Raw genomic sequence first — 72,089 nt, 5'->3', positions numbered from 1 at the left:
AGTTCGAGAACGGGAAGTATTTCGTCCAAAACCCGAAGGCAAAACAGAAAAAGTTCAAATAGGAGATACTCCAGATAAAACGACCAATATTGGCACAATCATAAAAGGAGACGTAAAGGAATCCCTCATACAGTTCTTAAGAGACAATGTCGATCTCTTTGCATGGAAGGCCGCAGACATGCCGGGCATAGACCCTAAGTTAATGTGCCGTAAGTTGGCAGTTTACCCAGGATCTCGGCCAGTACAGCAGAGACGTAGAAAGCTCGGACCAGAACGATCCCAAGCTGTGGAAGAGAAGGTACAAGCTCTACTGGAGGCAGGATTCATAAGAGAAGTCAAGTACCCACTATGGCTAGCTAACGTCGTCTTGGTGAAGAAATCAAATGGGAAGTGGCGGATGTGCACCGACTACACTGATCTCAACAAAGCCTGCCCAAAAACATCCTTATCCACTCCCAAGTATCGACGCCCTGGTGGATGCCTCCTCCGGATACAAATACCTCTTGTTTATGGACACCTACTCGGGATACAATCAAATCCCAATGTACCCTCCTGATCAAGAAAAAACTTCATTCTTAACCCCAAAAGCAAACTACTGCTACATCGTCATGCCATTCAGGCTCAAAATTGTGGGAGCTACTTATCAAAGATTAATGATTAAAGTCTTTGCGGAACACATCGGGAAAGTCATGGAAGTTTATGTGGACAACATGTTAATAAAGACACAAAACGAAGAGGCATTACTGGCCGACCTCACCCAAGTATTCGACACTATAAGAAGGCACGGCATGCGACTTAACCCTGCAAAATGCACCTTCACAGTATAGGCCAGCAAATTCTTGGGATTTATGCTCACACAAAGAGGAATCGAGGTAAATCCGGATAAATGTCGGGCCACACTCGACATGAAGAGTCCAACCTGTATCAAAGAGGTAGAACAATTCAATGGGAGATTGGCAGCCTTATCTAGATTTCTAGCCGGATCAGCAATAAGATCCCTCTCCTTCTACGCCACTCTAAGGAAGGGTGACGTTAGGATTTTTGCCAGTAAAGAATGTCATAAAAATAGTCGCGTTGTAGATTTAGTCTCTAAACCGACAAAAATCCCTTCGTACAAACTTTTTGGTTGTCACAAGTAACAAACCCCTTTGAAATTGATAACTGAATATTCAAATCTCGGGTCGTCTTCTCAAGGAATTGCAGGGAAGTATGTTCTTATTATTGGTTATGAAGATTGTAAATTGGGGGTTTTGGAAGTTTGGGCAATGCGCACAGGTATATTTTCGAGCAATAAAAAAAATAAATAACTGTAAAATAAACTCTTGGCAAGGTATGAGAACCGGAAATCCTATCCTTATTATTCTTATCAGATGTGATGAGAATTGGATTTTTTTCCACTTGGTCAGCCTTTATTAAACAAAGGAAGGTTAAGTGGACTGATTAGCTTGATTCTCAAGTCCTAGTCAACTCCTGTGGAGAGACTAGTGTTAGAGCAATCCTAGTTAAAGCAAAATCTGCCAATTTCAATCACTTGCTGAGTTTGATAACTCAAGTACTACCAATCACTTGACCAAAGCCAAAAGGGAGAAAAATATCTAAATTAAATTAAAAGCATCAATATAAGCAAAGCAATCTTAAATCTGAAAATACCTCGAATTGCATTAACAAAAGAAATTAAATCTGGCATAGATGTTCATAAATTAAATTGAGAAAATAAATAAAAATAAAGAACCTGGGATTGAGAGTCACTCCTAAAACTAAGAGAAATCCTAAATCCTAATCCTAAGAGAGAGGAGAGAACCTCTCTCTCTAAAAACTACATCTACACCTAATATTATGAAATATGAGAGCCTTTTATGAATGGATGTATTCTCTCACTTTATAGCCTCTAATCTGTGTTTTCTGGGCCGCAAACTAGGTCAAAAACAGTCCAGAATTCGCTGGTTTTGAATTTTGCCATGCTGGATTTCCGTCACTGCGATGCGGCCGCTTGGATCACGCGGTCGCGTCGCTTAGCGTCAGGGAAACTATAGCATATTATATATCAAATCGAAGCCCCGGACGTTAGCTTTCCAACGCAACTAGAACCGCGTCGTTTGGACCTTTATAGCTAAAGTTATAGCTGTTTGAGTGCAGAGAGGTCAGGCTGGACAGCTTAGCAATTTCTCCAACTTCTTGCATTCCTTCCACTTTTGCATGCTTTCTTCCCATCCTCCAAGCCATTCCTGCCTTATAATATCTGAAAACACATAACACATATATCAAGGCATCTAATGGTGATAAGAGAGGACTAATATTAGCAATTATAAGTCCAAAGAAGCATGTTTTCAATCATACCACATAATTAGGAAGGCAAATGTAAAATCATGCAAATAGTATGAATAAGTGGGTAAAGAGTAGATAAAAACCACTCAATTGAGCACAAGATAAACCATGAAATAGTGGTTTATCAAAGGGAAAGAGGTTTTAATGGACAATGGAGTGCGAACAGGCCTTCCAAGATTTCAAAAGGTTCCTGGAACAACCACCTATCTTAACTCTGCCACGGGAAGGAGAACCACTTGTATTGTACCTCGCAGTAGGAAATCGGGCATTAGCCTAAGCACTGGTCTGAGAAGACAACAGTGGACAACAACTTATATACTTCATCAGCAAAGCACTACAAGGATCCGAACTGAACTACCAAAAAATAGAAAAATTCGCCTATGCCCTCATATTAACATCTCGATGACTTCGTCCATATTTCCAAGCCCACATCAACAGGGTTCGGACCAACCAGCCCATGAAAGGCATTTTGCAGAAAACAGACTTAGCAGGAAAAATCTTGCAATGGGCAGTCGAGTTGTCCAAATTCGACCTTTAGTACGAAGCTCGGACAGCCATCAAATCACAATATCTGGCCGACTTCATCGCAGAGTTTACAAACACCCCGAAAATCCATACAGAATGGAATCTCTATGTAGACGGTTCCTCAAACAAGACTGGAAGTGGCGCAGGCGTGATACTAGAAAGCGACCAGGGAACCCAAATTAAACTTTCCCTCAAATTCGGGTTTCCCTCTTCAAACAACCAAGCCGAATATGAGGCATTACTAGCTGGTTTGAAGCTGGCTAAGGAGGTTGGAGCTCAAAAACTTACCATCTTCAGCGACTCACAAGTAGTCACCTCACAAATAGCAGGGAGCTACCAAGCCAAGGACCCCACCATGAAAAAGTACTTGGACAAAACCAGGGAACAGCTCGGACAACTCGGGGAATATGAGATCCGTCACATACCTCGGGAACAAAATGCTCGAGCTGATGCACTCTCAAAACTAGCCAGCACCAAACCAGGGGGCAACAATAGAAGCCTCATACAGGAAATGCTACAGAACCCGTCAATATCGGAAGAAAAGGTCTTAGCCATAACAGGTTTGGATCAAGGATGGATGACTCTCATAATCAACTACCTCAAAATAGAAGCACTCCCTGCAGATAAAAAGGAGGCAAAGAGGTTAAAACGGGAGGCACAGTACTACACTATCATAAACAATACTCTATACAAGAGAGGGATTTCAACACCATTGTTAAAATGTGTGCCGACTTCCAACACAAAGGAAGTTTTAGAAGAAGTACACAGTGGCATCTGTGGCAACCATCTCGGAGCACAAGCTCTTGCCAAAAAAGTACTCCGAGCAGGATTCTATTGGCCAACTTTACAAAAAGAAGCAATGGAATTTGTAAAGACATGTCCACCATGTCAGAAACATGCTAACTTTCACATCGCCCCACCAGAGGAGCTCATCAGCGTAACCTCACCTTGGCCATTTGCAAAATGGGGACTCGACCTCCTTGGACCTTTTCCCCAAGGATCAGGACAAGTCAAATTCCTCATCGTAAGGGTAGACTATTTCACAAAATAGATTGAGGCGGAACCTCTAGCTAATGCCACTGCTCAAAGAAGTCGAAAATTCCTATACAGAAACATTATCACAAGGTTTGGAGTTCCATACTCCTTAACCACAGATAATGGCACTCAATTTACAGATGCAGGCTTCAGAAAGTTGGTGGCTGATTTGAACATAAAACACCAATTCACATCCGTAGAACACCCCCAGGCCAATGGACAAGCAGAAGCTCCTAACAAAGTCATATTAGCCGGGCTAAAACGGAGATTACAGGATGCCAAGGGTGCCTGGGCCGAAGAGCTTCCACAAGTCCTATGGGCATATCGGATAACTCCACACTCCACTACAAAGGAATCACCTTTCCGATTAGCCTACGGAATGGAGGCAACGATCACAGTGGAGGTCGAAGAAGGGTCGCCTAGAGTGATCCACTACAGTGAAGAGGCCAACTCCCTACTTCAAAGGGAAGAACTCGACCTACTTCTAGAAATTCGAGAAAGATCTCGGATCAGGGAAGAGGCATTAAAACGACGAATGGCTTCAAAATACAATCAAAAGGTAGTGCCGCGAGGTTTCGCCGAGAATGACCTCATCCTAATCCGAAATGATATCGGAACAACTCAACCTAGAGAAGGAAAGCTGGCAGCAAACTGGAAAGGACCCTACCGAGTCATAGAAGTACTTGGAAAGGGCTACTACAGATTATCCGAGCTCAAAGGGCGAGAACTTCCAAGGTCATGACACGCCTTCAACCTTAGAAGGTATTATAGCTAAGAGGTAACAAAGATCTTAGGATAAGGTGCACTCTTTTTCCTGAAAAGGTTTTTTAATGAGGCGCCAAGCCAAGATCTACAAACTGCCTGACTTAGAGGGGAAAATACCCACATGTATATATCTGCATATTCTCTGTTTTGAATAAAGTTTTTCAGATTTTTCTACAAATCCTTTATCAAGATGCATTAATCTGAAACGCAAAATTTCATCACCTGATTATAAAGCTACAGATCGGCCAAAGTGAAAACCAAATTCACTGCCCGACCACGATAAAGACTAACAAAGATGAAAACTGAATTCATCAAAAGGTCGACCAAACAATGATCAAAACCAATTTCTACAAAATCGACAAAGATGAAAAGCGACAAAAACAGATTACATGAAAGAAGTTATCGAAAGTGACCCATAGGAAAGGACCTGACGAGGTCTTAATAAAATTGGGTTGCTAAAAAATAGCTTAAAAGACGGACCGACGTGAAGAAGTCGGACCAGTCGACCACAAACAAAGTTATAAAAAGTAAATCCCTAGAAAGAGGCTTGGCCAGCCCTAAAAAAGAGGATTACTAGAAATAACTTAGAAGGGACCGACATGATGAAATCGGCCTCCCACAAACCAAAGTTGTAAAAGTAATCCATAAAAAAGAGATCTGACAAAAGATCCAAAAAAGGATTACTAGAAATAACTTAGAAGGGACCGACATGATGAAGTCGGCCTCCCACAAACCAAAGTTATAAAAGTAATCCATAAAAAGAGATCTGGCAAAAGATCCAAAAAAAAGATTACTAGAAATAACTTAGAAGGGACCGACATGATGAAGTCAACCTCCCATCAACCACAAAAGTTATTAAAAAGTAATCCATAAAAGAGACCTGACAAAGGTCCAAATAAAATGGATGACTAAAAATAACTCAGGAGGGACCAACATGATAAAGTCGACCCAACGAAATCACACAAGATAAAAAGTAATCCATAAGAAGAGATCTAATAAAGGTCCAAAATGGATTACTAGAGATAACCTCAGACCGAGACAAAGAAATCGGCCGACAGAAGGCGTACAAGATAGACTCAGAAATCCACGACCTCAAAAGAATCAAGCTACAAGTATGAAAATACGAAGGCAATCAAAAGAGGTCAGACAACACGGTCCCAACACTTTCAGAAAACCTAAAAGGTGTCAAATAGGTGCGGACAAAGCATATCACGAAAGAAACGACGTTATAATAATAACAAAACTTAAGAGGCCACCTGAAGGCGACCTCAAAAGCTTGAGAAACCCTAGGACACAACCCACTGGTCCAGGGGCATCCTTTTGGAGGCAATAACAGAGCGACAGAACAAGGGTTTAAGGAAATCATTAAAGTTATCCCAACAAGAAAAACCTTCTTTCAATAGCCACATCTCGAACTACAGTTTCAGTCTATCAGCAAAGGAACTACCAAGCAACAAAACATGTCAAGTAGAAATCATCAAAGACGCAACCTTTTTTAGAATCAAATAAGCCATTATCCCAAAAAGCTACAAAATCAAATAAACAGGCAACAAACATGTAAAGCCCTAAAAAGCTTCAACCATAAGGAGAAATGCCAAGAGTATACATAAGGACGAAAAGGAAGCCAGAAAAAAATACATCACAGTGACAAACAAGCAAAAGAATACGAAAAGGTTCAAGCTTTCCAACATACACTCAAGCAAAAACAAAATTTTACCAAGAAGAATGCAAAGGAAGAACGACGAAAAGAAACACCAACCTGAAAAAAGGAGAAAGCTCTGAAGAAATTGAAGACGGAGAGACAGAATTTGGAATCGCCTTTCAATCAAAGAAAGCACCAAAGATCACCAAATGGCGTCGCAGAGAGAAACGCGAAAATGCAAGTCTTAGGCAAAACAGAAAGGTAGAAAGAAAACGGAGAAGTTAAAGCAAGCAAAGAAACAGAGAAGAGAAAAACCGTTTTTTGTGTAAAGTTCAAAATGAAAGAGGCAAAAGAAACTGAGCATTAAAAGAATTAATGAGGTTATTAAACCCTTGCACATTCCCAAGACAAAGTGTGAAGCGCGCGCTTTCAAAAGCGAAGGTAAAATGATTCACATTCAAAAGCTTCAGCAGAATCAACCAAAGTGCTCGAGCTCGGCTTTACCAGAGAAGGATTGAAGTCTTAAAGGACTCAACCTCAAAAGGAAGACCGTACTCGAGCAGGGGCAATGTTCATACTCTGGGTCGAGCTGTCCAACCAAGGTTGCTTAACGACAAGCCGACCGACCTCTTCAGGTCAGGTCTATCCGACCTCTTCACAAAGAGGTCGGCCAAATCACTACAGAGGCCCAAGAAGGCCCAGAAAAGAGGAACACGACCCAAATCCTAAGGCAGTCTAAGCCTATAGAGATAAAGGCGGTTCCCTTGAAGATAAGATGACTTCACTCAAAGATAAGATAAAGATAAGATAAGATAACTATCTTATCTCGAGAAAGATCACTCTACAACATTATAAATACACTGGAGCACCCAGGTATAACTCATACTCTGATTCTACAAAATACCTGCTTAATACCTTTGCTAACTTAAGCATCGGAGTCCCTTGCAGGTACCACCACCCTCCGGTGACAAAGGATCAGCAGCATTACCAGTCCTACAAGTCGGACGCGACTACTCCGGCCACCGCCCACACGCTGGACACGTCATCACCGATCAGGGTAGAAGATCTCGTCCGAGATCGACCTACAGTTTCAGGTAACCCTCGGAACATTCGGTGATCAAAGCCTTCATAAATCATTCGGTGATCAAAAATCAAAGCGTCCTACTTTGCAAAGTTATCATTCTTGGTTATTGGAAGTAAAAATTCAATTGATTTTAGTTTCATTAAAAGCATGCTTCGGTTACTACACCATTGGTAACTGAAACTGCAAATTCTATTCAATTTAATTTGCATTGATGGCTTCCTTCAAAAATTTTCTCTCTCTTTTCTCTCCTCTCTCTTGCTTTCGGTCACATCCATCAGGAAAGAAGAGTGAAGAAGTTATCAGAAGCCTATGAAGAAAAAGGCTATGAAGTAGAAAGGTTATTGAAGTTCTTTTCAGAGGTGAAGATCTGAAGAAAACAAAAGCAAGATTTTTGCCATTGAAGGCATGATTTGAAGAAAAACTTCAAGATCTTATTTGCCAAGAAAAGACATAATCTACCTCGGTTCATGAAGCAAATCTATCTTGAAGGAATAGTAAATATTCATTTCCATTTTTGTGAAGAAGATAACCTCTGAGTCTCAGGTAGGGAAGAAGCAAAAATGGGAAGCTTGAAGCCAGCCTGGGTCAGACGCTCATCAACATTCAGAATCAATTCTTGGTCCAAAGTCAAGATCAATGGCCAAGATTGAAGAAAATGGATGAAAAAGGCTGAGAGAGGAACATGTATGTAGTTTCAGTTTCTCCTCTCTCTTCCCTTTGTTCAAACCGTGACTTAACCTACGTTGGAGAAAAAGTTGCTGGGTTGGTTAAACCGGTTTCAACCTTGGAAGCTTTCCCTTCTATAATAAGGGTGAATGGCTAAGGGTTGAGATCAAGGAGTAAGAGCACACGTTTGGATTCCCATAGCTCTTTGAACTGATCATTCTTCTCCTTCATGGCTTTCATTGAATATTTCTTTTTCTCAGTTTAGTCTGTTTGTGTTTCATTGGTAAAGGACAAAATGTGAGGTTTTGTAAGAAAAAGCCAATGAGTGAAAAAAGGCAGAGAGTTAAAGAAAAAAAGCCATAGTTATCTCAGAAATCCTTTGAATGTATTTCTATCTTGTTGTCATGATCCTGAGGGGATCCCCTTGAAAGTTGGGTTAGCACTTTGCAGTTGAAAGATAGGGTGAGTCCTAGTCCCTTGCAAGTTGGGTTAGCACTTTACCGTTGAAAGCCAGATTGAGTTCTAGTCAAGTTCATATTGGGGTTAGAATCTGGATTTGTCCCAGATAGGAATGGATAGTTCCTAGGGAGAAATTGGTGTTTGTAATGTTGTGATAACATAGTCAAATTCCATCATTGTTGTGATGGAGACTGGATGTACGCCACAATGCACCTAGTGGCTGAACCAGGATATATCTGGTGTTAATTCTTCTTCTCTACTCCTTTCTCTGTTTCTGTTAATCAGGAGACGAAAACAAAAGTGTCTCTCAACACATCACGAGACAAAAGCAGAAAAATCTCCTGAAGTTCCTTTGAAAAACCAGAAATTAATATTCAACAAAAAAAGCTAAGATTCAACCCCCTTCTCTTAGCCACTGATTACCATCAATTGGTATCAGAGCTTGGTCTCAAAGAGATCAAGCTTCATAACATGGAAGAAAGATCCTGATGGTGAACTACATTGGTTCAAACACAGTGGCTTGTATTCTGACAGAAGGACAGTCCAACAACAGATCTCCATTCTTAAAAAAAAAAATTCAACTATTGGAAAGAAAGATTGAAGATCTTTTCTCTGTCAGTGGATTACAACATGTGGAAGATAATTGATGCCAGGGCATTTTGGCCAGTTTCACTGACCTTTTCTTTACTGTTTTTAAGGTAGTTTCATGCATTTTCTTAGAAAATAAGCTAGTTTTGGGTAGATATTCACTTACATCTTGATTCAAGCATACATTGTGCACTTTACATGATTTCATGAGAATTTTGCATGAATTATATGACAAATTAGAGGATGCATGTCTCATGATTTGGATTAGAACTTTGATGCACTTTATTGCTTGATTTCAGGACAAAGGAAGCAAGGAAGAACCACGTTAGCAGCCACGTTAGTCTAACTAACGTGACCACTAACGTGGAATGGGAGCTAGCTTGCAACGTTAATGAGAAAAGTAATCGCCAATAACGCCCTCGAAGCCATCATAACCCACGTTAAGAGTCACGTTAACTAAGTTAACGTGAACTCTAACGTGGAAGAAGACAACAAGGCCAACGTTAGTGACACTCTCCTTTGTCACTAACGTTGGAGCAAGCTCATAATTGGCCACGTTAGTTGCCACGTTAACTTAGTTAACGTGGACTCTAACGTTAAGAAGCAAAAGAGAAGCCAACGTTAGTGACATTCACCTTTGTCACTAACGTTGGCCAAGCCTCCATAAGCCACGTTAACACCCACGTTAACTTAGTTAACGTCGAAGCTAACGTAGAAAGAGCAATTGATAGCCAACGTTAGTGACACTTACCTTTGTCACTAACGTTGGGGTGAACCACCAAGAGCCACCATGAGCAACGTTAACTCCCACGTTAACTTAGTTAACGTGGAAGCTAACGTGGATAAAGAGATGATGAGCCAACGTTAGTGACACTCACCTTTGTCACTAACGTTGGAGATGGCTAGCATGACTATGTTAGAAGCCACGTTAACTTAGTTAACGTGGACTCTAACGTGGGAAATAGGGGCACATTGGAACGTTAGTGACAAAGGTAAGTGTCACTAACATTCTCGAAGGATTGGCATTACTACGTTAGAAGCCACGTTAACCTAGTTAACGTGGACGCTAACGTAGGGACAAGGGAGGACTCTCCACGTTATTGGGAAAGGTAAGTCCCAATAACGTGTGCGAAGGACCAAGAGGCAAAGTTAGTGGTCACGTTAGTGCCACTAACGTTGAAGTCAACATGATCATATTTGGGTTAGGAACGTTAGTGAAAAAGGTGATTGTCACTAACGTTCTCGAACCCACACTTTCACTTAACGTTGACACCACTAACGTCCAAAGTCAAAGTCCCTGCCTACTTCACCTTTTCTCTCTACAAGCAAAGCTAAGCCCAATGAAAAGGATAACTGCTTCAAACTCAAGATTCAGAGGTCCATACCCAAGACTTGAAGAGCCAACTAGAAGATGAGAAGAGTAGTATATATAGGAGTAGCTTTGAATTAGTTAGGGAGTTGAAAACTTTAGGGAGCCTTTGGAATAGAACTACTCTCTGTATTTTACTTTCTCTGCACTTCTAGTTTTACTTTCATCATGTATTCTCCATCTTGGTTTTCATTTTCCAGAGCTATGAACAACTAAACCTCTTTCATTGGGTTAGGGAGCTCTGTTGTAATTTGATGGATCAATATTAGTTTTCATTCTCCTTCTTCTATCTTTTCTCTTGATTTTACTAGAAAGCTTTCAATCTTCATCTAATTGGGTAGTTATTTTGGAAAAGAAGCTATTCATACCTGGATCTCTTCTGAACCTTGAAAGAGGAATGAAGAGATCATGCTAGAAATACTTTCTCATGCTGGACAAAATTGGGTTTGGATGGATATGTGACTATAATCCTACCAACACTTGGTTTGGGAAATGCATGTGGTATAATCAGTGACCATACTTCATCTCTTCTCATGAGCAATTGACCAAGGAATTGGCTATTGATCAAGATTTGAGAGATTGAATTACCAAGAAATTGGAATTCGATCACTTAAGATTGCCAAGGAGATCAATGAATGTATTGATTAAGGAAGAGATGAAAATGAACTTGATCCGGAGAATGCAACATCTCCTGAGCCCAATGAACTCCCCATTTCTGATCTTACCCATTCTCTTTAATTTCTGCCATTTACTTTTATGAGCAATTACCCCATTCCCGTTTAAGATTATGCAATTTACTTTCCGTCATTTACATTCAGCTCTTTATTTCTAGCATTTACTATTTCTGCTATTTACTTTCCCGCCATTTAATTTTCTGCAAATCTCAAATCAAATTCTGGTTTGCTCAACTAGAACATTCCTCTAATTAAAGTTGCTTGATCAATCAATCTCTGTGGGATTCGACCTCACTCTATTGTGAGTTTTTACTTGACGACAAATTCGGTACACTTGCCGAAGAAAATTTGTTGAGAGACAAGTTTTGTGCGTATCAAGTTTATGGCGCCGTTGCCGGGGATTGATTTTGTATCAACAATGATTAAGTTGGAGGATCACTAGATTGAGCATTTGTTATTCTGTTGATTTAAATTTCTGTTTGAGCACTTTACTTTCGGTTTCAGTTGTTTTGTATTCCCATCCCTTTAACCCCTTTATTTCAGTTGTTTACACTCTGTTTCACTCACCCACTAACTGTTTGATATATTGCATCACTCACACTAATAGCATTTTTTTTAGAATAGTTTCTGGATCTATTTCCTTGCTTGTACCTTGTTGGTTGTATGACTGATGAACGGATTCTTGTTGGTATAGAATTTCCTCAAATGAATGTATTCTCGTTGTGAAGTATAGTTTCCAAACCAATCAAGAATCCTTTCATGCAAAAATATTGGTTGTCACAAACAACAAACCCCAAATAAGAAATAACTGGAGTATTTTGGACTCCGGGTCGTCTCACGAGGAATTGCAATGAAGTGCTCAATTATTGGCTATGAAAGGGGTAAGGGGTTTTTGGTTGATAAGAGGACAAGAAAATTAAATGTGCAAGAAAAGTAAAGAGAGCAATTAAAGAAAGCAAGTAATAAAGAGAGACATTCATGGCAAGAATTGAGATCATAGGCTTTCTATCCTAGTCATGCAATGATTAATTCATCTTATTTAGTCAACTCCAACAAAAAGGGAGAAAGTCAAACAAGATTAATCAATCATGTTACCAACATAAACAAGAATTTATCTCATTACGTCAACTCCAACAAGTAGGGAGAAAGTCTAACGAGACTAGCTAATCTCAATTCAAAAGTCCTAACCAACTTACTAATAAAATTAGCAAAAGATTAGCGTCAATGGAAACAATACTAGCTAACAACTCTAGATCACCAACATAGGTTGGGTTTTCATGACTCAAGATTGCCTTATCACTCTTTCCAAGCCAAGAATGCTCAAAATCTACTCTAAAGCCTAACCAAGCATTTTGTCAAACACTTGGTGGGTATGAAAGGAAAGCATGGTAAATGACAGAAATAGTAAAATCTACCAACTATCAATTGCAAGAAAAGTAAATCAACAACTCAATTCATCAATAAAAAGAACATCAAACATTAAATTTCATTAAATGTAAACAAGATCCAAATCCAACAAAGGTTCATGAACATAAAAGCAACAAAATAAAAGAAATGAACAAGTAAAAACTAGAAGAGTAGAGATGTAACAACAAGAATTTAAAAGGAGAAACTAAATCAAAACAAGAATTAAAAGTGAGATTCAAGAAAATTAAACCTAAACTACCCTAAATTCTAGAGAGAAGAGAGAGCTTCTCTCTCTAGAATTCTACCCTAAAACATGATGAAAACTAAACTATGACTACTTAGTTCATTCCCCCTTCAATCCTTGGGTTCAATAGCATCAGAAATGGGTTGGATTGGACCCAAAATGAGCTGCAAAATCGCTGGGGGCGATTTCATTAAAGTGGGCCACGGACAGCATCGGCGCGCGCGTAACGTGCGCGTGCGCGCCCCTGAACGCAAAGTAACATATATCGAATTTTATATCATTTCGAAGCCCCAGATGTTAGCTTTCCAACGCAACTAGAACTGCCTCATTTGGATCTCTGTAGCTCAAGTTATGGTCGTTTGAGTGCGAAGAGGTCAGGCTTGACAGCTTTACGGTTCCTTCATTTCTTCATGAGTTCTCCCACTTTGCATGCTTTTCTCCTCACTTCTTCCATCCAATACTTGCCTTATGAACATGAAGTCACTCAAAAAACACATCAAGGCATCGAATGAATTTAAAGTGAATTAAAATCATCAATTTTAGGGCTTAAAAAACATGTTTTCACATTTAACCACAAATCAAGGGAGAATTGCAAAACCATGCTATTTCATTGAATAAATGTGAGAAAAGTTGATAAAATCCCCCAAAATAAGCACAAGATAAACCACAAAATCGGGGTTTATCAAATCTCCCCACACTTAAACCAAGCATGTCCTCATGCTAAGAATAAAGAAGGACAAGAAAAGGGTTATGAACATTTATTCAATGCAATAAACTATATGCACCTATCTATATGAATGCGACTAAATGCAAAATGATTCTATCTACTTGGTTAAAAGTAAATCAATTCTCCAAGAGCATGTATAAACGGGTAGGGCTAAGGTCATATGACTACTCATGAATCCTACCAATTCAAGTATAAAAATGAAGTTCAAATAGACTTGCAAGAGGAACGCTTATGAAAGCCGGGAATCATGGAGTTGAGCATTGAACCCTCGTCGGAAGTGTTTGCACTCTAGTCGCTCAAGTGTATAGGGTCAATTCTCTCAATGCTCTCCTAATCATGCTTTCCAAGATTTGTTTTTCATCTAACAATCAACACTTATTTCATGCATGCATACAATTATCATGAGGACTTTTCATAAGTTGTAATGGGGCTAGGGTTAAGGTAAGGATGCATATTTGGTCAAGTGGACTTGAAATTTGAATCTTTGATTACCTTAAACTTCCCACCTAACCTGTATAGAAACCTATACAATTTAGGCTATCCTAATTGCCCATTTTTCACTTTTTCACATACTCATACATTTTATTTTTGATTACAACTCGTATGCATTGATCTTTATTGAGCTTCACTTTGCTTCGGGGCATTTTGTCCCCTTTTTATTTCTTTTTCCCTTTTTTTTTCTTTTTCTATTTTTTTCTTTATATATATATGTTCTTTTTTTCTTTATCATTTTTTTTAAAGTATATACAAACGTATCAATGCATATGGTTTTACATATAGTGCATGAATATGTACCCAATTCCCAATATTTTCAACAAAAATAAAAATTACACTTTTACCTCAACCAATGTCCCAAGTTTCCCATACCCAAATGATACACACTCTCACTAGCCTAAGCTAATCAAAGATCCAAATTAAGGACATTTATTATTTTTCACTTAGGGGTAGTGATGTGCTATAATTAAGAACAAAAGGAATTCAATAGGCTCAAATTTGGTTAACAATGGTTGATGAAGGGTAGGCTATTTGGGTAAGTGAGCTAAATGAAATGATGGCCTCAATCATATAAATGCATGTATACATGGAACAATGGACATAAAGAATCAAACAAATCAAAGATTACAATCATAGAAAGAGAACAATGCACACAAGAATGGAAATAAGTGGTTATAAGATGTAACCAAGCAATTAGGCTCAAAACTCACATGCTTGTGTTCTTAGCTCAAAAACCATGTTCCAAAATAAATTTTTCAAGCAAGTTTGTCACAAAAATTTTTTTTTTATAAATTGGTAGGGCGCCTTAAAAACAATTTTTCTTGGAAAAGAAATCATCACCTTAACCAAGTAGTCCTAACATAAAAAGGAAGTGGTAAAAATATGTAAAAGTTCTAACTACATGCAACCTATCATGCAATGTAACAACTAACTAACAAAGGAAATCAAGAATTGGTGTTGAAAGAAAATTGTTACCCATGGGGATCGGTCAAACGACCTCCCCACACTTAGAAATTTGCACCGTCCTCGGTGCATGCAAAGAAGAGTAAGGTGGACGGGTTTCTACAATTGATGAGTTCCTTCAAAAGGTTGTGCGGGTGGACTTGTTTGTTGCCCCATTTAGAAGCTTTCTCATTCCTTTCCTTCTTGGTGGCCAACCTAAAAGGAAAGAGAAAGAAAGGAAATCAAGCCTACAACAAAGATATCAAAGCAATAGAGCATAGGCGGGGGCTAATGCCAAATAAGAGCATGGTTCTCTACTACATGGTAGCTACAACATGTGAGTGAGAAAGCAATTCAATCAAAGGCATATTAACTAATACTTGATGCAAAAACAAGTTAAAGCATAGGTACATGACATGAAGAGCATGTTGGGCATCAAGTTCAAACAAGAATAGACACAAACAAGATTAGTGGTAACCATGAGAGCATTTGGTCTCATCCTAACTCAATGATGATGAGGTATAAAAATAAGGGATCATGAGTTAGGAAGAACTAAAGCACTAATCTTGTGTGTAGAGCAAATATTATAATTAATATCAAACAAGTCACAAAGCACCAAGATTAACCAAGAAATCCTCAACAATTGAATATAAGAATCCAACACCATTATTAAAACAAGAACTTAGAAAAGAAAATAAGAACAATTTATAAAAACAAAATTAAAATGCAATGGGTGATAATATGCAAATGCAACATATAAAAGAAAATGAAAATAAGAAAAATGAAAAGTGGAATTTTGAAAAGAAAGTAAGAAAGGAAGAAAGAAGAAAGAAGAAAGAAGGAAGAAAGAAAACAGGTGAGAAATAGGGCATGGAAGGCGACGCGTACGCGTCACGCACGCGTGCACGCGGGTGGGCAGACGGGACAAGCGACACGTACACGCATAGCATGCATACGCGTGGATGTGAAGATGGCGACCGACGCGGACGCGTCATGTACGCTGGCGCGTCAGGTCGCGGCGCAAAGTGGGCACAACTTTGGCACAACTCTCTGGTTTTTGTACCAGGAGTGCGATATGTACCACCGGCGCGCGCGGATGCCCATTTCTCCTTTTTTTTTTTTAAAAGCATAAAAACAGAATTTAACACTCTCCTAATCTATAAACATTCTAAAACAATCAAAAATCAAATTTAACAAAAAAAATCTTTTTGATTTTTGAAAAATTTCCAAATGCACTAAAAATAAAACTTATACTACAAGTAAAATGCAATTCAACAATAACTAGACTAATCAAAGCATGAATGCAACAAACAACCTATCAATAAAAGCAAAATGCATAAGAGTATAGAAAATAAGAAGAACTACCTACAATGGCAACTCCAATCACTTATTAACCAAATCTAAAAGAGAGTGGAAAGAGTTTACCATGGTGGGGTGTCTCCCACCTAGCACTTTTAGTTTAAGTCCTTAAGTTGGACATTTGGGAAGCTCCTTGTTATGGTGGCTTGTGCTTGAATTCATCTTGGAACCTCCACCAATGCTTGGTTTTCCATTGTGCTAAAAAATTTCTAATGAGTTGCAACAAGTCTTGATGGAGTCCTTCACAAGCTAAGGGTTCCCAAAATTGATCCTCATATATACCCGGATCCCAAATCTTGTTTCTGCACCCATCTTCAAGTTGATCAAGACAATTCCATTTGGGTGGCAAGTGATCCGAATTCTCAAGTAAACACCAAAGTACCTTCCTAGATCCCTTTAGTTGAGAACTATACCAACCATTGCACTTAGACTTTGAGTTTCCAACCATAAGGAACCTTGATTGGCATTTCCACCTACTAATAAATTCTTTTTTGCTCTTAACCCCACAAAGAGCTCTAAGTTTCCCATCCGTCTCAAGCAAACCATATTCAAGTGAGAAATTAAAGCTTAGGGACAAGAGTTTTACCCACTTGAATCTTGTGTTGGATTGTGACTTAGGAAGGGACGTCTCCAATGGTCTTGTAAGTTCCATTCCCTTGTGCTCTTCTTTGAATACCTCCACCTCTTGGCAAGCTTCTTCCATGTTCACCTCTTGACAAGGCTCTTCATGTCCAATTACTTCCTCACCAACCTCTTCTAGCTCTCCTCCATTCTTCATATCACAACTTGGAGGTAATGTAGAACTTGTCTCAACATCCACCTCAATTTCAAGAGGAGAAGATTCTTCAAATACCAAAGGATCATGTGTTGGTGTGGGCTCATCTTTAAGAGGAAGATTTGTTGCTTGCTCACCTTCTTCCAATTCTTCATCATTCATTATATGCTTAGGAGGTTGCGCACCCTCCTTAACATCGCCTTCAAGCTCAATGGAAGAAGGTTCAACAACTCCCACAAAATCATCAACAATGTTACTTGGTGTGGAAGTGTTCTCAAACTTGGAATCCACCTCTTGTTCAACTTCCTCTAACTCTTCAACCACTTCTTCTTCTTCAACAATCTCTCCCTCCTCCACTTGTTGTAAGACATACCCCATCTCCTTGTCCTCATGTTGAGATTCTAAAATCTCCTTCATGCTCCTTTCTTCGGTTGATTTCTCACACTCATCCGTGGAGATGCCTTACTTGTTGCATGAGTCCCATGAGTCCAAGTTGGCTTTAATTTTGGCAAGGTTAGCCTCAATAGCTTCATAATTCCTCCTTTGGGCTTCCTCTTGCTCCTTTTGACGGATTATTGCTTGAAGCCGATCCATTTCTTCCTTGAGACGATCTATTGACTATTGGATGGATGGATGTGGGTGTTCTTCCTTGGAGGGTTGTGGTGGAAAGGGAAATTCATTATGTGGTTGAAAGTTATCATACATGGGAGGTGATTCATCTTGGTAAGGGTAGTAAGGTGGTTGTTCTTGAGGGTATTGGTGGTGGAATTGGGGTGGTTCTTCATATGGTTCATATGGTTCACAAGGTGGTTGGTATGGTGGATATGGGTTGGGGTCATATGGAGGTGGTTGGTGAAAAGGGGCTTATGAGTAAGGTGGTTCAAAATTATGTTGAGGAGATGGTTCATAGGCATATGGTGGTGGTTGTTGACAATCATAATAAGGGTAACCATATCCATTAGATTGATATGCATTAGGATGAGAGTTATACCCATAAGAATCCGGAGGTTGTTGCCAATAAGAATGATCAATTCCTTGAGGCTCCTCCCATTTTTGTTGGTTCCATCTATAATGAGTGTCATCATTGAAGTTCACATTTCCTACAACACAATTAGAATCAAACTCATAGCCAAGGTGAGAATTCATAGTGGAAAAGCAAAATAAAACTAATAAAAACTAGCAAATAAAGAAAAAAGCAAGATATTCACACTATTCGCATATATACAATAACCAATAAAACAACACCATTGCAACTCCCTGGCAACGGCGCCATTTTGATGAACGGATTCTTGTTGGTATAGAATTTCCTCAAATAAATGTATTCTCGTTGTGAAGTATAGTTTCCAAACCAATCAAGAATCCTTTCATGCAAAAATATTGGTTGTCACAAAGAACAAACCCCAAATAAGAAATAACTGGAGTATTTTGGACTCCGGGTCGTCTTACGAGGAATTGTAATGAAGTGCCTAATTATTGGCTATGAAAGGGGTAAGGGGGTTTTTGGTTGATAAGAGGACAAGAAAATTAAATGTGCAAGAAAAGTAAAGAGAGCAATTAAAGAAAGCAAGTAATAAAGAGAGACATTCATGGCAAGAATTGAGATCATAGGCTTTCTATCCTAGTCATGCAATAATTAATTCATCTTATTTAGTCAACTCCAACAAATAGGGAGAAAGTCAAACAAGATTAATCAATCATGTTACAAATATAAACAAAAATTTATCTCATTACGTCAACTCCAACAAATAGGGAGAAAGTCTAACGAGACTAGATAATCTCAATCCAAAAGTCCTAACCAACTTACTAATGAAATTAGCAAAAGATTAGCGTCAATGGAAACAATACTAGCTAACAACTCTAGATCACCGACATAGGTTGGGTTTTCATGACTCAAGATTGCCTAATCACTCTTTCCAAGCCAAGAATGCTCAAAATCTACTCTAAAGCCCAACCAAGCATTTTGTCAAACACTTGGTGGGTATGAAAGGAAAGCATGGTAAATGACAAAAATAGTAAAATCTACCAACTATCAATTACAAGAAAAGTAAATCAACAACTCAATTCATCAATAAAAAGAACATCAAACATTAAATTTCATTAAATGTAAACAAGATCCAAATCCAACAAAGGTTCATGAACATAAAAGCAACAAAATAAAAGAAATGAACAAGTAAAAACTAGAAGAGTAGAGATGTAACAACAAGAATTTAAAAGGAGAAACTAAATCAAAACAAGAATTAAAAGTGAGATTCAAGAAAATTAAACCTAAACTACCCTAAATTCTAGAGAGAAGAAAGAGCTTCTCTCTCTAGAATTCTACCCTAAAACATGATGAAAACTAAACTATGACTACTTGGTTCATTTCCCCTTCAATCCTTGGGTTCAATAGCATCAGAAATGGATTGGATTGGGCCCAAAATGAGCTGCAAAATCGCTGGGGGCGATTTCATTGAAGTGGGCCACGGACAGCATCGGCGTGCGCGTGCAAAGTGCGCACCCCTAAACGCGAAGTAACATATATCGAATTTTATATCATTTCGAAGCCCCGGATGTTAGCTTTCCAACGCAACTGGAACCACCTCATTTGGATCTCTGTAGCTCAAGTTATGGTCATTTGAGTGTGAAGAGGTCAGGCTTGACAGCTTTACGGTTCCTTCATTTCTTCATGAGTTCTCCCACTATGCATGGTTTTCTCCTCACTTATTCCATCCAATACTTGCCTTATGAACATGAAATCATTCAACAAACACATCAAGGTTCCATCATGAAGAGGAAGAGGAGGAATACTTTGAACCAAACATGAAAGAAAATATGGAAAACCATCATGAAGAAGAAGCTCACAACCATGGCAGAGAAGGTCTAGCAAATCATGCTGGGCAAGAGAGAAGAGTTCTAGGCTCCTACATCAATCCAAACCCAGGGAACTGTGGGAGTAGCATTCAAAATCCAACCATACATGCCAACAACTTTGAACTAAAACCACAGCTCATCACCCTTGTTCAGAACAACTGTTCATTTGGAGGAGGCATCCAAGAAGACCCCAATCAACATCTAACCACCTTCCTGAGGATATGCGATACTGTGAAGTCTAATGGTGTTCATCCTGACACCTATAGACTACTTTTTTTCCCTTTCTCACTCAAGGATAAGGCATCTAAATAGCTAGAATCCTTCCCTAAGGAGAGTTTGACAACTTGGGAAGATGTGGTGAACAAATTTTTAGCCAGATTCTATTCTCCTCAAAAAATCAACAGACTGAGAGCTGAGGTTCAAACTTTCAGGCAGCAGGATTGTGAGACTCTATATGAAGCATGGGAGAGGTTTAAGGACCTAACAAGGACGTATCCACCAGATATGTTCAATGAATGGGTGCAGCTACACATTTTCTATGAAGGCCTTTCTTATGAATCAAAGAAAGCAGTAGACCACTCATCCGGGGGATCTCTGAACAAGAAGAAGACCATTGAGGAGGCCATAGATGTCATTGAAACTGTAGCAGAGAATGACTACTTCTATGCCTCCGAATGAGGGAAAACTAGAGGAGTGATGGAGCTAAACAATGTAGATGCTCTGCTGGCCCAAAACAAGCTTATAACCAAGCAATTAGCTGACCTCACCAAGAAGATGGAGAGGAACCAAGTAGCAGCAATCACCACCTCATCAACAACCCAAGAGGGAGTGAATGCAGAGGCAGAGAATGAGCAGGAGCAAGCCAACTACATTGGGAATTCACCTAGACAAAATCATGACCCATACTCCAAGACCTACAACCCTGGTTGGAGGAATCACCCAAACTTTGGGTGAGGGAATTAACAAGATCAAGGCCAAGATCAGAGACGTCACAACCCCAACAACAATGCAGCTCACCAACAATTCACACAGAGAACATATCAACACCACCATAACAACACCTCTCCATATTGATATCAAAACCAAAATAACACTCCTGATCCTTCTACCTCTAATCCCAACCTACCATCATCTGATGACAGACTCTCAAGGATTGAGAACCTGCTTGAAGGCATATGCAAAGAGATCCAAGACAGTAAAGCATTCCGAGAGGAAGTGCAGTCCAATATGCAGAATCAAGATGCTACCATCAAGAAACTTGAGACACAAATTGGCTACCTATTCAAGCAGATTTCCAGTCACAACCTTCGCAGTGATACTGACTCACACAAAAGGGAGGAGTGTCAAGCTATCACCCTTAGAAGTGGGAAGGAACTGAAGGAATTCTCCCAGAAACCACAAGAAGAGGGCTCAAATGAAAAGGGAGAAAAGTAAGATGGAGCTCAAGCTTCCACTTCGAGTTTGCAAAAAGAAGAAGGGATGCCGAAGCTGGACGTCCCAAGAGTTGCATACCCTCAGCAATTGAAGAAAAAGGGGGATGACAACCAGTTTTTGAGATTTTTGGAAATCTTCAAGAAACTACAAATCAACATACCCTTTGCTGAAGCAATAGAACAAATGCCACTCTACGCCAAGTTTTTAAAGGAGCTAATGACTAAGAAGAGAAGCTAGAAGAACAACGAGACTGTGATACTAACCAAAGAATGTAGTGCTATCATTCAACACAAACTGCCCCAGAAATTGAAGGATCCCGGGAGTTTTCAGATCGCTTGTATTATAGGGAAAATCACGGTGGAGAAGGCTCTTTGTGACTTAGGAGCCAGCATCAATTTAATGTCAGTAGCTATGATGAGGAAGATGAAGATCGAGGAGGCTAAACCAACAAAAATGGCCTTACAACTGGCAGACCGATCATTCAAATTCCCTCATGGCGTACTAGAGGATTTGCTGGTGAAAGTGGGAGACTTCGTATTCCCGGCAGATTTTGTAGTGCTGGACATGCAGGAGGAAGCCAAGACCTCCATCATCCTGGGAAGGCCGTTCTTGGCCACTGCTGGAGCTGTCATTGATGTCCAAAAAGGTGATCTCACCCTGAGAGTGCACAATGAAAAGATGACATTCAATGTATTCAAGGCCATGAGTTACCCACCAGAACAATTGGGGGAATGTATGAGGTTGGACTCACTTGAAGAGGAAGTGCAGGAGAGTTTTGAAGAAGAAGAGCCTAAAAGATTAATAGAGGAGGAGTATACATCGAGTGAAGAGGTTGCAACAACAGAGATTCGCATACAAGGTGCACTAAAGGAAGAGAATGAAAAGATAGAGGCACCCAAACTTGAGCTCAAAGCACTGCCACCCACTCTCAAATATGCATACCTAGGAAAGAATGAAAGCTACCCGGTCATCATAAACCCATCCCTCAGTCAAGATCAAGAGAATGAACTACTGCAAGTATTGCGGAAGCATAAGGATGCCATTGGATGGACCCTTGCTGACTTGAAGGGAATCAGTTCAGCCATATGCATGCATAAGATACTGTTGGAATATGATGCCAAACCATCCATTCAATCTCAAAGAAGGCTGAACCCAATCATGAAGGAAGTGGTACAGAAAGAGGTTATGAAGCTATGGCAGGGAGGAGTAATCTACTCGATCTCAGACAGCCCCTGGGTCAGCCCCGTGCATGTCGTGCCCAAAAAGGGAGGAATCACTGTAGTTCCCAATGAGAAGAATGAACTAATTCCTACAAGGACTGTCACAGGATGGCGGATGTGCATAGACTATCGAAAACTCAATGAGGCTACACGAAAGGACCATTTTCCCTTCCCATTTATGGATCAGATGTTGGAAAGACTCGCAGGACACGCATATTACTGTTTTCTTGATGGTTATTCAGGATATAACCAAATAGTGGTTGATCTCAGAGACCAAGAGAAAACTTCATTTACTTGTCCATATGGAGTGTTTGCCTACAGGCACATACCATTTGGGCTATGTAATGCACCTGCGACTTTCCAACGCTGCATGCTTTCTATCTTCTCAGATATGATAGAGAAATTCATTAAAGTTTTTATGGATGATTTCTCGGTATTCAGAGATTCCTTTACTAGCTGCCTGAGTCACATTGCCTTAGTATTGAAAAGGTGCCAAGAGACCAATCTGGTCTTGAACTGGGAGAAATGTCACTTTATGGTGATAGGAGGAATAGTCCTTGGCCATAAGGTTTCTAACCAAGGCATTGAAGTGGACAGGGCTAAAGTGGAACTTATTGTAAAACTTCTTCCACTCTGTGATGTCAAGGCAATTAGAAGTTTTTTAGGGCATGCTGGCTTTTACAGAAGGTTTATTAAAGATTTTTCAAAAATAGCTAAGCCCTTGAGTAATCTCCTTATATCAGATACACCATTTATCTTCGATGAAAATGTATGTTAGCATTCGAGCATTTGAAAGAAAGATTGTCATCTTCCCCTATCATTTCCCCACCTGATTGGAACTTACCCTTTGAATTGATGTGTGATGCATCTGATTTTGCAGTTGGGGCAGTGTTAGGGCAGAGGAAAGATAACTTAGTCCATGTGATATACTATGCTAGCAAAGTCCTCGATGATGTTCAAAGAAATTATACCACTACTGAAAAGGAGTTGCTAGCCATAGTTTTTGCATTTGACAAGTTCAGGTCATACCTCATTGGTGCTAAAGTGATTGTTTTCACAGATTACATAGCACTTAAATATTTGTTTGCCAAACAAGAATCAAAACCAAGATTAATAAGATGGATCTTATTGTTGCAGGAATTCAATATTGAAATCAGAGACAAGAAAGGAGTGGAGAACAAGGTAGCGGATCACCTATCTAGAATCCCTCATGAGGAAGGTGGAACACATGATACAAGTGTAAACGAGCTTTTTCCTGATGAGCAGTTGATGACAGTTCACAAAGAACCATGGTTTACAGACATTGCCAACTTCAAGGCAACTGGGGCTCTACCTCCAGGAATCAATAAACATCAAAAAAGGAAGCTCATAAATGATGCAAAGTACTTTGTCTGGGATGAGCCATATCTCTTCAAGAAGTGTTCAGATGGAATCCTTAGAAGATGTGTTTCGGAAGAGGAAGGACGAGAGGTCCTATGGAATTGCCACGGCTCTTGCTATGGAGGACATTTCGGAGGGGACAGAACTGCAGCAAAAGTGTTACAAAGCGGATTCTTTTGGCCCACCCTTTTCAAGGATGCCAAAGAACTAGTGAAGAGCTGCAACGAATGCCAAAGATCTGGAAACTTGCCCAAGAGAAATGAGATGCCACAAAATTTCATCTTAGAATTAGAACTGTTTGATGTGTGGGAAATCGATTTCATGGGACCATTCCCAACTTCATATTCAAACAAGTACATCTTGGTGGCAGTGGATTACGTTTCCAAGTGGGTGGAGGCTATTGCAACTCCAACGAATGATAACAAGGTGGTCATGAACTTCCTTAGGAAGAATATCTTTAGCCGATTTGGAGTTCCACGAGCACTCATCAGTGATGGAGGGAGCCATTTTTGTAACAGACCACTAGAAGCTCTTCTCCTACGATATGGGGTAAAACACAAGGTGGCCACTCCTTACCATCCCCAAACAAGCGGGCAAACTGAGATATCCAATAGAGAGCTAAAAAGGATTCTGAAAAAGACTGTGGGTGCATCAAGAAAGGATTGGTCGAAGAAGCTGGATGATGCTCTTTGGGCATACAGAACAGCATTCAAAACTCCACTTGGAATGTCCCCATATCAACTGATGTATGGGAAAGCTTGTCATTTACCACTAGAGCTGGAACACAAAGCTCTCTGGGCTCTCAAGATACTAAATTTTGACAGCATTGCTGCTGGTGCAAAGAGGATCCTACAGCTACAAGAGATGGAGGAATTTAGATCTCAAGCCTATGAAAATGCCAAGATTTATAAAGAAAAGGCGAAGAGAAGACATGACCTGCATCTGGCACCAAGGAGTTTCGAAAAGGGGCAGCAAGTACTCCTTTACAACTCCAAATTGAGACTGTTCCCTGGCAAACTCAAGTCAAGGTGGTCAGGACCCTTCCTTGTCACAAAGGTCTCGCCATATGGGCACATAGAAATCATGGATAAAAGTTCGGAGAGGACTTTCACCGTGAACGGACAAAGGCTCAAACACTACCTGGGCAACATGGGGGAAAACCCCAAAGTGAAGTATCATCTCAAGTAATGGAGGAATAATCGAGCTAGCGACGCTAAAAGAGTGCTTTGTTGGGAGGCAACCCAACCTGAGGTAGTTTCTTTTTCATCGTCATTTCAATAAAAATCACAAGTTGTTTCCCCTGTATTGCTAGGAGCTAAGTTTGGTGTTCCACACCAAAACAAATCCAAGAGTGAAAGTGTAGCTTTAGGTTTGGTGTTCCACCAAAGATATGAGTTATAATCACACTACACTCCAATGACAGATTGCTAGCTCCAAACAATCAGGGAAACCACTTAGCAGTAGTTTAGTCTGAAGTTAATGGTTGTTTTGTTAATAACAACATATGAGGCTCTCTGCAAGTAAGCAATCTATTGTACTAGGCAAAATAACTAAGTTTGGTGTTCACACACCAAATTAAGTTCAGAAATTTGCAAGCATACATGCAAGCTAACTATGTCTCAAGTGCTTTGGAAACAAGCAACTTCCAATAACTTTGCAGGAACCTTCTGAAGAAATGGTGCACCATCATCCAAGGAAGTGAAGGAGCAAAAGCTATGGAGGAGAACAACAAGGAGATAGCAAGAAAACATCACCCGAAGGTTGTGTTATTACTTAATTCCATATACTTAAAATGCTAAAACTTGGAAGTCCAAAGGAACTTGATTTTATAGTTGCTCATTAATTTAGATAATTAGAGTTTAATGTTGCTTATTTGCTCTTGTCATATGTGTGCTGTCTAGATGTCACTGCATCCTTACTATGCTTACTTGTATGCTTGTCCTTTTGAATCAAATGAAAAGAGAATGAGTATTTTATAAAAGACCAGAGTGGAGTTCATATTCCTGAGTTTGTGGTGTGGTCATAAGTTAGCTAAGTTGGTTCAACCACAAGGTGGGAAGACAACTATCTGTCATGAATCATATGCTTGAACACACCCCATGAGACTAGCTAAATAACAAGATCCTAATAAGAAAAAGGGAAAGAACAATCAAAGAAGAATAAAAGAAAAATAGCAAGAAAAGGGGCTAGGCACCAAGGGTTTGAGTCTTGAGGGATGTGTCTGTGGTGTTCCTGTACCAAGGATCTGCTTAGATTACTAAGCTCTCAGGGGTGCTTTATCATCTGGTAACTTGGGTTAACTAACCCGGGATTATAAGCTGAAAGTCCACTATCAAGAGCAATCTTTACTACAGAACATTTAGTAACCCAAAGAGGTGATGGACACCAAGACCTCAAGGAAAGAAAATAAACAAACCATGTGCCTGTGGTGTGTATGTATGGGGGAGAGACTTGAGGAAGTAAGTCCTTAGGGGTGCTTCAACACCTAGCACCTTGAACCAATTGGTTCGGGAGTGTTGGCTGAAAGCTTATTCTAAAGAGTTGCCCCCTTACAAAGCACTTAGCCTAAGAACACAAATAAGCCCTGAAATGACAACAAAAGGATCAATGAATAAAAGTCTCACGGGATGCAATCAAGTGAGTATTCTAGAACATGATAAAGGTCTGAAAGCCAGTGAAGGAATGAACCTAAGTTGCTATGCATGAAACCACCATAAAACCAGGAACATGACTTCCACAAGAATGACTCATTTCTCTTGGCATTCCATTCATCATTCTCTTGTTCCAGTACTTGCTTAGGGACAAGCAAGCTTTAAGTTTGGTGTTGTGATGCCAGGGCATTTTGGCCAGTTTCACTGACCTTTTCTTTACTGTTTTTAAGGTAGTTTCATGCATTTTCTTAGAAAATAAGCTAGTTTTGGGTAGATATTCACTTACATCTTGATTCAAGCATACATTGTACACTTTACATTATTTCATGAGAATTTTGTATGAATTATATGACAAATTAGAGGATGCATGTCTCATGATTTGGATTAGAACTTTGATGTACTTTATTGCTTGATTTCAGGACAAAGGAAGCAAGGAAGAACCACGTTAGCAGCCACGTTAGTCTAACTAACGTGACCACTAATGTGGAATGGGAGCTAGCTCGCAACGTTAATGAGAAAAGTAATCACCAATAACGCCCTCGAAGCCATCATAACCCACGTTAAGAGCACGTTAACTAAGTTAACGTGAACTCTAACGTGGAAGAAGACAACAAGGCCAACGTTAGTGACACTCTCCTATGTCACTAACGTTAGACCAAGCTCATAATTGGCCACGTTAGTTGCCACGTTAACCTAGTTAACGTGGACTCTAACGTTAAGAAGCAAAAGAGAAGCCAACGTTAGTGACATTCACCTTTGTCACTAACGTTGGCCAAGCCTCCATAAGCCATGTTAACTCCCACGTTAACTTAGTTAACGTGAAAGCTAACGTAGAGAGAGCAATTGATAGCCAACGTTAGTGACACTTACCTTTGTCACTAACGTTGGGGTGAACCACCAAGAGCCACCATGAGCAACGTTAACTCCCACGTTAACTTAGTTAACGTGGATAAAGAGATGATGAGCCAACATTAGTGACACTCACCTTTGTCACTAACGTTGGAGATGGCTAGCATGACTACGTTAGAAGCCACGTTAACTTAGTTAACGTGGACTCTAACATGGGAAATAGGGGCACATTGGAACGTTAGTGACAAAGGTAAGTGTCACTAACGTTCTCGAAGGATTGGCATTACTACGTTAGAAGCCACGTTAACCTAGTTAACATGGACGCTAACGTAGGGACAAGGGAGGACTCTCCACGTTATTGGGAAAGGTAAGTCCTAATAACGTGTGCGAAGGACCACGAGGCAAATTTAGTGGTCACGTTAGTGCCACTAACGTTGAAGTCAACGTGATCATATTTGGGTTAGGAACGTTAGTGAAAAAGGTGATTGTCACTAACGTTCTCGAACCCACACTTTCACTTAACGTTGACACCACTAATGTCCTGAGTCAAAGTCCCTGCCTACTTCACATTTTCTCTCTGCAAGCAAAGCTAAGCCCAATGAAAAGGATATCTGCTTCAAACTCAAGATTCAGAGGCCCATACCCAAGACTTGAAGAGCCAACTAGAAGATGAAAAGAGTAGTATATATTGGAGTAGCTTTGAATTAGTTAGGGAGTTGAAAACTTTAGGGAGCCTTTGGCATAGAACTACTCTCTGTATTTTACTTTCTCTGCACTTCTAGTTTTACTTTCATCATGTATTCTCCATCTTGGTTTTCATTTTCCAGAGCTATGAACAACTAAACCCCTTTCATTGGGTTAGGGAGCTCTGTTGTAATTTGATGGATCAATATTAGTTTTCATTCTCCTTCTTCTATCTTTTCTCTTGATTTTACTAGAAAGCTTTCGATCTTCATCCAATTGGGTAGTTATCTTGGAAAAGAAGCTATTCATACTTGGATCTCTTCTGAACCTTGAAAGAGGAATGAAGAGATCATGCTAGAAATGCTTTCTCATGCTGGACCAAATTGGATTTGGATGGATATGTGACTATAATCCTACCAACACTTGATTTGGGAAATGCATGTGGTATAATCAGTGACCATACTTCATCTCTTCTCATGAGCAATTGACCAAGGAATTGGCTATTGATCAAGATTTGAGAGATTGAATTACCAAGAAATTGGAATTCGATCACTTAAGATTGCCAAGGAGATCAATGAATGCATTGATTGAGGAAGAGATGAAAATGAACTTGATCCGGAGAATGCAACATCTCCTGAGCCCAATGAACTCCCCATTTCTAATCTTACTCATTCTCTTTAATTTCTGCCATTTACTTTTATGAGCAATTACCCCATTCCCGTTTAAGATTCTGCAATTTACTTTTCGCCATTTACATTCAGCTCTTTATTTTTAGCATTTACTGTTTCTGCTATTTACTTTCCCGCCATTTAATTTTCTGCAAATCTCAAATCAAATTCTGGTTCGCTTAACTAGAACATTCCTCTAATTAAAGTTGCTTGATCAATCAATCTTTGTGGGATTCGACCTCACTCTATTGTGAGTTTTTACTTGACGACAAATTTGGTACACTTGTCGAAGAAAATTTGTTGAGAGACAAGTTTTGTGCATATCAAGTTTATGGCGCCGTTGCCGGGGATTGATTTTGTATCAACAATGATTAAGTTGGAGGATCACTAGATTGAGCATTTGTTATTCTGTTGATTTAAATTTCTGTTTGAGCACTTTACTTTCGGTTTCAGTTGTTTTGTATTCCCATCCCTTTAACCCCTTTATTTCAGTTGTTTACACTCTGTTTCACTCACCCACTAACTGTTTGATATATTGCATCACTCACACTACCAGCATTTTTTTTAGAATAGTTTCTGGATCTATTTCCTTGCTTGTACCTTGTTGGTTGTATGACAGGGAGGAGAAGCGGGGCTTCAACTTCCTTTGATTCTGAACCAGAGAGGACCTTCCTTAGATTAAGGAGGGAAGCAAGAGGAAAAAGGGTAGTTGGTGCTGAGAAAGAGGAGGAATACTTTGAACCAAACATGGAAGAGAATATGGAAAACCATCATAAAGAAGAAGCTCACAACCATGGCAGAGAAGGTCTAGCAAATCATGCTGGGCAAGAGAGAAGAGTTCTAGGCTCCTACATCAACCCAAACCCAGGAAACTGTGGGAGTATCATTCAAAAGCCAACCATACATGCCAACAACTTTGAACTAAAATCACAGCTCATCACCCTTGTTCAGAACAACTGTTCATTCGGAAGAGGCATCCAAGAAGACCCCAATCAACATCTAACCACCTTCCTGAGGATATGCGATACTGTGAAGTCTAATGGTATTCCTCCTGACACCTATAGACTACTTTTGTTCCCTTTCTCACTCAAGGATAAGGCATCTAAATGGCTGGAATCCTTCCCTAAGGAAAGTTTGACAACTTGGGAAGATGTGGTGAACAAATTTTTAGCCAGATTCTATCCTCCTCAAAGAATCAACAGGCTGAGAGCTGAGATTCAAACTTTCAGGCAGCATGATGGTGAGACTCTATATGAAGAGTGGGAGAGGTTTAAGGACCTTGATGAGCGGATAGTTTATACGCTTTTTGGGGTTAATTTCATATGGTTTTTAGTATATTCTAGTTAGTTTTTAGTTTATTTCCATTAGTTTTTAGGAAAAATTCATATTTATAGACTTTACTATGAGTTGTGTCTTTTTCTGTAATTTCAGGTATTTTTCTGGCTTAAATTGAGGGAGCTGAGCAAAAATCTGATTCAGGCTGAAAAAGGACTGCTGATACTGTTGGATTCTGACCTCCCTGCACTCAAAGTGGATTTTCTGGAGCTACAGAACTCGAAATGGCGTGCTTCCAATTGCGTTGGAACGTAGACATCCAGGGCTTTCCAGAAATATATAATAGTCCATACTTTGCTCAAGGATAAACGACGTAAACTGGCGTTCAACGCCAGTTCTCTGCCCAATTCTGGCGTCCAGCGCCAGAAAAGGATTAAAAGTTGGAGTTCAACGCTAGAAATGGATCCAAACCTGGCGTTGAACGCCCAAAACAGCCTTATGCACGTGAATTGTTTAAGTCTCAGCCCCAGCACACACCAAGTTGCCCCCAAAGACAGGACAGAAGGTTCTACTGTTCAACTCTAGACTCAGGCTATTCTCCGGAAAATTGAAATCCCGGTGGAGGGGACCATACGTGATTACAAGTGTATCACCATATGGTTATGTGGAGCTTCAAGATATTGATTCTGATAAGAGGTTCATTGTCAATGGACAGAGAATCAAGCACTATCTTGAAAGCAACGTTGAGCAAGAGTGCTCAAGGCTGAAGCTAGACTAAAAGCTCAGCAAGGTCCAGCTAAAGACAATAAAGAAGCGCTTGCTGGGAGGCAACCCAGCCATGGGGCATCAATCCTCTAAGCATTTTGCCCTATTTTTATTTTTATTTTTTATTTGTTTATATAAAGTTCATTGATAACAAGGAAAAGAATCAATTTCATAAGTTCACAGGGTTACAGAAGGAATCTGCACACAAAACAGAGAAAAAGAGCTCACTTGCAAGAAAACGCCAGTAAGAGCCTATTTTGGGCGTTCAGCGCCCAAAAGGGGCAGCCAGTGGGCGCTGAACGCCAGTAAGGATAGCAATCTGGCGTTCAACGCCAAAAAAGGGAAACAACTGGGCATTGAACGCCCAGGAGAACAGCATTTGGGCGTTGAACGCCCAAAACAGGCAGTGTTTGGGCGTTCAAACGCCAGGATGGCAGGGAGGAGGTAAATTCATTTTTTCTTCATATTTTTAATTTTCATGCTTCAATTCATGATTTCTTGCATAAACATGTTAAGAACCCTGGTTTCTAAAATCCCTAATTTCTAAAAATCCTACTTTAAAAATATCAAATATATCTTAATCCATAAGCACAAACCCTCTTTGCAAATTCAATCCGACTCTTTTCAAATCTTTTTAAAAACAAATCTTTCTTTTCAACTCATCAATATCTTTTTCAAAATCTCCACTTTATCTTTTTCAAAATCTAGATCTATCTTTTTCAAAAATCTTTCATATCTTTTCAATTTTAAACTATATCCTCTCTTATCATATCTTCTATCTTATCTTTTCCAAATCAATCTTTTTTATCATATCTTTATCTCTTTTTTTCGAAAACCCACCCTCCCTCCCTTTAAATTTGGCTTCGGCCTCCCTCCCCTTCCATCAACAATTGCAGCTAGCTCTCCTTCTATCCCTCTCCTTTTTTTTCTTTTGCTTGAGGACAAGCAAACCTCTAAGTTTGGTGTGTTTATCCGCGATCACTAAGATCATGGCTCCTAAAGGAAAACAACCCACTCCAAGAGGCAAGAAAGAGAGCGTTCCAAAACCACTTTGGAATTAAGGGAAGTTCTTATCTAAAGAACATTCAGACCATTATAACAAAATAATGGGTCTGAGATCAGTGATCCCGGAAGTTAGATTCGATCTGAAAGAAGATGAATATCCAGAGATCCAGGAGCAAATTCGAATGAGGAACTGGGAAGTCCTAGCTAATCCTGAGATGAAAGTAGGGAGGAACATGGTTCAGGAGTTCTATGCTAATATGTGGCAAACTGACAAGCAGAAACTATCTGGGACTGCTTTCTATGACTATCGGACCGTGGTCAGAGGAAAGATTGTTCATACCCACCCTGACAGGATCAGGGAGATCTTAAAGCTACCTCAGCTAAAAGATGATCCAGACTCCTTCAACAGGAGAATGATGAGAATAGACAAGGGCCTGGATAAAATTCTAGAGGACATATGTATCTCTGGAGCCAGGTGGACCACCAACACAAAGGGTGTCCCAAATCAACTCAAGAGAGAAGATCTCAAACCAGTCGCCAGAGGATGGATGGACTTCATTGGGCATTCTCTGTTGCCCACTAGCAACCATTCTGAAGTCACTGTTAAAAGAGCAGTGATGATCCATTGCATCATGATGGGAAAAGAAGTGGAAGTTCATCAGCTAATCTCAGCAGAACTCTACAAAATTGCAAACAAAAATTCTAAAGAGGCCAGGTTGGCTTATCCAAGTGTGATTTCTCTGCTCTGCAAGGACGCTGGAGTAAGGATGGGAATAACTGTGTATATCTCAGTTGAGAAACCAATCACCAAAGCATCAATTGAAAAACAACAAGCACAGGATGATCCCACCAAGAAGAAAACACAGGAATTTCTCCCAGAAATCCCTCAATCTGAATACTGGGAGTATCTTGAGACGTCTGTTACCAAGATACGGGAAGCTATGGAACAAATAATAAAAGAACAGAAGGAACACAGTCAAATTCTTACCTATATGTTTAAAGAACAAGAGGAGCAAGGGCGTGACTTAAGGGAATTGAAGCGCCAGAAGTTATCTCTTGAAGGACCAAGCACCCCACAGATCAGAGGAACATCCACTTCCCAGAACAAAGGTTGTTAAATTCCAATTTCTGCTTTAACTCTGTGATAGCGTCATTATAGAAGTTCACCTTAGGAGTCATATAGTAGTAATTAGTATCTATTTTGATTTTATCTCTAATTAAGCCATAGTTTATTCTTCTCATCATCAGCAAACATGAATAAAATAGTAGATCTTTTGAATAAGAGGCAATAAAATTTCGAGTTTTTAATAAGAGAAATTCTAATTAGTTACATGTGGTGGCAATACTTTCTGTCTTCTGAATGAATGCTTGAATAGTGCATATGTCTTTTGAATTTGTTGTTTAAGACTGTTAAATATGTTGGCTCTTGAAAGAATGATGAACATGAGACATGTTATTGATAATCTGAAAAATCATAAAAATGATTCTTGAAGCAAGAAAAAGCAGCAAAAAAAAAAAGAAGAAGCCAATAGCCCTTAAAACCAAAAGGCAAGGGTAATAAAAAGGATTCCAAGGTTTTGAGCATCAGTGGATAGGAGGGCCTAAGGGAATAAAATCCTGGCCTAAGTGGCTAAACCGAGCTGTCCCTAACCATGTGCTTGTGGCGTGAAGGTGTCAAGTGAAAACTTGAGACTGAGCGGTTAAAGTCAAGGTCCAAAGCAAAAAGAAGAGTGTGCTTAAGAACTCTGGACACCTCTAATTGGGGACTTTAGCAAAGCTGAGTCACAATCTAAAAGGTTCACCCAATTATATGTCTGTGGCATTTATGTATCCGGTGGTAATACTGGAAAACAAAGTGCTTAGGACCACGGCCAAGACTCATGAAACAGCTGTGTTCAAGAATCATCATACTGAAATAGGAGAATCAATAACACTATCTGAATTCTAAGTTCCTATAGATGCCAATCACTCTGAGCTTCAATGGATAAAGTGAGATGCCAAAACTGTTCGGAAGCAAAAAGCTACTAGTCCCGCTCATCTAATTAGAATCTGAGCTTCACTCAAAAACTCTGAGATATTATTGCTTCTCAACCTATTAGTCTTCTATTTTATTTGTCTAGTTGCTTGAGGACAAGTAACAGTTTAAGTTTGGTATTGTGATGAGCGGATAGTTTATACGCTTTTTGGGGTTAATTTCATATGGTTTTTAGTATATTCTAGTTAGTTTTTAGTTTATTTCCATTAGTTTTTAGAAAAAATTCATATTTCTGGACTTTACTATGAGTTGTGTGTTTTTCTGTAATTTCAGGTATTTTTCTAGCTGAAATTGAGGGAGCTGAGCAAAAATCTGATTCAGGCTGAAAAAGGACTGCTGATGCTGTTGGATTCTGACCTCCCTGCACTCAAAGTGGATTTTCTGGAGCTACAAAACTCGAAATGGCGTTCTTCCAATTGCGTTGGAAAGTAGACATCTAGGGCTTTCCAGAAATATATAATAGTCCATACTTTGCTCAAGGATAAACGACGTAAACGGGCATTCAACGCCAGTTCTCTGCCCAATTCTGGCGTCCAGCGCCAGAAAAGGATTAAAAGTTGGAGTTCAACGCTAGAAATGGATCCAAACCTGGTGTTGAACGCCCAAAACAGCCTTATGCACGTGAATTGTTTAAGTCTCAGCCCCAGCACACACCAAGTGGGCCCCAGAAATGGATCTCTGCACTATCTGTCATAGTCTACTCACTTTTTGTAAACCTAGGCTACTAGTTTAGTATTTAAACAACTTTTAGAAACTTATTTTGCATCTCATGACATTTCAGATCCAAATTTTGTACTCTTTGACGGAATGAGTCTCTAAACTCCATTGTTGGGGGTGAGGAGCTCTGCTGTGTCTCAATGAATTAATGCAAGTATTTCTGTTTTCCATTCAAACATGCGTGTTCCTATCTAAGATATCCATTCGCGCCTAATTATGGAGAAGGTGATGATTTGTGACACTCATCACCTTCCTCAATCCATGAACGTGTGTCTGACACTCACCTCCGTTCTACATCAGATTGAATGAATATCTCTTAGATTCCTTAATCAGAATCTCCGTGGTATAAGCTAGATTGATGGCGGCATTCATGAGAATCCGGAAGGTCTAAACCTTGTCTGTGGTATTCCGAGTAGGATTCTGGGATTGGATGACTGTGACGAGCTTCAAACTTGCGAGTGCTGGGCGTAGTGACAGACGCAAAAGGATAGTAAATCCTATTCCGGTACGACTGAGAACCTGCAGATGATTAGCCGTGCGGTGACAGCGCACCTGGACCCTTTTCACTGGAAGGATGGATGGTAGCCATTGACAACGGTGATCCACCTACACACAGCTTGCCATAGGAGGACGTGCGTGCGTGAATCAGAAGACAGATGAAAGCAGAGATTCTGAAGACAAAGCATCTCCAAAACTCCAATGTATTCTCCATTACTGCATAACAAGTAACCTTTAATCCATGCTCTTTTGTTTATTCGCAATTCAACTGATAAATATAATTGATTTCCTGACTAAGAATTGCAAGATAACTATAGATTGCTTCAAACCAACAATCTCCGTGGGATTCGACCCTTACTCACGTTAGGTATTACTTGGACGACCCAGTGCACTTGCTGGTTAGTTGTGCAAAATTACATTGTGAAGTAATTTTTGTGCACCAGACCTAACAAGGAGGTGTCCACTAGATATGTTCAATGAATGGGTGCAGCTACACATTTTCTATAAATGACTTTCTTATGAATCAAAGAAAACAGTAGACCACTCATCCGGGGGATCTCTGAACAAGAAGAAGACCATTGAGGAGGCCATATATGTCATTGAAACTGTAGCAGAGAATGACTACTTCTATGCCTCCGAAAGAGGGAACACTAGAGGAGTGATGGAGCTAAACAATATAGATGCTCTGCTGGCCCAAAACAAGCTCAAACCAAGCAATTAGCTGACCTCACTAAGAAGATGGAGAGGAACCAAGTAGCAGCAATCACCACCTCATCAACAACCCAAGAGGGAGTGAATGCAGAGGCAGAGAGTGAGCAGGAGCAAGCCAACTACATTGGAAATTCACCTAGACAAAATCATGACCCATACTCCAAGACCTACAACCCTGGTTGGAGGAATCACCCAAACTTTGGGTGGGGGAATCAACAAGATCAAGGCCAAGATCAGAGACGTCACAACCCCAACAACAATGCAGCTCACCAACAATTCACACAGAGAACATATCAACACCACCATAACAACACCTCTCCACATTGATATCAAAACCAAAATAACTCTCCTCATCCTTCTACCTCTAATCCTAACCTACCATCATCTGATGACAGACTCTCAAGGATTGAGAACCTGCTTGAAGGCATATGCAAAGAGATCCAAGACAGTAAAGCATTCTGAGAGGAAGTGCAGTCCAATATGCAGAATCAAGATGCTGCCATCAAGAAACTTGAGACACAAATTGGCTACCTATTCAAGCAGATTTCCAGCCACAACCTTCGCAGTGATACTAACTCACACAAAAGGGAGGAGTGTCAAGCTATCACCCTTAGGAGTGGGAAGAAACTGAAGAAATTCTCCCAGAAACCACAAGAAGAGGGCTCAAATGAAAAGGGAGAAAAGTAACATGGAGCTCAAGCTTCCACTTCGAGTTTGCAAAAAGAAGAAGGGATGCCAAAGTTGGACGTCCCAAGAGTTCCATACCCTCAGCAATTGAAGAAAAAGGGAGATGACAACCAGTTTTTGAGATTTTTGGAAATCTTCAAGAAACTACAAATCAACATACCTTTGCTGAAGCAATAGAACAAATGCCACTCTACGCCAAGTTTTTAAAGGAGCTAATGACTAAGAAGAGAAGCTAGAAGAACAACGAGACTATGATACTAACTGAAGAATATAGTGCTGTCATTCAGCACAAACTGCCCCAGAAATTGAAGGATCCCGGGAGTTTTCAGATCCCTTGTATTATAGGGAAAATCACGGTGGAGAAGGCTCTTTGTGGCTTAGGAGCCAGCATCAATTTAATGTCAGTAGCTATGATGAGGAAGATGAAGATCGAGGAGGCTAAACCAACAAAAATGGCCTTACAACTGGTAGACCGATCGTTTAAATTCCCTCATGGCGTAGTAGAGGATTTGCTGGTGAAAGTGGGAGACTTCGTATTCCTGGCAGATTTTGTAGTGCTGGACATGCAGGAGGAAGCCAAGTCCTCCATCATCCTGGAAAGGCCGTTCTTGGCCACTGCTGGAGCTGTCATTGATGTCCAAAAAGGTGATCTCACCCTGAGAGTGCACAATAAAAAGATGACATTCAATGTATTCAAGGCCATGAGTTACCCACCAGAACAATTGGGGGAATGTATGAGGTTGGACTCACTTGAAGAGGAAGTGCAGGAGAGTTTTGAAGAAGAAGAGCCTGAAAGATTAATAGAGGAGGAGTATACATAGAGTGAAGAGGTTGCAACAACAGAGATTCGCATACAAGGTGCACTAGAGGAAGAGAATGAAAAGATAGAGGCACCCAAACTTGAGCTTAAAGCACTGCCACCCACTCTCAAATATGCATACCTAGGAAAGAATGAAAGCTACCCGGTCATCATAAACCCATCCCTCAGTCAAGATCAAGAGAATGAACTACTGCAAGTATTGCGGAAGCATAAGGATGCCTGATAAACCACTATTTTATGGTTTATATTGTGTTTAATTGTTTGGTTTTATCATGATCCTTACCCACTTATTCATTAAATTAGCATGAAATTATAATTCCTTCCTGAATTTATAATATGTTTGAAAACTGCTTCCTAGAGACTTTAATTATGTATTTTTAATTCTCCTTTATTCCATTCGATGTCGTGATCTGTGTGTTGAGTGTTTCAGACTTTATAGGGAATGAATGAGTTGGAGATTGGAAAGGAAGCTAGCAAAAATGGAAGGAACACAAGAATTTAAGGAGATAACCAGCGAGAAGTGACGCAGTCGCATGGCTCACGCGACCGCGCGAAGGAGAGCAAATCACAGTGACGCGGCCGCGCAGATTGGAAAAGCTCAAGCGACGCGATAGCATGGACGACGCGAACGCGTGGCAAGGAAAAGCGCGAATGACGCGTCCGCATGGATGACGCGATCGCGTGACATGTGCGATCTGCATAATCTGCAGGATTCACTGGGGGCGATTTTGGACCTAATTTCGACCCAGTTTTCGGTCCGGAACAGCAGACTAGAGCCAGAGAATATGCAGAAACAAAAGACAACATTCATTCTACACAGTTTTAAGTTTTAGATCGAGTTTTTCCTCCTCTAGGTTTTTCTCTCTAGGTTTTAGAATTTTAATTTTCAATTGATCTTAGCATTGGAACATTGAGAAGAGTTATTTCCTCATCAAGACTTCGTCATTCTAGTTCGTTCTCTTAACTTGGTTTTATTCTTCCATGTTCTTTGCTTTGTTCAATTTTGTCATTTGAATACTTTCATGATTAATTAATACAAGGATTATTTCTTCTATTTTAATTTATTTTTCCATTCCAATAATCATGTCTTCTTTTAATTCCCTTTCATGTGTTATGGATTTATTATTTACAATGAGTGAGTAGTTTCCTCACTTGATGGGGAGTTGATTGAAAGGAACTCTTGAGTTGGAAGGATTGAAAGAAAAATTGTAATTGGGTTAACTGTTGGATTGTTATCTAATCACTAACACCAATCCCTTTGAACTAAGTGGGTTGCAACTCGTGAATAGATCTAGCATTCCAACTTGTTTGACTTTCCTTTACCTAGTAAAGGATAACTAAATAGAACAATCATTAATTATAAGTTAATCTTGAGATCATTCCATCAATAATAGAGATTCCAACTAATCAACTCCCAATCAAGGCTTTTATTCATATTATTTAAATTTTCTCAATTTAATTTTCCACCTACTTAACTCAACTTCTTGGAACATCTGATTAATAAAATAGCACGCTTTTCTGCAACTCGTTGGGAGACGACCTGGGACTTAAACTCCCAGTAATTTTTAATTTAAACTCTCTGTGACATATTTCTAAATTGATAGGCAGATTTTCGGTGAGTTAAGAACTATACTTGCAATGTAACTATTTTAATAATTTTTAATTCACCAACTTCTGCGCTCCATCAATTTTTGACGCCGTTGCCGGGGAGTTACAATAGAGTGCTAAAGTTATTAATTAGAATTTATTTATTTGCATTTTATTTTATTTTGCTACTATGAGCTGCATGTTTCTTTCGTCAAATGACGCGTTCACTTCCTGATCCGCCCTTGCTAATATTCGATCCTGAAATTGAAAGGACTATTTCACGAAAAAGGCGAGAACAGTGTCGGTTCATCCGCTCTGAGGGTGGATCTGAGAGTGAACTTGAGGAAGAAACCAGCCCCCGTTCTACTGATTCAGTTGTTTTACGTGCAGAAGACATGGCAGCTAGGAGAGTTACCATCCAGGAGGAAGGAGCCCCTGATTTTACAATGCAACCGTTTCAAGCGCATCATTCAGCGGTAGCTACAGATTTTGAAATAAAGACCGCACTGCTAAATTTGATGCCCAAGTTTCATGGCCTACCTGCTCAAGAGCCTATCAAGCACTTGAGAGATTTTCAGGCAGCCTGTTCTACTGTCAGGCGTGATGGTACTGATGAAACTTCAATTTTGCTGAAAGCTTTCCCGTTTTCTCTTGAGGGAAAGGCAAGAGAGTGGTACTACACTCAACCTCTAGCAAATGTATCCAACTGGGATACACTCAAAAAGGAGTTTTTGGAGAAATTCTTTCCATCTGAAGTTACTGATAAACTGAGGAAGGATATTTCCTCAATTGTTCAGGATGACAATGAAACTCTCTTTGAATACTGGGAGCGCTTCAATAATCTTCTGGAGGCATGCCCCCACCATAGGATTGACAAGATAGTGCTACTTAGCTATATCACACAGGGCATGAGGCCCCAAGATAAGACCACATTGGAAAGTGCTAGCAATGGGTCTATGAAGAAGTACAAGACCACTGATGAGGCTTGGCAATTGATCAGTGATTTAGCTGAATCTACTAGGAACCACAGGCAAAAGCAAGGCCGTTCAAAAGCCGTTGCAGAAGTATCCTCTAATAGAGAGACTGCTGCTCTAGCTCAGAGTATATGTGAGATGACCAACTTACTGAAGCAGATGCAATTGAATCAACAGCAAGCTCAAGTTCCTCCACCACAGCAAACCAACAACTAGTCCCACAAAGAATTTGCGGAATCTGTGCTGATTATAGCTATTACACTGATGAATGCCCGCAGCTCCAACAAGAAGACAACATGGTGGCATCCACTCATAACTTCTATGACCGCCCCAACCAAGGGTACAATCAAAGTGGAAATAATAACCATGGATGGCAGGACAATTCTAACCAGAATTGGAGGGACAACAATAACAGAGGAGGCAGAGATAATCAGGGAAATCAGAGGTGGAATAATAACAACAACAGGTAGCAGAATCAACCTTACAGAGCACCTCACCTGAGGCAAAACCAAGGACCACAGAACAATCAACAGCAGACATCTCAATTTACTCATTCTTCTTTATCTCCTAATGAAGAGCTACTACAATCTTTTGAGCGAAGACAACAGACCATGGAAAATAACATGAATAGTATTAACGCCAGTCTGAATGGTCTCACCTCTACTTTGTAAGCTCTTATGTCACAGCTTGGATCGACGCAAAATTCCAGTAACCAACCTTCAAGCTCCACTGGAATCCCCTCTCAACCATTACCCAATCCAAAGGGAGGCATTAATGCCATCACCCTAAGGTCTGGAACCACACTGCAGGAGAGGAATCAGGAGGAACCAAGCCTACCAGAACACACCTCAGCTGAAGAGGCAGTAGAAATAGACGATGTTGAAGAAGAAGAGGACATACAGGACATAGCTGAAGAAGAAATAGCTCAACCACAAGAGGAAGCACCAAAAGGCGCAGACACCACAGAAAACACTACTCCTATTCCATTTTCACAACTTGCAAGGAAGCCCAGGAAGCAGCTGGAACCTGACCCCAAAATGGTAGAAATATTCAAAAAGGTCGAGGTACCTGTTCCTCTTTTTGATGTTATTCAGTAAGTACCTAAATATGCAAAGTTTCTAAAAGACTTATGTATCCATAAAGACAAAATTAATGAATTAGAAACTATTCCTTTAGGTAGTTCTATATCTACTTTAATGGGAGTATTACCTGAAAAATGTAGTGATCCAGGTCCTTGTATAGTTAGCTGTACTATTGGTGGTGTAGTAATTTATGATTCCATGTGTGATTTAGGAGCATGTGTCAGTATAATGCCTTTGTCTATATATGATATTTTGAGGCTCCCTCCCTTAAAAAGGTCGGCAGCTCGCTTTGTGTTAGCAAATAAAAGCATTATTACAGTGGCTGGAGTTGCTGAAGATGTTTTGGTGAACATTAAAGGACTTACATTTCTCACTGATTTTTATATCTTGGAGATGCCCCATAATGATTTAGATAAGCCATCATCAATCCTACTTGGAAGACCATTCCTGAAGACATCAAAATTCAAATTGGATGCTTTTTCAGGAACATACTCCTTTGAAATAGATGGCCGCATAGTAATCTTCAATCTGAATGAAGTCATTGACAATCCCTCAGAAGATCATTCTATCTTTCAGTGTGATGTCATAGATGAAAGTGTAGCTGAAATTCACAAGGAAGAGTTAGAAGAAAGGCACACTGGACAAGGTCCAAGTGTGGGGACCCTCTTAACTGACAATGAGGGTACTTCGTCATTTTCACAAGCTCCAGATAATCCAGAGCCTGCCCATGATCAGAAGTTAGAATTGAAACCCCTCCCTCCGCATCTCAAATATGCTTATCTTGAAGATAAGCAGAGGTTTCCAGTTATCATTGCAAGGGAACTAACTTCTCAACAAGAAGAGCAGTTACTTTATGTGCTGAGGAAGCATAAGAAGGCAATTGGGTGGAGCTTGGCAGATATAGTAGGCATCAACCCTCAAGTATGTGAGCACAGAGTATTCTTAGAAGAGGGAGCAAGACCTGTCCATCAACCCCAAAGAAGATTGAATCCCACCATCTTGGAAGTTGTCAAAAAGGAAGTGACCAGACTATTGAAAGCAGGTATCATATATCCCATTTCAGACAGTGAATGGGTAAGCCCAGTACAAGTGGTGCCCAAGAAGTCTGGGGTCACTACAGTGAAGAATGAGCATGGAGAGCTCATAGCAACTAGAGTTCAGAATGCTTGGAGAGTCTGCATTGATTACAGGCGTTTCAACCAGGCTACCCGTAAGGATCACTACCCACTTCCATTCTTGATCAAATGCTGGATCGCCTGTCAGGTAAATCACATTATTGCTTTTTAAATGGTTACACAGGTTATTTCCAGATCCATATAGCTCCTGAGGATCAAGAAAATACTACTTTTACATGTCCTTTTGGGACTTATGCTTACAAGAGAATGCCCTTTGGCTTATGCAATGCACCAGCTACTTTCCAAAGGTGCATGATGAGTCTTTTCTCTTATCTTATTGAGGACTGTATGGAAGTTTTTATGGACGATTTTAGCGTTTATGGTGATTCTTTTAGCCTTTGCTTAGATGGATTATCTAGAGTATTAGATAGATGTGTTAATACAAACCTTGTATTAAATTTTGAAAAATGTCACTTTATGGTAAAACAAGGGATTGTATTAGGACATGTGGTATCTAATAATGGCATTTCTGTAGACCCAGCAAAGATGAATGTTATTTCTAGTCTACCTTACCCCTCTTCTGTGAGGGAAGTCTGTTCGTTCCTTGGCCATGTAGGTTTTTACAGGAGATTTATTAAGGACTTTAGTAAGGTTGCACTTCCCTTATCCAGATTACTGCAGAAGGATATTGAGTTCGAGTTCAGTGAAGATTGCAAACAAGCGTTTGATAAGCTGAAGACTGCTCTGACTCAAGCTCCAATTGTGAGAGGACCGGACTGGAGCCAGCCATTTGAAATCATGTGCGATGCTTCCAACCATGCAGTAGGAGCAGCGCTGGCTCAGCATGAAGGTAAGGATCCTTTCGTTATTGCTTATGCGTCTAAGACTTTAGACACTGCCCAGTCCAATTATACTACTACTGAGAAAGAGCTTCTTGCTATTGTTTTTGCTCTGGATAAATTCTGAGCTTATTTACTTGGTACTAGAGTAGTAGTGTATTCGGACCATGCAGCTTTAAAGTATCTATTAGCTAAAAAGGAGTTCAAACCAAGACTTATACGTTGGATACTGCTGTTACAAGAATTTGATTTAGAAATAAAGGATAGGAGTGGTAATCAAAATTTAGTGGCAGACCACTTGAGTCACCTTGAGCATATTAAGGATGATTCTACTCCTATAGATGATAATTTTCCTTTTGATAACCTGCAAGCAGTATCTGAGGTAGTCCCTTGGTATGCACCTGTTGCTAATTATTTAGTTAGCCGCACATTTTCTCCAAATTTTTCTAAGCATCAAAGAGACAAGCTGAAAAGCGAGTCTAAATATTATATATGGGATGACCCATATTTATGGAGATGTGGCGCTGACCAGGTAATTAGACGTTGTGTACCTCAATCAGAATTCCAGTCCATTTTAGAGGCCTGTCACTCATCTGAGAGTGGAGGACATTTTGGTCCTCAAAGGACAGCTAGAAAGATCTTAGACTGTAGATTCTGGTGGCCTACTCTTTTTAGAGACGCTGCTGAGTTTTGTAAATCTTGTCTCCCATGCCAGAAATTTGGTAATATATCCAAGAGGGATGAAATGCCTCAACAAATTATGCTTTTCTGTGAAATTTTTGATGTTTGGGGCATTGACTTCATGGGTCCATTTCCAAACTCTAATGGATATTTTTATATATTGTTAGCTGTGGATTATGTTTCCAAATGGGTGGAAGCATTTCCTACCCGCACTGATGATGCTAACACTGTTGTTTCCTTTGTGAGAAACCATATTATGTGTCGCTTCGGATCACCACGAGCAACCGTGAGCGATCAAGGCACCCATTTTTGTAACAGGAGACTAACAGGATTAATGAAGAAGCATGGGATAATTCATAAAGTTGCAACAGCTTACCATCCCCAAACTAATGGGCAAGCCGAAGTGTCAAACAGAGAAATTAAGCGTATCTTGCAAAAGATAGTAAAGCCTCATAGAAAAGACTGGAGCACCAGGCTACAAGATGCACTCTGGGCATATAGAACAGCATACAAGACATCCATTGGGATGAGTCCTTTCCGCTTGGTTTATGGAAAAGCTTCTCATCTCCCAGTTGAAGTAGAACACAAAGCCTTTTGGGCAGTTAAGGAGTGCAACATGGGAATTGAGAAAGCCGGAGCTGAAAGGAAGTTGCAACTACAGGAACTGGAGAGCCTTCGCCTAGAAGCTTATGAAAACTCCAGAATATACAAGGAAAAGATGAAGGCTGTACACGATCAAAACATCCAGAAGAAAGAGTTCCAACCTGGGGATTTAGTCCTCCTTTACAAATCTCGACTAAGACTCATGCCAGGCAAGTTGAGATCAAGATGGGAAGGTCCATACAAAGTTGAGAAGGCCGACCCGTACGGAGTTTATCACCTAAGCCACCCCTCAAGCTCTGAACTCATTAAGGTTAATGGACAACGCCTGAAGCTTTACCATGGCGAGAAGATGCAGAGAAACAAGGAGCTTGAGATCTTCCTCTTAGAAGATCCACACATAGCAGAAGATTGAGCTAGTGGAGCGTCCAACTTACGGACGTTAAAGCAAAGTGCTAGGTGGGAGACAACCCACCATGTTATGATCGTTCTTTTCTTTTAGTTTTTCCTATTCAATAACTCTTCTCTTTCTTAGTACTTTCATGCATCTGCATTTACATGTTTTTATTTAAAAAAAAAAAATTTCGCCTACGCGACGCGATCGCATCGGGAGAATAAAGAAAAATAAAAATGAATAGAAAGTCACGCTAGAGTGTGGCTGGAGGCGTGCCAATGGCAAAAATCAACCCACGCGACCGCGTCGCTGACGCGTTCGCGTCGCATGGGAATCATGGCCTCCCACGCGATCGCGTGCCCACGCGGCCGAGGGCCCTAAGTTTTCGACGTAAAAGGGTGCACAATGAAATATTGTGCGAGAGTGATGCGGGATTGGTGCTGGAAGCACAATCCTTATCACGCGATCGCGTCGCCGACGTGGCCGCGTCATCCGTTTTCTGGTGCACACTCACGCAATCGCGTGACCCACGCGATCGCGCCACCCCAATTTTGGCAAATAAATTAATTTGAACAGAGAGTTGTGCTGGTGCGAGGCTGCCCTCGCGCCAGAAGCATAATATGGATCACGCGACCGCGTGACCGACGCGATCGCGTCACCTTACTTGACGCGCATCCACTCGAACGCGTACCCCACGCGGCCGCGTCGCATGCGCCGCACAGCTCAACCTAAATTGCCAAATTATCTTATCTTTCTCTCCTCCAAATCTTAGTTTTTCTTTCCCTTCCTTATTTCTTCCTTCCCCTTTCCCCCTTCTATCTCACCTTTCACTCTCTATCTCTCTCACCTCCATTAACAAGGTTTTATTTTCTTCTTCCCTCCTTCTTTTTCTATCATTCTTATTATTTTATTTGTATTTTCTTTTCTTTTCTTTTTCTTTTCATTATTCATATTTTCTTTCTTTTTCTTTTCCTTTTTACATGGTGTTAGAAATTTACTTGTTTTTCTTTTTTGAGTCATCATCCCTCATGATATGCTTGTGGATTGTTGCAAATTATTTGACAATTATTTTTATTCTATTTAAGGGATTGCTTGCATGTTCACCTTCATATTTTCTATACCTTATTCATCATGCATGCTATGTGTTTGTGAAAAAGCTCAAATGGCATTATGCACTTCTCTATGTTGTTATACTATTCAATGCTTGCTTTTCACAACTCCCCTTTACCATTGTATTAATTGAATTTAATTGTCAATACAAACGTGATGGTTTGTTACAAAATATTGCTTGGTCTATGCTACTCATGCCCTTTGCCGGCATGCCAATAAATACCTTGCAGTCACTTGTCTTTCTATGCACTAGCTATTTTCCATTGTTGGCTTTTCACATGTACTCGAGAGCATGTGTTAATGTCATCTACATCCTAATGTGCACCCATCACCACTCTTCCATTCTCTTCCTTGCTATATATCTATTTGAATTTAATTTACTTTCTCCTGTCTTTTCAGGATGGCCACCAAGAAAGGAAAAGAGAAAGCGACTCCTAAACCCCCAGCAAGAAGAGGCACTAAAAGAGCATTAGTGGCAGAGCCTTCTTCAACCACAGTCAAGCCCTCAACAAAAAGAGTTAAGAGGATAATAAAGGTTGATGAGAAAGAGAAATCCCTTCCAGCAAAGGACACTGCGCAATTTCCCAATCGCTACTGTGAGCAGATGTTCCCTATCCTGGCAGAAAGGAACTATAACAATGAATACCTTCTTATCCTCCCGTCCAATATTGCTTCCTTTGTTGAGCCGCAAATTGAACGAAGGCAATGGGGTTTCCTACGGAGACAGCCAAGGCAGGTCAATCTTTCTTGGGTAGTTGAGTTCTACTCTAACTTCTACATGCCAGCCCTACAGTCTGTTTATGTCCGGCAGAAGCAAGTCCCCATCACAGAAGAGGCCATTCAGCAAGTTCTGAGTCTTCCCCCTATTCCAGAAGGAATGGACGCCTTCCAAGAAGCCACACTTAAGCGCCAGAGGTACCAATTTGACTGGGACTCCGTTCTCGGAGTTATCGCATTACCTGGCAGCCGTTGGATCTACGGATACCACCGTACCCGCCCTAAGGGAATCTTGGCTTCAGCACTTATCTTGGAGGCTCGCGTGATGCCAGGGCATCTTGGCCAGTTTCACTAACCTTTTCTTTACTGTTTTTAGGTTAGTTTCATGCATTTCCTTAGGAAATAAGCTAGTTTTGGGTAGATATTCACTTACACCTTGACTCAAGCATACATTGTGCATTTTACATTATTTCATGAGGATTTTGCATAAGTTTAGTGACAAATTGTATGTTGCATTGCCCATGACTTGGACTAGAACTTTAATGCACTATATTGCTTGATTTCAGGACCAAAGGAAGCAAGGAAAGGGAGGAAACTTGCAAGGTTAATGAGAAAAGTGATTGCCAATGACACTCTCATAGCCATTATTGCCCACGTTAAGAGTCATATTAACTAAGTTAACGTGAACTCTAACGTGAAAAAGGGAAGTTGAGCCAACGTTAGTGACACTTAACATTGTCACTAACGTTGGCAAACACTCATAAGTGGCCACGTTAGAGCCCACGTTAACCTAGTTAACGTGGCCTCTAACGTTAAAGGGGGAAAGAGAAGGCAACGTTAGTGACATTCAACATTGTCACTAACGTTGGCCTAAGGATGCAACACACCACGTTAACTCCCACGTTAACTTGGTTAACGTGGGAGCTAACGAAAGAAGTGAGAGTTGTCGCCAACGTTAGTGACACTCAACATTGTCACTATCGTTGGAAGCAACCACACAACCCCCCAAGGAGCCACGTTAACTTCCACGTTAACTTAGTTAACGTGGAAGCTAACGATGAGGAATGAATGATTAGCCAATGTTAGTGACACTCAACATTGTCACTAACGTTGGGATGGCTAAGAATGGCCACGTTAGAAGCCACGTTAACTTAGTTAACGTGGACTCTAACGTGAGATCTAGGGGCACATTGGAACGTTAGTGACAATGTTGAGTGTCACTAACGTTCTCGAAGGTTGGCAAGGCCACGTTAGAAGCCACGTTAACCTAGTTAACGTGGAGCTTTAACGTGAAGCAAAAAGGGGCACACTGGAACGTTAGTGACAATGTTGAGTGTCACTAACGTTCTCGAAGTTTGGCAAGGCCACGTTAGAAGCCACGTTAACACAGTTAACGTGGGTTCTAACGTGAGGCAAAGGGGTACATTGGAATGTTAGTGAAAATGTTAAGTGTCACTAACGTTCTCAAACTTATACTTTCACTAAATGTTAACACCCCTAACGCCTGAGCTGAAGTCTCTGCCCACTTAGCACTTTCTCTCTGCAAGTAAAGCCAAGCCCAAATGAAGAAAAGATGTGCTTCAAACTCAAGATCCAGAGGCCCAAGACTTGAAGAGCAAAGTAGAAGCTGAGAAGAGTAGTATATATAGGAGTAGCTTTGAATTGTAAAGGGAGTTTTGGAGGCTGGAAAAAGGGAACTACTCTCTGTATTTTACTTTCTCTGCATTTTCTAGTTTTATGATGTATTCTCCATCTTTGTTTTCATTTCCAAGAGTTATGAACAACTAAACCCCTTTCATTGGGTTAGGGAGCTTGATGAGCAGATAATTTATACGCTTTTTGACATTGTTTTTAGTATGTTTTTAGTAGGATCTAGTTACTTTTAGGGATGTTTTCATTAGTTTTTATGTTAAATTCACATTTCTGGACTTTAATATGAGTTTGTGTGTTTTTCTGTGATTTCAGGTATTTTCTGGCTGAAATTGAGGGACTTGAGCAAAAATCAGATTCAGAGGTTGAAGAAGGACTGCTGATGCTGTTGGATTCTGACCTCCCTGCACTCAAAGTGGATTTTCTGGAGCTACAGAACTTGAAATGGCACGCTTCGAATTTCGTTGGAAAGTAGACATCCAGGGATTTCCAGCAATGTATAATAGTCCATACTTTGCTCAAGTTTAGATGACGAAAACTGGCGTTCAACGCCAGCTCTCTGCCCAATTCTGGTGTCCAGCGCCAGAAAAGGATCCAAAACCAGAGTTGAACGCCCAAACTGGCACAAAAGCTGGCGTTCAACTCCAAGAAGGACCTCTACACGTGCAACACTCAAGCTCAGCCCAAGCACACACCAAGTGGGCCCCGGAAGTGGATTTATGCATCAATTACTTACTTCTGTAAACCCTAGTAGTTAGTTTATTATAAATAGGACTTTTTACTATTGTATTAGACATCCTGGATTGTATTTTTGATCCTGTGATCAAGTCTTGGTTACTCCGGTTCCCCTCTGGGGCCGAGACCAATGAACTCCATTATCACTTATGTATTTTCAACGGTAGAGTTTCTACACTCCATAGATTAAGGTGTAGAGCTCTGCTGTTCCTCAGAGATTAATGCAAAGTACTACTGTTTTCTATTCAATTCATCTTATTTCACTTCTAAGATATTCATTCACACTTCAACCTGAATGTGATGAACATGACAATCATCATCATTCCCTATGAACGCGTGCCTGACAACCACTTCCGTTCTACATTAGATTGAATGAGTATCTCTTAGATCTCTTAATCGAAATCTTCGTGGTGTAAGCTAGAATGATGGCGGCATTCAAGAGAATCCAGAAAGTCTAAACATTATCTGTGGTATTCCGAGTAGGATTCAATGATTGAATGACTATGACGAGCTCCAAACTCGCGATTGCTGGGCGTAGTGACAGACGCAAAAGGATAGTAAATCCTATTCCAGCATGATCGAGAACCGACAGATGAATAACCGTGCTGTGACAGGGTGCGTTGACCATTTTCACTGAGAGGATAAGATGAAACCATTGATAAGGGTGATGCCTCCAGACGATTAGCCGTGCCATGACAAGGCATTTGGATCATTTTCCCGAGAGAAGACCGAAAGTAGCCATTGACAATGGTGATGCATTACATAAAGCCAGCCATGGAAAGGAGTAAGACTGATTGGATGAAGATAGCAGGAAAGCAGAGGTTCAGAGGAACGAAAGCATCTCTATTCGCTTATCTGAAATTCTCACCAATGATTTACATAAGTATTTCTATCCCTATTTTATTAATTATTTTCGAAAACCCCATTACTATTTTATATCTGCCTGACTGAGATTTACAAGGTGACTATAGCTTGCTTCATACCAACAATCTCCGTGGGATTCGACCCTTACTCACGTAAGGTATTACTTGGATGACCCAGTGCACTTGCTGGTTAGTTGTGCGAACTTATGAACCATGGTATTGGCACCAAGTTTTTGGCGCCATTGCCAGGGAAAGAAAGAGCAATGAATTTTACATAATCAAAGTGTAATCACAATTTCTGCGCACCAAGTTTTTGGCGCCGTTGCCGGGGATTGTTCGAGTTTGGACAACTGACGGTTCATCTTGTTGCTCAGATTAGGTAATTTTCTTTTTATCTTATTTTCAAAAATTTTTCAAAAAAAAAAATCTTTCAAAAATTTCTCCTTTGTTTTCGAAAAAAATAAATAAATAAATAAAAATGTTTTCAAAAATATATTTTTCTTCAGAATTTTTAAGAATAAATTCTAGTGTTTCATAAGGCATGTTGAAGCCTGGTTGGCTGTAAAGCCACGACTGTAGGGCATGTCAGGCGTGTCATGTCTGAGTTACATACTAAAGCTTGGCTGGCTATTAAGCCATGCCTGACCCTTTGATTGGAGCTTTAGACTAAAGAGCATAAGATTCCTGGAATTCATATTAAAAATTTTGGAATCCTCATTTTTATTTTTCAAAATAATTTTCGAAAAAAAAAATTTACAAAAAAATCATAAAATCATAAAAATCAAAAATATTTTTGTGTTTCTTGTTTGAGTCTTGAGTCATGTTATAAGTTTGGTGTCAATTGCATACTCATCTTGCATTTTTCGAAAATTCTCATGCATTCATAGTGTTCTTCATGATCTTCAAGTTGTACTTGGTAAGTCTTCTTGTTTGATCTTTGCATTTGCATGTTTTGTGTCTTTTCTTGTTTTTCATATGCATTCTTGAATTCTTAGTGTCTAAGCATTAAAGAATTCTAAGTTTGGTGTCTTGCATGTTTTCTTTGCATTAAAAATTTTTCAAAAATATGTTCTTGATGTTCATCATGATCTTCATAGTGTTCTTGGTGTTCATCTTGACATTCATAGCATTCTTGCATGCATTCATTGTTTTGATCTAAAAATTTTCATGCATTGCATCATTTCCATGTTTTTCTCTCATCATAAAAATTCAAAAATCAAAAAAAATATCTTCCCCTTTTATCTCTCATCAAATTCGAAAATTTGAGTTGACTTTTTCAAAAATCTTTAAAATCTAGTTGTTTTCATGAGTCAAATCAAATTTTCAATTTGAAAATCTTATCTTTTTCAAAATCTTTTTCAAAAATCAAATCTTTTTCATTTTTTTTGTTATTTTCGAAAATTTCAAAAATATTTTTCAAAAATCTTTTTCTTAATTTTACATCAAATTTTCGAAAATAACATCATCAATTAATGTTTTGATTCAAAAATTTCAAGTTTGTTACTTGCTTGTTAAGAAAGATTCAAACTTTGAGTTCTAGAATCATATCTTGTGATTTCTTGTGAATCAAGTCATTAATTGTGATTTTAAAAATCAAATCTTTTTCAAAACTAATTTCAATCATATCTTTTCAAAAATAATATCTTCTTATCTTACCTTTTTCAAAATTTGATTTCAAAATATCTTTTCTAACTTCTTATCTTCTTATCTTTTCAAAAATTGATTTTCAAATTTGTTTCAACTAACAAACTAACTTTTTTTGTTTGTTTCTTATCTTTTTCAAAACTACCTAACTAACTCTCTCTCTCTAATTTTCGAAAATATCTTCCCTCTTTTTCAAAATTTCTTTTTAATTAACTAATTATTTTAACTTTTGATTTTAAAAATTTCGAAAACTACTAACCTTTTTCAAAAACTATTTTCGAAAATCACTAACTCTTTTTCAAAAGTTATTTTCGAAAATTCTCCCTCTCCCATCTTATTCTATTTATTTATTTATCTACTAACATCTTCTCATCTCACATCTCTGCTCTCCTCACCCTTGTGTTTCCTTCCTTACATTATATTCTTTGTCCCCTTCGTTTCTTCCACTTACATAAGGACCTCTATACTGTGGTATAAAGGATCCCTGTTATTATTATTATTTTTCTGTGCCCTCTTCTTTGTCATATGAGCAGGAGCAAGGACAAGAATATTCTTGTTGAAGCAGATCCAGAACCTGAAAGGACTCTGAAGAGAAAATTAAGAGAAGCTAAATTACAACAAACCAGCAAGCACCTGTCAGAAATTTTTGAACAAGAAGAGGAGATGGCAGCCGAAAATAATAATAATGCAAGGAGAATGCTTGGTGACTTTACTGCACCTAATTCCAATTTACATGGAAGAAGCATCTCCATTCCTACCATTGGAGCAAACAATTTTGAGCTGAAACCTCAGCTAGTTTCTCTGATGCAGTAGAACTGCAAGTTTCATGGACTTCCATCTGAAGATCCCTTTCAGTTCTTAACTGAATTCTTGCAGATCTGTGATACTGTTAAGACTAATGGAGTAGATCCTGAAGTCTACAGGCTCATGCTTTTCCCTTTTGCTGTAAGAGACAGAGCTAGAGTGTGGTTGGACTCTCAACCCAAAGACAGCCTGAACTCTTGGGATAAGCTGGTCACGGCTTTCTTAGCCAAGTTCTTTCCTCCTCAAAAGCTGAGCAAGCTTAGAGCTGATGTTCAAACCTTCAGACAGAAAGAAGGTGAATCCCTCTATGAAGCTTGGGAAAGATACAAGCAGCTGACCAAAAAGTGTCCTTCTGACATGCTTTCAGAATGGACCATCCTGGATATATTCTATGATGGTTTATCTGAGCTATCAAAGATGTCATTGGATACTTCTGCAGGTGGATCCATTCACCTAAAGAAAACGCCTGCAGAAGCTCAAGAACTCATTGACATGGTTGTTAATAACCAGTTTATGTACACTTCTGAGAGGAACCCTGTGAGTACTGGGACGCCTATGAAGAAGGGAGTTCTTGAAATTGATACTCTGAATGCCATAGTGGCTCAGAACAAAATATTGACTCAGCAAGTCAATATGATTTCTCAGAGTCTGAATGGAATACAAGCTGCATCCAACAGTACTCAAGAGGCATCTTCTGAAGAAGAAGCTTATGATCCTGAGAACCCTGCAATAGTAGAGGTGAATTACTTAGGTGAACCTTATGGAAACACCTATAACTCATCATGGAGAAATCATCCAAATTTCTCATGGAAGGATCAAAAGCCTCAACAAGGCTTTAATAATGGTGGAAGAAACAGGTTTAGCAATAGCAATCCTTTTCCATCATCCACTCAGCAACAGACAGAGAATTCTGAGCAGAATCCATCTAGCTTAGCAAATCTAGTCTCTGATCTATCTAAGGCCACTGTGAGTTTCATGAATGAAACAAGGTCCTCCATTAGAAATTTGGAAGCACAAGTGGGCCAGCTGAGTAAAAGGATCACTGAAATCCCTCCTAGTACTCTCCCAAGCAATACAGAAAAAAAAATCCAAAAGGAGAGTGCAAGGCCATTGACATAATCAAAATGGCCGAACCCAATGAGGGAAAGGAGGACGTGAATCCCAAGGAGGAAGACCTCCTAGGACGTCCAGTGATCAATAAGGAGCTTCCCTCTGAGGAACCAAAGGACTCTGAGGCTCATCTAGAGACCAAGAGATTCCATTGAACCTCCTTATGCCATTCATGAGCTCTGATGAGTATTCCTCTTCTGAAGAGAATGAGGATGTTATTGAAGAGCAAGCTGCCAAGTTCCTTGGTGCAACATGAAGCTGAATGCCAAATTATTTGGCATTGAAACTTGGGAAGATGAACCTCCCTTGTTCACCAATGAACTAAGTGATCTGGATCAACTGACATTGCCTCAGAAGAGACAGGATCCTGGAAAGTTCATAATACCTTGTACCATAGGCACCATGATCTTTAAGGCTCTGTGTGACCTTGGTTCAGGGATAAACCTCATGCCCCTCTCTGTAATAGAGAAACTGGGAATTTATGGGGTGCAAGCTGCTAAAATCTCATTAGAGATGGCAGACAATTCAAGAAAACAGGCTTATGGACAAGTAGAGGACGTGTTAGTAAAGGTTGAAGGCCTTTACATCCCTGCTGATTTCATAGTCCTGGATACTGGAAAGGAAGAGGATGAATCTATCATCCTAGGAAGACCTCTCCTAGCCACAGCAAGAGCTGTGATTGATGTGGATAGACGAGAGTTGATCCTTCAAATAAATGAGGACAACCTTGTGTTTACAACTCAAGGATCTCTCTCTGCATCCATGGAGAGGAAGCAGAAAAAGCTTCTCTCAAAGCAGAGTCAACCAAAGCCCCCACAGTCAAACTCTAAGTTTGGTGTTGGGAGGCCACAACCAAACTCTAAGTTTGGTGTCAAACCCCTATATCCAACCTCTAAGTTTGGTGTTGGGGAGTTTCAACAATGCTCTGAACATCTGTGAGGCTCCATGAGAGCCCACTGTCAAGCTATTGACATTAAAGAAGCGCTTGTTGGGAGGTAACCCAATTTTTATTTATCTAACTATATTTTTCTTAGTTATATGTCTTTATAGGTTCATGATCATGTGGAGTCACAAAATAAATAAAAAAATTAAAAACGGAATCAAAAACAGCAGAAGAAAAATCACACCCTGGAGGAGCATCTGTCTGGCGTTCAACGCCAGAACAGAGCATGGTTCTGGCGCTGAACGCCCAAAATGGGCAGTGTCTGGGCGCTGAACGCCCAAAATAGGCAGCATCTGGGCGCTGGACGCCAGAATTGCACCCTGAAGAAAAGCTGGCGCTGAATGCCCAGAACAAGCATGGTTCTGGCGTTCAACGCCAGAAATGGGCAACAAATGGGCGTTGAACGCCCAAAATGGGCACCAACCTGGCGCTGAATGCCCAGAGTTGTGTGCAAGGGCATTTTACATGCCTAATTTGGTGCAAGGTTGTAAATCCTTGAACACCTCAGGATCTGTGGACCCCACAGGATCATCTCAGGATCTGTGAACCCCACAGGATCCCCACCCACCTCACCCTCTCTCTCTCCATTCATGATCATCCCTTCTGCTTTCCATTCACCATTCACATCCAAACACACTTCCCTCCATCTCCTCCATATATTCTTCTTCTTCATTTATTCTTTCTTCTCTTGCTCGAAGGCGAGCAATATTCTAAGTTTGGTGTGGTAAAAGCATAAGCTTTTTGTTTGTCCATTACCATTAATGGCACCTAAGGCCAGAGAAACCTCAAGAAAGAGGAAAGGGAAGACAATTGCTTCCACCTCTGAGCCATGGGAGATGGAAAGATTCATCTCACAAGCCCATCACTAAAAAAAGGATGTAGCAAACAAGAGAGCACTTTCATGGACCTCAACAGGCACATGAAGAAGCTCATCATCAAGAAACCCCTGAGATACCTCAAGGGATGCACTTTTCTCCACAGAACTATTGGGAGCAAATCAACACCTCCCTAGGAGAATTAAGTTCCAACATGGGACAATTAAGGATGGAACATCAAGAGCACTCCATCACCCTTCATGAAATTAGAGAAGATCAAAAAGCAATGAAGGAGGAGCAACAAAGACAAGAAAGAGACATAGAAGAGCTCAAGGACATCATTGGTTCCTCAAGAAGGAAACGCCACCATCACTAAGGTGGATTCATTCCTTGTTCTTATTTCTTCTGTTTTTCGTTTTCTATGTTATATGCTTATCTATATTTGTGTCTTCATTACATGATCATTAGTAGTTAGTAACTATGTCTTAAAGTTATGAATGTCCTATGAATCCATCACCTCTCTTAAATGAAAAATGTTTTAATTCAAAAGAACAAGAAGTACATGAGTTTTGAATTTATCCTTGAACTTAGCTTAATTATATTGATGTGGTGACAATGCTTCTTATTTTCTGAATGTATGATTGAACAGTGCATATGTCTTTTGAAGTTGTTGTTTAAGAATGTTAAATATGTTGGCTCTTAAAAGAATGATGACTAGGAGACATGTTATTTGATAATCTGAAAAATCATAAAAATGATTCTTGAAGCAAGAAAAAGCAGCAAAGAACAAAGCTTGCAGAAAAAAAAAACAAAAAAATTAGGCAAAAAAATAGAAGAAAAAAAAAAGAAAAAGCAAGCAGAAAAAGCCAAAAGCTCTTAAAACCAAGAGGCAAGAGCAAAAAGCCAATAACCCTTAAAACCAAAAGGCAAGGGCAAATAAAAGGGATCACAAGGCTTTGAGCATCAGTGGATAGGAGGGCCTAAAGGAATAAAATCCTGGTCTAAGCGGCTAAACCAAGCTGTCCCTAACCATGTGCTTGTGGCGTGTAGGTGTCAAGTGAAAACTTGAGACTGAGCGGTTAAAGTCAAGGTCCCAAGCAAAAAAAAAAAAAAGAGTGTGCTTAAAAACCCTGGACACCTCTAATTGGGGACTTTAGCAAAGCTGAGTCACAATCTGAAAAGGTTCACCCAGTTATGTGTCTGTGGCATTTATGTATCCGGTGGTAATACTGGAAAACAAAGTGCTTAGGGCCACGGCCAAGACTCATAAAGAAGCTGTGTTCAAGAATCATCATACTGAACTAGGAGAATCAATAACACTATCTGAACTCTGAGTTCCTATAGATGCCAATCATTATGAACCTCAATGGATAAAGTGAGATGCCAAAACTATTCAAGAGGCAAAAAGCTATAAGTCCCGCTCGTTGGAAAGTAGACATCCAGGGCTTTCCAGAAATGTATAATAGTCCATACTTTGCTCAAGTTTAGATGACGCAAACTGGCGTTCAACGCCAGCTCTCTGCCCAATTCTAGCGTCCAGCACCAGAAAAGGATCCAAAACCAGAGTTGAACGCCCAAACTGGCACAAAAGCTGGCGTTCAACTCCAAGAAGGACCTCTACACGTGCAACACTCAAGCTCAGTGCAAGCACACACCATGTGGGCCCCGGAAGTGGATTTATGCATCAATTACTTACTTCTGTAAACCCTAGTAGCTAGTTTATTATAAATAGGACTTTTTACTATTGTATTAGACATCCTGGATTGTATTTTTGATCCTGTGATCAAGTCTTGGTTACTCCAGTTCCCCTCTGGGGCCGAGACCAATGAACTCCATTATCACTTATGTATTTTCAACGGTAGAGTTTCTACACTCCATAGATTAAGGTGTAGAGCTCTGCTGTTCCTCAAAGATTAATGCAAAGTACTACTGCTTTCTATTCAATTCATCTTATTTCGCTTCTAAGATATTCATTCGCACTTCAACCTGAATATGATGAACATGACAATCATCATCATTCCCTATGAACGCGTGCCTGACAACCACTTCCGTTCTACATTAGATTGAATGAGTATCTCTTAGATCTCTTAATCGGAATCTTCGTGGTGTAAGCTAGAATGATGGCGGCATTCAAGAGAATCCGGAAAGTCTAAACCTTGTCTGTGGTATTCCGAGTAGGATTCAATGATTGAATGACTGTGACGAGCTCCAAACTCGCGATTGCTGGGCGTAGTGACAGACGCAAAAGGATAGTAAATCCTATTCCAGCATGATCGAGAACCGACAGATGAATAGCCGTGCCGTGACAGGGTGCGTTGACCATTTTCACTGAGAGGATAAGATGAAACCATTGACAAGGGTGATGCCTCCAGACGATTAGCCGTGCCGTGACAGGGCATTTGGATCATTTTCCCGAGAGAAGACCGAAAGTAGCCATTGACAATGGTGATGCATTACATAAAGCCAGCCATGGAAAGGAGTAAGACTGATTGGATGAAGATAGCAGGAAAGCAGAGGTTCAGAGGAACGAAAGCATCTCTATTCGCTTATCTGAAATTCTCACCAATGATTTACATAAGTATTTCTATCCCTATTTTATTAATTATTTTCGAAAACCCCATTACTATTTTATATCTGCCTGACTGAGATTTACAAGGTGACTATAGCTTGCTTCATACCAACAATCTCCGTGGGATTCGACCCTTACTCACGTAAGGTATTACTTGGACGACCCAGTGCACTTGCTGGTTAGTTGTGCGAAGTTGTGAACCATGGTATTGGCACCAAGTTTTTGGCACCATTGCCAGAGAAAGAAAGAGTAATGAATTTTACATAATCAAAGTGTAATCACAATTTCTCCGCACCAGAGCTCTGTTGTAATTTGATGGATCAATACTAATTTTCATTATTCTTCTTCTATCTTTTCTCTTGATTTTACTTGAAAGCTTTCGATCTTCATCCAATTGAGTAGTTATCTTGGAAGAGAAGCTATTCAAACTTGGATCTCTTTTGAACCTTGAAAGAGGAATGAAGAGATCAAGCTAGAAATACTTTCTCATGCTGGACCAAATTGGGCTTGGATGGGTATGTGACTATAATCCTCTCAATACTTGATTTAGGAAATGCATGTGGTATAATCAGTGACCATACTTCATCTCTTCTCATGAGCAATTGACCAAGGAATTGGCTATTGATCAAGATTTGAGAGATTGAATTGCAAGAAATTTTAATTCAATCACTTAAGATTGCCAAGGAGATCAATGAGTGCATTGATTGAGGAAGAGATAAAAATGAACTTGATCCGGAGAATTGCAACATCTCCTAAGCCCAATGAACTCCCCATCTCTGATCTTACCCATTCTCTTTAATTTCTGCCATTTACTTTTATAAGCAAATCCCCCATTCCCATTTACAATTTTGCAATTTATTTTCAGTCATTTGCTTCTAGTTCTTTAATTCTAGCATTTATTTTTCTGTTATTTACATTCCAGCCATTTTATTTTCTGCAACTCTCAACCCAAATTCTGGATTCGCTCAACTAGAACATTCTTCTAATTAAAGTTGCTTGATCAATCAATCCCTGTGGGATTCGACCTCACTCTATTGTGAGTTTTTACTTGACGACAAATTCGGTACACTTGCCGAAGGAAGATTTGTTGTGAGACAAGTTTTCCGTGCATCAAGTTTATGGCGCCGTTGCCGGGGATTGATTGTGCATCAACAATGATTAAATTGGAAGATCACTAGATTGAGCATTTTTATTTTGTGAATTTCATTTTCTGTTTGAGTGATTTACTTTTTGTTTTAGTTAAACTTCTTCCCTTCCCCCTCTACTCTTTTGTTCTTCTTTGTTATTTTCAATTCTGTTTGCTAACCCACTAACTGTTTGATATATTGTATCACCAACAACTAACAGTAATTCTGACACAAATACTTTCTGCACCTATCTTTTCTTGCTTGCACTTGATGGTTGTATGACAGGGAGAAGAAGCGGGACTTCAACTTCCTTCGATTCTGAACCTGAGAGGACCTTCCTTAGATTAAGGAGGGAGGTAAGAGGAAAGAAAGTGGTTGGTGCTGAGGAAGAAGAGGAATTCTTTGAAACAAACATGGAAGACAACATGGAAAACCATCATGAAGAAGAAGATCACAACCATGGGGGAGGAGGTAGAGCAAATCATGCTGGGGAGGATAGAAGAGTTTTGAGCTCTTACATCAATCCAAACCCAAGCAATTGTGGAAGTAGCATCCAAAAGCCAACAATCCATGCCAACAACTTTGAACTTAAACCATAGCTCATCACCCTTGTTCAGAACAACTGTTCGTTTGGAGGAAGTGTTCAAGAAGACCCAAATCAACATTTAACCACCTTCCTGAGAATATGTGACACAGTGAAGTCTAATGGTGTTCATCCTGACGCCTATAGACTACTGTTATTTCCATTCTCACTCAGGGACAAGGCAGCTAAATGGCTGGAATCTTTCCCAAGGGAAAGCTTGACAACTTGGGAAGACATGGTGAACAAATTCTTAGCATGATTTTACCCTCCTCAACGAATCAATAGGCTGAGAGCTGAGGTCCAAACTTTCAGGCAACAAGATGGTGAGACTCTATATGAAGCATGGGAGAGGTTCAAGGACTTAACAAGGAGGTGTCCACCTGACATGTTCAACAAATGGGTGCAGCTGCACATTTTCTATGAAGGGCTCTCTTATGAGTCAAAGAAGGCCGTAGACCATTCATCTGGAGGATCTTTGAATAAGAAGAAGACCATTGAGGAAGCCATAGATGTTATTGAAACAGTAGCAGAGAACGACTACTTCTATGCTTCTGAAAGAGGGAATACAAGAGGAGTAATGGAGCTAAACAATGTAGATGCTCAGTTGGCCCAAAACAAGCTCATTACCCAACAGCTGGCTGACCTCACCAAGAAGATGGAGATGAACCAAGTAGCAGTAATCTCCACTTCATCAACAATCCAAGAAGGAGTGAATGAAGAAGCAGAGGGGAGTCAGGAGCAAGCCAACTACATTGGGAGTTCACCAAGGAAAAACTATGATCCATACTCCAAGACCTACAACCCTGGATGGAAAAACCACCCAAACTTTGGGTGGGAAGGTGAGCAAGATCAAAACCAAGACCAGAGACGTTACAACTCCAACAACAATGCAGCTCACCAGCAATTCACACAGAGGACGTCTCAACACCCCCACAACAACACTTCTTCATATGCTTATCAAAACCAAAATAGCACATCTACTCCGAATCACCCATCAATTGATGACAAGCTCTCTAAGATTGAAGCCCTACTTGAAGGAATATGCCAAGAGATTCAAGAAAATAAGGTGTTCAAAGAGGAAGTGCGAGCCAATATTAAGAACCAGGGAGAGACCATTAGAAAGCTGGAATTCCAGGTGGGATATTTAGCTTAGAAGATTCCCAAACCTACCGATAGCTTCCCAAATGACACGGAGAAAAACCCCAAGGGAGAAGCAAAGAAAGTAAGATGGGAAGATTGCAAAATGGTCACTACGAGTGATCAAGAGACTGAAGACAAGCAAGGCAAACTTTGCAAACAACCTGAAGACAACTCAACAAAGGAAGAGGATAGAGATCACCAAGGACCAGAAATCTCACAACAAGAGTTGCTGAAGCTCTATGCTCCCTTCCCTCAACTGCTCAATGGTGCTGTGGGAAAGAGAATATACTCAAGGTTCCTAGACTTGTTTGCATCTCTGCATGTAAACATACCATTCATCAAGGCAATTCAACAAATGCCTGCATTCATCAAGTATATGAAGGAAATTCTTCCCAGGAAAAGCTCACTCAAAGGAGGCCAGACTATAGTGATGAACAAGGAATGTAGTGCCCTTATTCAACCTGAGCTGCCTACAAAAAGAATAGACCCAGGGAGTTTTCACATCCCTTGTGCCATAGGTGAAACTATGTTCTATAGAGCGCTATGTGATTTGGGGGCTATCGCTATGTGATTTGGAGGCCAGCATCAACTTACTGCCTTTATCCCTGGTGAAAAGGCTGCAGATTAATGAGATAATGCCCACAGATGTAATCATCAGATTGGCTGACAAAACTCAAAAGCAAGCAATAGGAGTGGTGGAAAATGTGTTGCTAAAGGTTGGGAAATACTTTCTCCCAACAGACTTTGTCATTCTGGACATGGAAGAGAGTCACACTCACCCAATCGTATTGGGAAGACCATTCCTAGCTACGGCCAGAGCACTTATCGATGTACAGAAAGGGGAGCTAATATTGAGAATCCATGATGAACGACTCAGCTTCAATGTCTTCAAACTCTCACAAGAAACAGATCAAGAGGACAAGAAACTAAGCACAAACGATAAAGAGACACTGAAGGAGGAGACAAGCACTGAAGCACAGCCAGTTCATTCTGAAACCCCCTCAATTGATAAACAAGGAAAACAGCAATTGCCACAACTCAAAGAAAAGTTGGAGGAACCTAAACCTCTAGAGGCATGTGAAGACAACATCACAACTCCTTGGAAAAAAAAGGTCACCAAGGGGAAGGCAACCTTAAAAGAAACAAAGAAGAAGGTACCAAGGAGATGGAGGAATAAGAAGATCCCTACGGAAGATTTCTCTCCAGGGGATAGAGTTGTCTCAGCTTACTTCCCAGATATTCCCCCTAATCTCCCTACTGTACCATCTTAGTTACCTAAGGTCTTCACTATCAACAAAGTTCTTTCCCTGGAACATGTGGAGATCATTGATCCAACCAATGGATATAAGTCCACAGCAAGAGGGGAGGACTTTAAGCACTACCAACCACCTTGATGAGAAAAAAAAACGTCAAGCTAGTGATGCTAAAGAAGCGCTTCATGGGAGGCAACCCATGTTTTATATGTTTTTAAAATAATGAAAAAATCAATGTTTACGAATTTCAACCCAAACTTGACAAACATTTAGTGAAATCTTTATCATGCAGTATATAGTGAAGAACAAGTTTGGTGTTCAAAGCAAACCAAGATGCATGCTAGTCTTGGGAGCTTTGAACAAAACTTTTCATCACATTGCTTCAAACTAAGTTTGGTGTCACCCCATGGTGCCACCAAAATTCATATAAGGACCCACCAATAGTTAGTTAGTTAGTTGGAATTCATAAATGAACAATCAAATCCTTTCTTCCCTTTTATTCTAGCCGTAGAGTTTGATTTTTATGATATTAATTTCCTTATTTTAAATCTTTATAGGAAAGAAAAAGAAGCATGAAAAGGGATTGATTGGACAATTAAATGGGGGAGATTTCGCCACTTAATGAAGAGCACTACACACATGTCCCAAGAAGGAACGCATGGGGAAACGCTGCCATGCAACATTGGAGAAAGAAGACCCTTGAAGACCGAACCAATCACTCTCATTAAGTGATGATCCTTGTCTTTTCTTCATACGCAACCCCAACCGTCCATCAAGTAACAATCCTTGCAATCCACACCTTTCATCCACTCATGACCCCCTATATAAGTGAACCTTAGTGCATGATCATTCCTCACACTCAAATTCCCACTCTCCACACTTCATACTTTCGGCTTGCTCAAACCCCTTCATCACTCTGTCCTAGCCAACCTATTCCTCATCTCTCTGTATCCTCCAACCTCCACTTCAAAACAGCAACTCAATTCATGGCATCATCAAGCTCAAAGAGGCAAAAGAGGAAGGAACCCATGGAGAGTGTTCCTTTCGATGAGAAGAAATTCAAAACTGCCTTTTATGAACGTGAATTCGAACGGATAAGGGTGAGAAAGATATTGCCAGAGTTAATCTTCCAAATCAATGCAGATGAGTCACCACAAATTCTAGAGAAAATCGAACAGAGGGGGTGGCAATTGCTCACAAGTCCAGAGGGGAAGATCAATGGAAACCTCATCAAAGAATTTTATGCGAATGTAGTAAGAGATGATAAAACCAAGGCCCCAACCTTCAAAAGTTACGTAAGAGGAAAAGAGGTGGACTTCAGCCCAAATGCCATAACAAGAGTTCTTCACCTGAAATCACCTCGTTTTGATGAGGAAAGTTATCAAGCAAGGATAAGTAGAAGCCCTGATAATAATGAGCTCTCAGAGATAGTGGCAGACATCTGTGTTATAGCAGCTGACTGGGAGAGGTACACAGATGGGAGACCCAAGTTCATCAAGAGAGGAGACCTGAGCCCTGAAGCCAAGGGGTGGTTTGAAATTGTGAGGAGGTCCATTCTACCAGCTGCAAATAATTCAGAGGTAAACATCAATCGAGCTACTATGGTGCATTGCTTAATACAAGGTGGGGAAATCAACATGAATGAGCTCATCGCCGAGGGGATTCAAGATTCGGCTGAGAAGGTTGATTCAGGTGCCAGGCTTTGGTACCCCAGCACCATTCTCCACTTATGCAACAAGGCCAAGGTAGTATTTGAGGACAGCAACCCAGACTGGGTGAACCCAGGGAGGCCAGTTACACTCGAACGATTGGTTTATACTACACCTGCTCAGCAACAAAGAAGGCCACAAATAGGGAAACCAAAAGCAAAAGAAAAAGTTCACCAAGAGGAACATCATCAGGAAAAATACCAGCAAGAAGAGCATCATGACCCAGACAACTTGAATATGACTTACCTTCTAAGAGCCATTAAAGATTTGGGACATAGGCATATGGAAGGACAAGAGCAAATACTGAACCTTCAAACCAACTGGCTGAGCCAACAGGAAGCATGGCAAAAATAACAAATGGAGCAGCAACAGGAACACTACTCCAGGCTCACTAAAGCCATCAACCAAGTGAATGAGAGGCAAGAGCTCCAAGAGAAGCACTTGCAAGAACTCAACCAGCGGCAGATAGCCCAAATAAAAACTTTCAATGAGTTCAGTGTACTCAATGAAGGAAGGCAACTACATAGGGAAGAGTTCTATGTGAACACTCAAGCCAAGTTGAACTACATGACAAGTAACATGCATCAGCTACACTATGCCATCCCTACATATGATGAGGTCCAAAAAGATTTTGTAGAACAAGAAGAGAGGAAGGTAAAACAGCAAAAGGAGACACTCAAGAAGAAGATGGAAGATGGTGGTTTCTGGAAGAAGCTGCTTGGAAAAGGCAAAGGAAGTGAGAGCACAAGCACTCAAGAGAGACACAATGAGGACAAGCAAGGAGGGGAGCATGGGCATCCACATGAATGAAAGGTGGTGGAGTTCCTTTTAGTCCATCGTTTTCTATACTTTAAATAAGGAAGATCTTGTATGAAATAGAACCTGCTTCCATGTTATGTTTAAACTTTTAAAATTCTGTCTTTTAAGTTTTCTTTCTGAATAGGTCCATGATTTCTGGTTTAAATGTCACTGCATCTTTCCCTTATTTACTTGTAAGCTTGTCCATTTTAAATCAAATGAAGAAGAGAATGTTTATATTTTTAAAAGACCAGAGTGGAGTTCATATTGTGGAAGTGCATTCATAAATCTTTGGGGTAGTCATAAGTTAGCTAAGTTGGTTCAACCACAAGGTTAGGAGGACAACTATCTATCCTGAATACTTGACTTTGGATATACCCATGAGACTGAGTATATGACAAGATCCTAATAAGAGAAAAGGGAAAGAATAATGGAAGTGAAAAACAAAAGAAAAAGAGTAAGCAATAAGGCTAGGCACCAATGGTTTGGACCTTGAGACAAGTATCTGTGGTGCTCCTGTGTGAGGGATCTACTTGGATGAATAAGCTCTCAGGGGTGCTTTATCACTTGGTAACTTGGGTTAACTAACCCGGGATTATCAGCTGAAAATCCACTATCAAGAGTAACCCTCACTATAGAGCATTTAGTAACCCAAAGAGGTGCTGGACACCAAGGTCTCAAGAAAAGAAAATAAACAAACTATATGCCTGTGGTGTGTATGTATGGGGGAGAGACTTGAGGGAGTAAGTCCTTAGGGGTGCCTCAATACCTAGCACCTTGAACCAACTGGTTCGGGAGTGTTGGCTGAAAACTTATCTTAAAGAGTTGCCCCCTTACAGAGCACTTAGCCTAAATAACACAAATAACCCTTGAAATAACAATAAAAGGATCAATGAATAAAAGTCTCATAGGATATAGATAAAGTAAGTGTTTAGGGACATGATAAAGGTCTGAAAGCCAGTAATGGAATGAACCTAAGATGCTATGCATGAAACCACCATAAAATCAGTAACATGACATCCACAAGAATGACTCATTCCTCTGGATATTCCATTCATCATTCTCTTGTTCCAGTACTTGCTTAGGGACAAGCAAGCTTTAAGTTTGGTATTGTGATGCCAGGGCATCTTGGCCAGTTTCACTAACCTTTTCTTTACTGTTTTTAGGTTAGTTTCATGCATTTCCTTAGGAAATAAGCTAGTTTTGGGTAGATATTCACTTACACCTTGACTCAAGCATACATTGTGAATTTTACATTATTTCATGAGGATTTTACATAAGTTTAGTGACAAATTGTATGTTGCATTGCCCATGACTTGGACTAGAACTTTGATGCACTCTATTGCTTGATTTCAGGACCAAAGGAAGCAAGGAAAGGGAGGAAACTTGGAAGGTTAATGAGAAAAGTGATTGCCAATGACACTCTCATAGCCATCATTGCCCACGTTAAGAGTCACGTTAACTAAGTTAACGTGAACTCTAACATGGAAAAGGGAAGTTGAGCCAACGTTAGTGACACTTAACATTGTCACTAACGTTGGCAAACACTCATAAGTGGCCACGTTAGAGCCCACGTTAACCTAGTTAACGTGGCCTCTAACGTTAAAGGGGGAAAGAGAAGCCAACATTAGTGACATTCAACATTGTCACTAACGTTGGCCTAAGGATGCAACACACCACGTTAACTCCCACGTTAACTTGGTTAACGTGGGAGCTAACGAAAGAAGTGAGAGTTGTCGCCAACGTTAGTGACACTCAACATTGTCACTAACGTTGGAAGCAACCACACAACCCCCCAAGGAGCCACGTTAACTTCCACGTTAACTTAGTTAACGTAGAAGCTAACAATGAGGAATGAATGATGAGCCAACGTTAGTGACACTCAACATTGTCACTAACGTTGGGATGGCTAAGAATGGCCACGTTAACCTAGTTAACGTGGAGCTTTAACGTGAAGCAAAAAGGGGCACACTGAAACGTTAGTGACAATGTTGAGTGTCACTAACGTTCTCGAAGTTTGGCAAGGCCACGTTAGAAGCCACGTTAACATAGTTGTTAACGTGGGCTCTAACGTGAGGCAAAGGGGTACATTGGAACGTTAGTGAAAATGTTAAGTGTCACTAACATTCTCGAACTTATACTTTCACTAAATGTTAACACCCCTAACGCCTGAGCTGAAATCTCTGCCCACTTAGCACTTTCTCTCTGCAAGTAAAGCCAAGCCCAAATGAAGAAAAGAACTGCTTCAAACTCAAGATCTAAAGGCCTAAGACTTGAAGAGCAAACTAGAAGCTGAGAAGAGTAGTATATATAGAAGTAGCTTTGAATTGTAAAGGGAGTTCTGGAGGCTGGAAAAAGGGAACTACTCTCTGTATTTTACTTTCTCTGCATTTTCTAGTTTTATGATGTATTCTCCATCTTTGTTTTCATTTCCAAGAGCTATGAAAAACTAAACCCCTTTCATTGGGTTAGGGAGCTCTGTTGTAATTTGATGGATCAATACTAATTTTCATTATTCTTCTTCTATCTTTTCTCTTGATTTTACTTGAAAGCTTTCGATCTTCATCCAATTGAGTAGTTATCTTGGAAGAGAAGCTATTCAAACTTGGATCTCTTTTGAACCTTGAAAGAGGAATGAAGAGATCAAGCTAGAAATGCTTTCTCATGCTGGACCAAATTGGGCTTGGATGGGTATGTGACTATAACTCTCTCAATACTTGATTTGGGAAATGCATGTGGTATAATCCGTGACCATACTTCATCTCTTCTCATGAGCAATTGACCAAGGAATTGGCTATTGATCAAGATTTGAGAGATTGAATTGCAAGAAATTGTAATTCAATCACTTAAGATTGCCAAGGAGATCAATGAGTGCATTGATTGAGGAAGAGATGAAAATGAACTTGATCCGAAGAATTGCAACATCTCCTAAGCCCAATGAACTCCCCATCTCTGATCTTACCCATTCTCTTTAATTTTTGCCATTTACTTTTATGAGCAAATCCCCCATTCCCACTTACAATTCTGCAATTTATTTTCAGTCATTTGCTTCCAGTTCTTTAATTCTAGCATTTACTTTTCTGTTATTTACATTCCAGCCATTTTATTTTCTGCAACTCTCAACCCAAATTCTGGATTCGCTCAACTAGAACATTCTTTTAATTAAAGTTGCTTGATCAATCAATCCCTGTGGAATTTGACCTCACTCTATTGTGAGTTTTTACTTGACGACAAATTCGGTACACTTGCCGAAGGGATATTTGTTGTGAGACAATTTTTCCGTGCATCATTGCGTCTGGGCACAGATCATGTCCTATTACGTCTTTCCGAGCACTCATGAGTCCTCTTTCACTGCAGACATGGCTGTTCTACTATGATGCATCCTTACAGACCAACCTCTGCATCTCTCAAGACATATCCGGAATGCTATGGGACACGTACAAATTGCGGGCAACTTACCTTTCCCCGCCTTGGTCTCAGATCTTGTCTCAGCAGCCGGAGTCTCCTTCAGAGCTGGGGACACCAAAGCCGTGCTTCCACGGGATGATCAGTATGTCTCTAACGGGAAATACCTCAGACTCCCAGCAGCCACTACAAGTCTTCCTACTACTCCAGTTGAAGATAATCCTTCTTCAACACCACAAGCACCTACAACTGATAAATTGCTCCAGCAGATAATCGAAAGGTTGGATCGGCAAGAACAAAAAGCTAAGTTGAGAGAGCGCCGTAACGAGCGCCAATTCAAACACCTCAAGGAGCTACTCAAGGGACACTTCAAGAACTCGGATACCCCGGACTCCACTTCTTTTACCAGCACAGGGAGCCATGACGGTCCCGACTGTGGAGATACTGCCACCAGCCCACCCCTGTTCCTGACAGACGGCACCGAGGACGGTGCATAGCCTTAAGTGTGGGGAGGTCGGTCAGTACCTAACTTCCGGAGGTAATTTCTTTTCCCTAGCACCAATAATTAGGATATTTTAATTAGATTTTCTTTCTTTTATAGAATAGAATAAATTGCATAGGTTAGGATAGTTGCATGCATGTTCTACTTGATTGAAAAGACAATAAGTTTCTTTTAAGACTCTATCTTTGGAACAAAATTTCACTAATTTTTCAAAATTTTATGATAAATTTGCTTGAGTTGTATTTGGAACATGATATTTGAGCTAAAGAACACACAACCTGTGAAAGATTTGAGCCTTTATGTATGGTTACACTATTTAACCATAATTATTTCATTCTTGTGTGTTTATTTCTTTATGATTGTGATCTATATTTTGTTTTATCTTATATGTCCAATATTTATTATATTTGCATGCTTGCACATGATTGAGGCCATTATTTGTTTAAACTCACTTATCCAAATTAAGCCTACCCTTTTCAATTACCTTTGTTAACCACTTTGAGCCTTTAAATCCCATTTGTTCTATATTTTACCACATTACTAACCTTAAGCTGAAAAACAATTGTATATCCTAAATTGAATCTTTGGTTAACTTAAGATAGAATTGTGTGTGCTAGTTAAGTATGGGAAATTGTGGGAACAAAAGTTGTTAAGGGAATGTGTCATGAGAAGTTAATGGGAATTTGGATACCTACTCATGTGAAACTATAAGAATTAAAAATCTATGTGCATTGATAAGCTATAATTATTTTAATGTCAAAAAAAAATTATATAAATAAATAAGGAGACAAAAATTACCCCAATATTAAATTCAGAATTCAAAGATCAATGCACATATGATAGAATCAAATATAAAGTTGATACATGAGTATGAATAGAAAAAGGGAATTCTGGGTAGCTAGGTATGAACTTTAAGATTACATTAAAAATATATAGGTTGGGTTAATTAAAGATTCAATTTATTATCTCACTTAACCAAATGTATACCCCTACCTGTACCTTAGCCCTATTACAACCTTGAAAAGACCTCATGATGTTTGCAGTGGTATATTAACTGTTGTTGATTGGTTAGGAGAAGAACAAAAGTTAGAAAGCATGATTAGAGAAGGATAGAGTGATTACCCTATACACTAGAGATTAGAGCGTACATACATTATCAGTGAGGGTTCAATGCTTGAATTTTCATGTTCCCTGTTTTCATGGGCTATCTTCTTGCGCCTTTATTTGTTTTATTGTATAATGATAAAATTAGTGGAATTTGATTTGTAATTACTTTGAAGAGCTTATTTACCTTTGATCAAGTGGGCAAAAATCATATAGTTGCCTTTATTTATATATATATAGGCTTGCATTGCATTTCATGAGTTTCTATATGTTCATACTTATTTCCTTATCTCCTTCAATTAAGCATGAGGACATGCTAATGTTTAAGTGTGGGGAGGTTGATAAACCACTATTTTATGGTTTATATTGTGTTTAATTGTGTGGTTTTATCATGATCCTTACCCACTTATTCATTAAATTAGCATGAAAATATAATTCCTTCCTGAATTTATAACATGTTTGAAAAATGCTTCCTAGAGACTTTAATTATGTATTTTTAATTCTCCTTTATTCCATTCGATGCCGTGATCTGTGTGTTGAGTGTTTCAGACTTTATAGGGCATGAATGAGTTAGAGATTGGAAAGGAAGCTAGCAAAAATAGAAGGAACACAAGAATTTAAGGAGATAACCAGCGAGAAGTGACGCGGTCGCATGGCTCACGTGACCGCGCGAAGGAGAGCAAATCGCAGTAACACGGCCGCATGGCTCACGCGGCCGCGCGGATTGGAAAAGCTCAAGCGACGCGATAGCGTGGACGACGCGAACGCGTGGCAAGGAAAAGCGCGAATGACGTGTCTGCATGGATGACGCGATCGTGTGACATGTGCGATCTGCATAATCTGCAGGATTCGCTGGGGGCGATTTTGGACCTAATTTCGACCCATTTTTCGGCCCGGAACAGTAGACTAGAGTCAGAGAATATGCAGAAACAAAAGACAACATTCATTCTACACAGTTTTAAGTTTTAGATCGAGTTTTTCCTCCTCTAGGTTTTTCTCTCTAGGTTTTAGAATTTTAATTTTCAATTGATCTTAGCATTGGAACATTGAGAAGAGTTATTTCCTCATCAAGACTTCGTCATTCTAGTTCGTTCTCTTAACTTGGTTTTATTCTTCCATGTTCTTTGCTTTGTTCAATTTTGTCATTTGAATACTTTCATGATTAATTAATACAAGGATTATTTCTTCCATTTTAATTTATTTTTCCATTCCAATAATCATGTCTTCTTTTAATTCCCTTTCATGTGTTATGGATTTATTATTTACAATGAGTGAGTAGTTTCCTCACTTGATGGGGAGTTGATTGAAAGGAACTCTTGAGTTGGAAGGATTGAAAGAAAAATTGTAATTGGGTTAACTGTTGGATTGTTATCTAATCACTAACACCAATCCCTTTGAACTAAGTGGGTTACAACTCGTGAATAGATCTAGCATTCCAACTTGTTTGACTTTCCTTTACCTAGTAAAGGATAACTAAACAGAACAATCATTAATTATAAGTTAATCTTGAGATCATTCCATCAATAATAGAGATTCCAACTAATCAACTCCCAGTCAAGGCTTTTATTCATATTATTTAAATTTTCTCAATTTAATTTTCCACCTACTTAACTCAACTTCTTGGAACATCTGATTAATAAAATAGCACGCTTTTCTGCAACTCGTTGGGAGACGACCTGGGACTTAAACTCCCAGTAATTTTTAATTTAAACTCTCTGTGACATATTTCTAAATTGATAGGCAGATTTTTGGTGAGTTAAGAACTATACTTGCAACGTAACTATTTTAATAATTTTTAATTCACCAACTTCTGCGCTCCATCAATGCCATTGGATGGACCCTTGCTGACTTGAAGGGAATCAGTTCAGCCATATGCATGCATAAGATACTGTTGGAAAATGATGCCAAACCATCCATTCAATCTCAAAGAAGGCTGAACACAATCATGAAGGAAGTGGTACAGAAAGAGGTTATGAAGCTATGGCAGGAAGGAGTAATCTACCCGATCTCAGACAGCCCCTGGGTCAGCCCCGTGCATGTCGTGCCCAAAAAGGGAGGAATTACTGTAGTTCCCAATGAGAAGAACGAACTAATTCCTACAAGGACCGTCACAGGATGGCGGATGTGCATAGACTATCGGAAACTCAATGAGGCTACACGAAAGGACCATTTCCCCCTCCCATTTATGGATCAGATGTTGGAAAGACTCGCAGGACACGCATATTACTATTTTCTTGATGGTTATTCAGGATATAACCAAATAGTGGTTGATCCCAGAGACCAAGAGAAAACTTCATTTACTTGTCCATATGGAGTGTTTGCCTCCAGGCGCATGCCATTTGGGCTATGTAATGCACCTGCAACTTTCCAATGCTGCATGCTTTCTATCTTCTCAGATATGATAGAGAAATTCATTGAAGTTTTTATGGATGATTCCTCGGTATTCGGAGATTCCTTTACTAGCTGCCTGAGTCACCTTGCCTTAGTATTGAAAAGGTGCCAAGAGACTAATCTGGTCTTGAACTGGGAGAAATGTCACTTTATGGTGATAGGAGGAATAGTCCTTGGCCATAAGGTTTCTAACCAAGGCATTGAAGTGGACAGGGCTAAAGTGGAACTTATTGAAAAACTTCCTCCACCCTGTGATGTCAAGGCAATTAGAAGTTTTTTAGGGCATGCTGGCTTTACAGAAGGTTTATTAAAGATTTTTCAAAAATAGCTAAGCCCTTGAGCAATATCCTTATATCAGATACACCATTTATCTTCGATGAAACATGTACGTTAGCATTCGAGCATTTGAAAGAAAGATTGTCATCTGCCCCTATCATTTCCCACCTGATTGGAACTTACCCTTTGAATTGATGTGTGATGCATTTGATTTTGCAGTTGGGGCAGTGTTAGGGCAG

At 39.9% G+C, this 72,089-nt stretch overlaps 3 non-coding genes across 3 annotated transcripts; all 3 read right to left on the bottom strand.

Moving 5' to 3' along the window:
- Positions 1–39,681: 39,681 nt before the first annotated feature.
- On the bottom strand, positions 39,682–39,788 carry LOC148548230 (small nucleolar RNA R71). Its single transcript, XR_015898895.1, has one exon. It is a non-coding gene; the product is annotated as a small nucleolar RNA R71 (small nucleolar RNA).
- A 12,592-nt stretch (positions 39,789–52,380) lies between these two features.
- Positions 52,381–52,488, bottom strand: LOC148548229 (small nucleolar RNA R71). Its single transcript, XR_015897728.1, has one exon. It is a non-coding gene; the product is annotated as a small nucleolar RNA R71 (small nucleolar RNA).
- Positions 52,489–59,555: 7,067 nt separating this feature from the next.
- LOC148548228 (small nucleolar RNA R71) lies at positions 59,556–59,659 on the bottom strand. The gene has a single exon (XR_015898758.1). It is a non-coding gene; the product is annotated as a small nucleolar RNA R71 (small nucleolar RNA).
- Between the last annotated feature and the right edge of the window lie 12,430 nt (positions 59,660–72,089).

The sequence above is a fragment of the Arachis ipaensis genome, chromosome B8 (genome assembly GCF_059453495.1).
Source record: "Arachis ipaensis isolate K30076 ecotype BB chromosome B8, ASM5945349v1, whole genome shotgun sequence".
Lineage (NCBI taxonomy): Eukaryota > Viridiplantae > Streptophyta > Magnoliopsida > Fabales > Fabaceae > Arachis > Arachis ipaensis.
The sequence above is the reverse complement of the archived record's forward strand: the minus strand, read 5'-3'. Positions and strand labels throughout refer to the sequence as shown.